Source organism: Procambarus clarkii, chromosome 16 (assembly GCF_040958095.1).
Source record: "Procambarus clarkii isolate CNS0578487 chromosome 16, FALCON_Pclarkii_2.0, whole genome shotgun sequence".
Classification (NCBI taxonomy): Eukaryota; Metazoa; Arthropoda; class Malacostraca; order Decapoda; family Cambaridae; genus Procambarus; species Procambarus clarkii.
Window position 1 is genome coordinate 11339350 of NC_091165.1, and position 72089 is coordinate 11411438.

The following is a 72089-nucleotide window of genomic DNA, read 5'->3' on the forward strand; positions in this document are numbered from 1 at the left end:
CGCTCCAGCTGTTGAGTCCCAGACCTTGAGTGAGTTGCAGAGTACTGATCCCAGTCTAGCTGAATGTTATACAGAAGCAGCTGACACTTGATACCTTGGATGAGAGCACGAGCTGCTACTTCAGTGATCGATGTTTGATGAGACGATGGAGACCACCAGGAACTCCCTTATCAGATGATTGTGAGTCTAGGACCCAGCTCGTCGTACCAAAGGAATATAGGGAGCAGGTATTGCTAGCTGCCCATGGTGACCTTATGGGAGGTCACCAAGGGATCGCTAATATGTATAATAAAATATGTAAGTTTTTCTATTGGCCAAAACTAAAAAAGGATGTGGTCAGATATTGTCACAATTGTTTTGTATGTCAAGCTGTTGGTAAACCTAACCAGACTGTTCCACGAGCACCCTTACACCCTATTGTAGTGCCAGAGGAGCCTTTAACACATGTGGTGTTGGATTGTGTCGGTCCCTTACCCCATTACCCCGAACTAAATCAAGAAATATATTTTTGTTTACTATCCTATGTATGACCACCAGGTTCCCTGAAGCATATGCCTTGCGTAGCATCAGGGCTTCTACACTCATAAAGCACTTGGAACGTTTTTTTTCATTATTTGGTATGCCCCGTATCATTCAAACTGATAATGGGAGAAAATTTTGTTCCACAACTTTTAAAACTTTTTGTAGTTCTTTTGGAACTTAACATAACTTTTCTAGTCCTTACCATCCTCAGAGTCAAGGGGGGAACGAGCGGTTTTACCAAACCCTCAAACAGATGTTAAAAACAACTGGGGAAGATTCACCCAGACAATTTACCATTTGTACTATTTGCTGCCAGGGACGGGTTGCACACTGCCCTAGGCTACTCCCCATTTGATCTTGTGTTTGGACATCATGTGTGGGGACCCTTAAAAATGTTGCAGGAGAAAATGTTGGGAGATGTAACAGCTAGGCAGAGGGAAAGATACCTGAAGGATGTGAAGAGCAAGCTGTCTCGAACGAAGGAGTTGGCGTTACAACATCTGGGCGAGGCACAACAGGTAATGTAAGAGCGGCATGATTAGCGGTTCAAGGCCAAACTCAGAGTTTTTGAATCAGGAGATTTAGTAATGGTCTTGAAACCTCGTATGGGAACTTCCATGTCACACAAGTTTGGAGGACCTTATCGAGTGGTAAAACATCTCGGTGAACTTACCTATAAAGTCTGTAACCCCAAACATATCCGTCAGTCAATGATTGTGCATGTGAATCGTTTGAAGACTTACTGTGGGCCCAGTATTGTAGCTTGTTGTGTTAATGAGGAGGTAAACCCTGATGAGATAATGGTTGTAGGGGAAGATGGTAATCCTCTTATATCTAATTCCAGTTCCGGGGAAGAATTGTTGTGTCATTTGCAGGATGAACAGAGAGCAGAGTTCCAGGACCTTTTGAAGACATTCTCCAACTTGTTGGGGGAGGTCCCCACTCAGACACCTCTCATTACTCATGATGTTCAACTGACAGAGGTAACTCCACTTCGGCTACACCCTTATCGAATGACCCCCGAGAAACGACGTATCATCCAGGAGGAAGTTGATTATCTTCTTCACCATGGTTTCATTCGACCCTGTCAGAGCTCCTTGAGTACACCGTGTTTAGTGGTACCAAAACCAGATGGAAAATGTCGGTTAATAGTGAACTATAGGTAGTTAAACAAGGTAACTATAGTTGATGTACACCCACTACCTTTGCTAGAACACTGCATTGACCAGATTGGTCATGCTAAATATGTATCAAAACTAGACTTATCTAAGGGGTATCACCAGATACCACTTATTAACTTTGCTAGGGAAGTGACAGCTTTTATCACCCCTGATGGAGTATTTGAATTTAATGTGATGCCATTTGGACTCAGAAATGCCCCAGCAACTTTTCAAAAGCTGATGAATTCTTTGCTAAAAGATGTGCCAGATTGTAGAGCATACTTAGATGATATTGTGATTTTTAGTAAGTGTTGGGAAGACCATATTTCTAGTTTGAAACAATTGTTTGCAGTGTTACGACATGCTAATCTAACTGAGAATGTAAATAAATGTAGCTGAGTGTTATGACCACACATACACCAGTATGATCATACTGAGATTGGTGTATGAGTGTGCTCAAACTATACAGTGATATTTTGGTTGATAGCCTCGTATCACGAATATTGTGTATACGATGTAATCTCATGTTACCATATATTAATCTTATTTTATATATTGTCAATGTGTGACATACATTTCCAAGTCTATATTAACTCTGTATCAAAGATGTATGACATGTAATTGTGGATATATATATTAGATGTCTAGTTATAGCAGTAGCCTAATGTCATAGATTTGAAAAACATCCTTGTATGTTTATTGTAAGTAATGCTACATCAATGCTATATGGGTAACATTATGTGGACCATGTTAGGGAGTGTATACATTTAGTTTCCATATGTATTCATCACATGTATACTGAGAAGATTCCATATTAGTGTTGCACCTTGCATTGCCCATTTGTCCTGACATTATATGAAATTATGGCACTGTGAAATGTTTTCCCCTTAGACAATCTTATGATACACATGTTATATATATTTAATATATTTATTATCTTTGTATGCATATGTATAACAGCTGGCGAATGTTGTTGAATCCTCCTAACCCCCCCTCCCATCTCCCCCAGTGACGTACCGACTTTGCCAAAGTTACCATCTCGTATCCCTGTCATTTCTTTGTGTACTTATTTGTAATTCAAGATAATTTCCTTATTGTATTCAGTTATTATTATATATCATTATGCAAGGTTGTGCCTTATACTCTTTAAGTTGTTGTATAGTGAATTAAAAGTTCATGAGTGAGTTTATATTGTAAATGAGTTAGAGAGATTTGAAAGTTGAAGGTCAGTTGACTTATTGGAATTGGATACAGTGTCGCCTCTCGGCAAGGATCGCTCCAGGCGTCACTGTTCTTTTCTCTTTAGGCGAGAGGACATGTTAGGGTTTATTCCATGATTTGTGACCTTATTTGGGTATTGTGCCTGGTTGATACCTGGTTGATGGGGTTCTGGGAGTTCTTCTACTCCCCAAGTCCGGCCCGAGGCCAGGCTCGACTTGTGAGAGTTTGGTCCACCAGGCTGTTGCTTGGAGCGGCTCGCAGGCCCACATACCAACCACAGCCCGGTTGGTCCGGCACTCCTTGGAGGAATAAATCTAGTTTCCTCTTGAAAATGTCCACGGTTGTTCCGGCAATATTTCTTATGCTTGCTGGGAGGACGTTGAACAACCGCGGACCTCTGATGTTTATACAGTGTTCTCTGATTGTGCCTATGGCACCTCTGCTCTTCATTGGTTCTATTCTACATTTTCTTCCATGTCGTTCACTCCAGTACGTTGTTATTTTACTGTGTAGATTTGGTACTTGGCCCTCCAGTATCTTCCAGGTGTATATTATTTGATATCTCTCTCGTCTTCTTTCTAGTGAGTACATTTGGAGGGCTTTGAGACGATCCCAATAATTTAGGTGCTTTATTGCATCTATGCGTGCCGTATATGTTCTCTGTATTCCCTCTATTTCAGCAATCTCTCCTGCTCTGAAGGGGGAAGTGAGTACTGAGCAGTACTCAAGACGGGACAACACAAGTGACTTGAAGAGTACAACCATTGTGAGGGGATCCCTGGATTTGAAAGTTCTCGTAATCCATCCTATCATTTTTCTGGCTGTCGCAATATTTGCTTGGTTATGCTCCTTAAACGTTAGGTCGTCAGACATTATTATTCCCAAATCCTTTACATGCTGTTTTCCTACTATGGGTACATTTGATTGTGTTTTGTACTCTGTATTATGTTTAAGGTCCTCATTTTTACCGTACCTGAGTACCTGGAATTTATCACTGTTAAACATCATGTTATTTTCTGATGCCCAGTCGAAAACTTTATTAATATCAGCTTGACGTTTTTCAATGTCCTCAGCCGAGGTAATTTTCATACTGATTTTTGTGTCATCTGCAAAGGATGATACGAAGCTGTGACTTGTATTTTTGTCTATATCTGATATGAGAATAAGGAAAAGCAGCGGTGCAAGGACTGTACCCTGAGGTACAGAGCTTTTCACTGCACTTGGACTAGATTTTATATGGTTGACAGTTACTCGCTGAGTCCTGTTTGACAGAAAACTGAGTATCCAGCGTCCTACTTTACCGGTTATTCCCATTGACTTCATTTTGTGTGCTATCACGCCATGGTCACATTTATCGAAAGCCTTTGCGAAGTCCGTGTATATCACATCAGCATTCTGTTTCTCTTCTAATGCCTCAGTGACTTTGTCGTAGTGCTCAAGTAGCTGTGAGAGGCACGATCTTCCCGCTCGAAATCCATGTTGGCCTGGGTTGTGAAGGTCATTGGTCTCCATGAAATTGGTGACCTGACTCCTAATCACTCTCTCAAATACTTTTATGATGTGCGATGTTAGTGCAACTGGTCTATAATTTTTTGCCAATGCTTTGCTCCCTCCCTTGTGTAGAGGGGCTATGTCTGCTACTTTAAGTGCATCTGGTATCTCCCCCGTGTCCAAGCTCTTCCTCCACACTATACTGAGTGCCTGTGCTACCGGCACTTTGCATTTCTTTATAAATATTGAATTCCATGAGTCTGGACCTGGGGCCGAGTGCATGGGCATGTTTTCAATTTCTTTTTCAAAATTTAGTGCGCTCGTGTTTATATCAGTTATATTTACAGGGGTTTGAATATCCCGCATAAAGAAATTGTCTGGATCTTCCACCTTCATGTTGTTTATTGGAGTGCTAAACATGTCCTCATACTGCTTTTTTAGGATTTCACTAATTTCTTTGTCATCCTCCGTGTATGAACCGTCACTTGTACGAATAGGTCCAATACTGGCAGTGGTTTTTGCTTTTGATTTCGCATATGAGAAGAAATATTTTGGATTTTTCTTTATTTCCTGAATTGCTTTCTGTTCTAACTGCCTTTCTTCAGTTTCATATGAGTGTTTCAATTTCCGCTCGATTTCTTCAATCTCCCTATTTAAATTATTCCTTCTTTGACGGGAAATTCGTGTCTGCATAAGCAGTTCCGTTATTTTTTTCCTGCGTTTATAGTGTCGTCTGCGTTCTCTTTCTACGTTAGATCTCTTTCTGGCTTTCCTCAAAGGAACATGTTTCAGACAGACTTGATACGCTTCTGAAGTCAGTTTTTCTATTCCTTCTGTAGGACTTGTATTATTTAGAACAGTTCCCCATGGAATGTTTGTAAGTTCCCTGTTTATTATCTCCCAGTCTATCCTTTTATTATTAAAATTGAATTTACTGAATAGCCCCTCTCGCTTTATCAACGTTTTAGGTCTATTCTGAGTATTGATGGTAGTTTGCACTTCAATGAGTTTGTGATCTGAGTATGTGGTATCTGATATCGTAATGTCTCTGATAATGTCTTCATTGTTCGTAAAGACCAGATCTAGAATATTTTCATTTCTCGTTGGCTCCGATATCTGCTGATTGAGTGAAAATTTGTCACAGAATCTAAGTAGTTCTCTAATCTGTGGTTGGTTAGGTCCTGATAGATTTCCTGGTATAATATTATTGTTTGCTATTTTCCACCTGAGACTAGGCAAGTTGAAGTCACCTAGGAAGATAATATCAGGTATCGGGTTCTCCAAATTATCAAGGCTATTCTCTATTTTGCTTATCTGTTCTGTGAATTCCTCAGCCGTTGCATCTGGCGGTTTGTATATTAGTATAATCACTAAATTTATTTTCTCTATTTTTAATCCCAGTACCTCTACCACCTCATTTGTAACGTTTAGGAGCTCCGAGCATACAAGGTCTTCCCTAATATACAGACCCACTCCTCCATGCGACCTAATTTTCCTATCACACCTGTATAGGTTATATCCTGGAATCCAGATCTCACTGTCCAACAATTCCCCTGCATGGGTTTCTGTGAAAGCTCCAAATACTGCATTTGACTCCGTGAGGAGGCCATTTATGAACTGTACTTTGTTGTTTGTTCTTGTTTTCAGTCCTTGTATGTTGGCAAAGATGAATGAGGTATCACTATTAGTGATAGTTTGAATGGGAGACTTTTTCGGCAAGTCCATTAATCGTGGACATAATGAGTTTGTTCTGACCAGTACTGATTGTTGTAGGGCAGTTTTCTGTCGTAGTTGTAGTTCCCTTTCGGTGGGTAATTGTATCTGTAATTCTGGAATGCAAGTGGATCTGGCATCCAGTTCCATACACTCTCCATGCTGCTCCTTTTGAATTCTCTGCCGGTCTGGTATAAAAAATTTATAGAGTTTCCTCCAAATTCATTATCCTGCTTGCCACTCTTTATGTAGCGTTCCGTGCCTTTCACGTGAAAGTGTGGGCAGCTAAGGTCATAGCATTTTCTGTCCTCCAGTGAGGTTTGGCACATGTCAGGATGGAAAAACCTACATATTGATCCAAATCGACACTCACCTTTCCTAAGCATATTTAAACATTTTTTGGGATGTTGGTAACTGCATTCTAATCCTTTCTTATTACCAGCATATCTATGTCTGCATATGCCCTTTGCATAAAATTTGCATAAGTCTGTCCTTCTGTTCTGAATTGCTCTATCGAGAACCGTCGTGGTGTCTGTACCTATCGAGCTGTCAGTGCTGTCTGGTACACTTTCTAGTTTAGTCATCTACATCCTGGCCTACTGAGTCAGAGTTTACAACTTCCTGAGTTTCAGCCTCAGTTTCATCCCTGACTATAGCCTCCGCCCCTTGTATATTAGAATTGTTGTTCCTTTCCCACTCCTTCTGGATGGCTGGTAGGCTTCCAATGAATGATGTTTTCCGTTCATGCGTCATATTATCTAGAAGGTTTTTTAGGATATTCCAAGCTGGCAGGTCATTTTTACACACCCAGAGCAAGTGGCCAGCTCTCAGTGCCGTAGTGTTACTCACTCCTGTACAAGCTGAATGGAATCTAGTCTTACAGATATAACATTCAATTCCCGTTACCTTCGTCTTTAAGAAGTTGTTACAGTGGCCACAAATTTGTTTATTTACTCCCATATTGCCTTGTTTTGTTGTATATATCTATATATTTATAATATTATATGTATATTGTATATTTGTAACAATATATATGTATATATATTTATATATTTATATGTTTAATATTATAATATTATATGTATATCGTATATTTGTAATATTATGTGTTATTTTGTTCAAACTTTATGGCAGGTACTTAGCGTAGGTAGCGAGGCTGGTCCCCCGGTCAGTACAGGTGACCTCTTGTGGCCCAGGTTGATGTCACCAGTTTCCAGTTACCCGATTTATAACCACTGATGCCGCCTCTTGCCACTATTCTATATTTCTAGTGTTCTATATTTATAATATTCACTTCCAATTTATATGTTGTTGTGATACCCGTTCCACATCACTGTTCCACGAATCACCGTTCACTATTTTTTTTGTTTTTTTTTCCTAATACACGCATGTACACAAAGCCTCGTTCACTGGCTCACACGCGGTCTCCCGTTTATTCTCTATTTAACACAAAGTTCTATTGTTAATGACTATTTTCAATTTTCCAGCGGGTCACTATGCACTTTGTTATGTCTGTAATCAGTAATCCACGGCAGTAGTCCTACGAATCCCTGTTAATGTCACGATTTTAACGGAGCGCGCACGGTACGTCTACCCCCTCCCTCGACCTCGACCTCGCCTTGTATATAAACGGGGGTTACCTTTTGCCCGTTGTGGCGACTACGGGAGACAGACTCCCGTAGTGCCATCTAGCAGACTCCCTGCTAGATGTTACTCATGTAACTGTATGTATTTATATAGATCATTCTCTGCTGTTGTCCATTATGTATACCACGTGGTAGGTGATTATTATGTGTCTTAGTGAGGTGTGTTATGATCTCTAGCAGCCGAAAAACGAGTCTCCCCTTTGAGAATTATTCTCTCAAGCCTGACCTGACTAGGAGGTTGGAGATATACAGACATGAAGATACATACATGAAATAATTGGGTAAATTTTACAGAGAGTTTAAGAATATGGGCAGTGAATAAGAAAATCGATAAATGACTGGTTATGAGATGTGGATAATTTGCTGGAGGCGTGAGGCTCGCTTCGGGAGGGCTCTGACCCAGGGATGCCAGATTGGGCTACTTTTCAGAGCCCGCGCTCCAAAATTTTTAATTTCGCTACTTGCGACTTTTTGGGCTACTTTAAAAACAAGCTGGGCTATTAATGTTAAGAAACTCAATGATGATTTTTATGCTTTTTATAATGTCATGTGTACAAATCACAGCCGCGTCCAACAGCTTGATTGAATAGACCACTTACCGCAGGAGGCCAGGTCAGAGACCGACCCCCTGGGGACGTTGATCCTAGGAACTTCCCAAAGAAAAAGTAACCCCAAGGCAAGATAATCCTCCCCAGGGGCTATAGATTTCCCAACCTTAATTGCCATTAATACTTCATCCCGGGTACTGTCTCTGTTAATTAAGTGACCTCCCACTGTTGCTTACTGTAAATATTAGGTTTCTCTTTAGGTGTTTCCAAGAATCAAATGACTGTCGTTAGAGCGGATTAGCATACAGAGAACTTGGCAGCTTCATCTGTGCTTTCATTGTTAGTGTGGTCTGACCTCCAGAAGGATAGTTCGACACAAGTTACCGCAAATAGAAATGAAGTTACCGGTGTTACTTTTAGAATTTTCTAAAGTGTTAAGATAAAGAAGTGTAAAATGAGGAAGTGGTCTAAATACTAGGAAACGTTTCAGATGTCCTGGCTTAAGGATCCCGTGTTTGAAAAGTGGTTGGCTAAAGTGAAAGAAGATAGAAATATGGCATATTGTAAAGTTTGTAGAACTGAGATAAGAGCGCATAGAAGTGGTTTAAAGAAACACAGTGAAACATTAAAACACGGACAAAATATATCGGAGGTAAGTCATCAGCAGATGAGCATCAAGTCTGTTCTATCAAAGAAGGAAGATAAACTTACTAAATTTGAATGTCGTCTGTCTGTATGTACTGTCGCTATCTAGAAATCTAACATGAAGTTTGTAACTCATCTTGTATGTATGTACTTTTACCTGAATAAACATTTGATTTGATTCGATTTGACTAGACAAAAAATTGGGCTACTCTATTTGCAAATTCGCTACTTTTTGAGCGTCAGCTCGCTACTTTTAGCGATTTGGATCTGGCAACCCTGCTCTGACCCCACTTGAGTACCAGACATCGTGAAGGGAAGCTGCGCTCCATTTGAGCTCCCATTGGAGAGGATCCCCTGTTGGATATACCTTCAAGAGAAAGGAAGTGTGCAGACGTTCCAGCTGTGGAATCGAGTTGGGAACGTTGTGGTCTCAAGTCTTTGACGGCAAGGAGAGTTGGTTAAGCCGCCCAGAGACATTCTCGTGGGCTGTGGGAGCGCCATGATCAGACTCCGTCAGAGGGAGAGCACCCTCGACTAGACAATCTGAGGTTTATCTTTGGAAGAAGTTGCTGAGTGGACTTCGAGCCAGTAGAGTGAGTTATTGGAAGAGACTCCAAGACTGTTGAAGGAGTAGTGTACTCCGAGGCGGAGTAGCCCCCTGGGTGAAGAGTAGGACCTTGAGCTGTGAGAAGCCGTGAAGAGGAGTGCCACGTGCTTCTGTAATACCAGTGGCGAAACTCCAGTTCTGTTCGAGGAAACTTCATGGTGTAGCAGCCAGGAGAGCTGTGGAGGATCCTGGTAGATAAACCCGGATGAACCTGAAGTTATCAGGGTAGTGAACTTCCAGATGTGGACAGGAAGTTCTGGTTGATTACTTGTAGGGAGTTGGTAGAGTTTTTGGTTGTCATTAGCGTGCAAGACGCAGTGGAAGGTGAGTGATTGTTTGCCATTTTTGTGCCAAGGAAAACGAATACTGAAGTATAGAGTTACAGTCGTAGGCTGAATTACCTGCAGAGACATACATATGTGTTCTAGGATTGATAGGGTGATCGATTGATCATTGTTGTATATCAAAGAACATTTACACTAATATTTATGTTATTGCAGCCATACGCTGGTTTTCCTTGTATGTGTTTATAGATAAATATTCTCTTGCTGATAGTGCAACATTGGGTTATAAGACTTGACCTACTTGAGGAGGTTGGTAGTATTAGGTGATGAATCAAGACATAGGATACCACTTGATAAGCAGATGATAGAGTTCTGATGGTGTTGGAGTGCAACCTAACTGAAATAATATAGAGTGTAGAATTCATTATTATTATTATTATTACGTGTGTGTATGTATTGTGTATGTGCTTTGTTCAGTAAATGTATTCAAATTTGCTGGTGGTTTCCTAGTGAGGCTTCCCAGGAAGTAGGAAAGAAGGAGAGAGAGAAAAAAAACCAAGAACCACAGTTGTGGACAGGGTAGAACGGAATAATCAATAAAACAAAGGAGATTGAGGAGATCATATCACACAAGGTGAGAGTGGGGAGTCACAGCGGCTCGAGAGGGTGTGTGCACGTGACAACGAGGCAAAGTATTGGAGCCGCATCCCCTAAACGTGTGACGTTGAGCCCCTCTCCAAGAGTAAGAAGCGCCCAGAGTGATCTCCTAGTAAAGTATAGCACTGTAACGAGTTTTGGGTTGGGTTGTCCATAAAGAGGGATCAACAATGACAACACACCAACCAACCATAATTGGTGATATATTTTGAGGAAGTTGTGAAATACCAAGGTGCTGTATGTGATATTATTCCTCTTACCTCATGTGTTATTGGTTGACACACCACCACTCTTGTTGGTATTAGCAGCATATAGGCACTAGTGTTCCACTGCACTAGGCAAAGTTCCTGGTGTCAGCTAGTGTTGATTAATGCAGTTTGCAGACCTGTATTTGATGTATCATGCCCAGTTGTTGAGAAGCTGGATATAGAGTATTGGTGATATGTGTGTGATATTAGTAGAGTGTTTTATTTATTACTGTTGTGGAAGGTTCTTAATGCCAGTAAACTGGAATATTTGATGCTAGCCTTTTAATCCCCTAGAACCTTGATTGATATGTGGCCAGGCTATGTGTTCCTGTGATGCTGTACGTTACTCCCTCAAGATATTAATATGGGAGTGGAGGTCTTATCTCCCTGACCATAACAAGTAAAATGGGCGCCTAGTCCGTGATCATCAGTCAGGTAACTCCTGTTGTTTCAGAATATTTACGATGTAACTCCTGTGTTTCCAGGACAACTATTGCTGTAATCCTAGTGTTGAGGATTAATAATTATATATGACACAGTAGAACTCATCCATGATTATTTTCTAGCTTGTGCCTATTTGAAGTGAATGTTGCGGTATCATTTCCTTGAAGACGCTTTGATGACTTGTGTTTCTGCATATGATTCAGCATGCAGTCCTATGGGATTTTAGTTATTACTGCACTTGCAACGCTGCTCGACAGAGGTAAGCATTACATTTTGTTGCAGGGTCATATGCTAATCGAGTATATTCTTATTGTGGTATAATATTTTTTTTCTGAAAGTGTCGAAATAATGAATTATTATGGTGCAATTAGTAAAAGAAATTTTGCTAAATCCATCAGTAGATAGGATTAAGACCTTAACAAAATCAGTGTTGATTTGTATGGGAGTCAGAAGTGGCATCCAGAATGATAAAAGCTAAGATACTGAGAACTACTTTTTCTGCATCTAGTAGAAGATGGCTTATTGGGTGATGAGGTATTTGAAGAATACTCTGTGAGTTTGAGAGTACTGCCAGACTAAGAAGGCAGGAGTTAGAACGTCAACTAAAGCAAGTTGAGTTTGAAAGGTTTAAGTGTATAAAAGAAACTAAACAAAAAGAAGAAGAAGCTAAACAAAGAGAAGAAGAAACTAAGCAGAGAGAAGCAGTGTTAGAGACAGTTAGAATTAAACAGCAGATGGCTGAGGCGCAGATTAGGCTTAAGGAGAAAAAGTTAGAAGCTGCAGCCACTGTCAGTAGTATGGGCTCTAAGCGAAGTTCTAGTATAAGCAGTCACAGTAGTGGACTTTACGTCCCTAAAGGGTTTGAATTACCCAAATTTGATGAAAGGGACCCTGAATTGTTTTTCTTACACTTTTCCAAGCTAGCTACTAGTTTAAAATGGCCAGAAGATTCTTGGGTGACCATTATGCAAGGTCAGTTGTGCGGGAAGGCACAAGATATTTTCGCTTCGCTCCCTTTCGAAGACAGCTTTCATTACCCCACAGTAAAAAAGAGGATCTTGCAAGCGTATGAACTAAATGCAGAAGCATTAAGACAAAAGTTTAGAGGTCTCAAGCGTGCACCTGATCAGACAGTTACAGATTTTGCTCGAGTAAAAGAGTCAATTTTTGACAGGTGGCTAAACCGAAATAATACTCATAATTTTTTGTCCCTTAAGCAGCTCATCCTAGTTGAAGAACTTTTGTCTTGTTTGCCTGTAAAGTTGACCATGGCACTAGCCACAGGTAAACGTTCTTACAAAGATGTTCATGAGTTAGCTATGTTGGCAGATGAGCATGAGAAGATTTTTAAGATACCGTATAACAATTTTAACATGGCACCTAAAACATTCACTTCTATGCAGGCAAATCCTGAGAGTTCAAAGAATAGTCATTATCATGTAAAGTCTGTTCTTATAGCCAGGGCAGATCAAGCATCTGTTAGCTCTAAGGGTTATCGTGAGATGATTTCGGGGCTTTAGTGTCCCCGCGGCCCGGTCCTCGACCAGGCCTCCACCCCCAGGAAGCAGCCCGTGACAGCTGACTAACACCCAGGTACCTATTTTACTGCTAGGTAACAGGGGCATAGGGTGAAAGAAACTCTGCCCATTGTTTCTCGCCGGCGCCCGGGATCGAACCCGGGACCACAGGATCACAAATCCAGCGTGCTGTCCGCTCGGCCGACAGGCTCCCCGGTTGGCCGACCTAGAACAGAAACCACAATACCTCCAATAAAATTATATTACAAATCAACCATGCACAGTGAACATATAAAAGAGGATAGAATAATGAAAGAAATAACCCGTAAAGGAGTAAAAAGCATTACTCCTAACCAAAACGTAGACCTGATCATATTCTACAAAGCCAAGAAGACTTCCAAATTCCTTATCAAAAACAGCCCGAAGCCGAAGGAGAACCCTCTACAGCAGTCAAGTGTTGTATACATGTACACTTGCCGCCACGAAGGATGTAACTTTCAATCTAAGTACATAGGTATGACGTCGACCAAGCTGACGAGGCGTTTGACATGTCATCTTCAATCCGGTGCCCCCAGGAATCACATGAGACAAGCCCATGACATCACCCTAACAAGAGAAATGCTGAACAAAAATACCTGTATAATAGACAAAGCCCAAGATGCAAGAAGATTACAAATTCTTGAAGCAATTCACATAAGAATAGAACAACCTACCATGAACATCCAAATCACGGAACTATTTACTCTACCCACCATGAGAGTAGGGACAAGACCAGAACATAACGATGCCAACACAGAAGACACTGTTCAACATAACAGGCCAATTACACCTGATTAATCTTTGTACGTAGATAGGAGCTACCTCGTATGGGCCAATAGGCCTTCCACAGTTACCTCTATTCTTATGTTCTTATGTTTCATCCCCCATTTATCCTTTATGCATCCCCCATGTTTTCACCTTTATTGTCTTATCACCTGACCCAGTGTGGGTATAAATCAACCAGTTCTGAAAATTCTTTTCACTTGAGAATGAACCATGGAGGTTCCAAACGTTGTGCAAATTGTATAAATAAGTGTAATACATTCTATAGTAATTCACTTTTTTCTTCAACTTGAAATTACGAAAATGGGTTTTGGAGAACTCCTCTTTCAGCTAAGCCCTGATAATAAGATAACAGTTAGAGCCCTAAATCAGAAGATAGTAAATACAGAATATGCGGTCATATTCAATGAGACATGTTTAAAAGAAAACCTGCTGCCAGTATACACCAATATATATATATATATTATATATATATATATATATATATATATATATATATATATATATATATATATATATATATATATATATATATATATATTATATATATATATATATATATATATATATATATATATATATATATATATATATATATATATATATATATATATATATATATATATATATATGTCGTACCTAGTAGCCAGAACGCACTTCTCCGCCTACTATGCAAGGCCCGATTTGCCTAATAAGCCAAGTATTCATGAAATAATTGTTTTTCGACTACCTAACCTAACCTAACCTAACTTTTTCGGCTACCTAACATAACCTAACCTATAAGGATAGGTTAGGTTAGGTAGGGTTGGTTAGGTTCGGTCATATATCTACGTTATTTTTAACTCCAATAAAAAAAAATTACCTCATACATAATGAAATGGGTAGCTTTATCATTTCATAAGAAAAAAATTAGAGAAAATATATTAATTCAGGAAAACTTGGCTTATTAGGCAAATCGGGCCTTGCATAGTAGGCCGAGAAGTGCATTCTGGCTACTAGGTACTATATATATATATATATATATATATATATATATATATATATATATATATATATATATATAGTACCTAGTAGCCAGAAAGCACTTCTCGGCCTACTATGCAAGGCCCGATTTGCCTAATAAGCCAAGTTTTCCTGAATTAATATATTTTCTCTATTTTTTTTCTTATGAAATGATAAAGCTACCCATTTTATATATATATATATATATATATATATATATATATATATATATATATATATATATATATATATATATATATATGTCGTACCTAGTAGCCAGAACGCACTTCTCTGCCTACTATGCAAGGCCCGATTTGCCGAATAAGCCAAGTTTTCATGAATTAATTGTTTTTCGACTACCTAACCTAACCTAACTTTTTCGGCCACCTAACCTATAAAAATAGGTTAGGTTAGGTTAGGTAGGGTTGGTTAGGTTCGGTCATATATCTACGTTAATTTAAACTTTAATTAAAAAAAATTGGCCTCATACATAATGAAATGGGTAGCTTTATCATTTCATAAGAAAAAAAATAGAGAAAATGTATTAATTCAGGAAAACTTGGCTTATTAGGCAAATCGTGCCTTGCATAGTAGGCCGAGAAGTGCGTTCTGGCTATTAGGTACGACATATATATATATATATATATATATATATATATATATATATCTATATATATATATATATATGTCGTACCTAGTAGCCAGAACGCACTTCTCGGCCTACTATTCAAGGCCCGATTTGCCTAATAAGCCAAGTTTTCCTGAAATAATATATTTTCTCTAATTTTTTTCTTATGAAATGATAAACCTACCCATTTCATTATGTATGAGGTCAATTTTTTTTTATTAGAGTTAAAATTAACGTAGATATATGACCAAACCTAACCAACCCTACCTAACCTAACCTAACCTATCTTTATAGGTTAGGTTAGGTTAGATAGCGCAAAAAGTTAGGTTAGGTTAGGTTAGGTAGGTTAGGTTGCCGAAAAACAATTAATTCATGAAAACCTGGCTTATTAGGCAAATCGGGCCTTGAATAGTAGGCTGAGAAGTGCGTTCTGGCTACTAGGTACGACATATATATATATATATATATATATGTCGTACCTAGTAGCCAGAACGCACTTCTCAGCCTACTATGCAAGGCCCGATTTGCCTAGTAAGCCAAGTTTTCATGAATTAATTATTTTTCGACTACCTAACCTACCTAACCTAACCTAACCTAGCTTTTTCGGCTACCTAACCTAACCTAACCTATAAAGATAGGTTAGGTTAGGTTAGGTAGGGTTGGTTAGGTTTGGTCATATATCTACGTTAATTTTAACTCCAATAAAAAAAAAATTGACCTCATACATAATGAAATGGGTAGCTTTATTATTTCGTAAGAAAAAAATTAGAGAAAATATATTAATTCAGGAAAACTTGGCTAATTAGGCAAATCAGGCCCTGCATAGTAGGCTGAGAAGTGCGTTCTGGCTACTAGGTACGACATATATATATATATATATATATATATATATATATATATATATATATATATATATATATATATATGTCGTACCTAGTAGCCAGAACTCACTTTTTGGCCTACTATTCAAGGCCCGATTTGCCTAATAAGCCAAGTTTTCCTGAGTTAATATATTTTTACAATTTTTTTTCTTATGAAATGATAAAGCTACCCATTTCATTATGTATGAGTTCAATTTTTTTTTATTGAAGTTAAAATTAACGTAGATATATGACCGAACCTAACCAACCCTACCTAACCTAACCTAACCTATCTTTATAGGTTAGGTTTGGTTAGGTAGCCGAAAAAGTTAGGTTAGGTTAGGTTAGGTAGGTTAGGTAGTCGAAAAACAATTAATTCATGAAAACTTGGCTTATTAGGCAAATCGGGCATTGCATAGTAGGCTGAGAAGTGCGTTCTGGCTACTAGGTACGACATACATATATATATATATATATATATATATATATATATATGTCGTACCTAGTAGCCAGAACTCACTTCTCAGCCTACTATTCAAGGCCCGATTTGCCTAATAAGCCAAGTTTTCCTGAATTAATATATTTACTATAATTTTTTTCTTATGAAATGATAAAGCAACCCTTTTCTCTATGTATGAGGTCAATATTTTTTATTGGAGTTAAAATTAACGTAGATATATGACCGAACCTAACCAACCCTACCTAACCTAACCTAACCTATATTTATAGGTAAGGTTAGGTTAGGTAGCCAAAAGAAGCTAGGTTAGGTTAGGTTAGGTAGGTTAGGTAGACGAAAAAACATTAATTCATGAAAACTTGGCTTATTAGGCAAATCGGGCCTTGAATAGTAGGCTGAGAAGTGCGTTCTGGCTATTAGGTACGACATATATATATATATATATATATATATATATATATATATATATATATATATATATATGTCGTACCTAGTAGCCAGAACGCACTTCTCTGCCTACTATGCAAGGCCCGATTTGCCGAATAAGCCAAGTTTTCATGAATTAATTGTTTTTCGACTACTTAACCTACCTAACCTAACCTAACCTAACTTTTTCGGCCACCTAACCTAACCTAACCTATAAAAATAGGTTAGGTTAGGTTAGGTAGGGTTGGTTAGGTTCGGTCATATATCTACGTTAATTTAAACTTTAATTAAAAAAAATTGGCCTCATACATAATGAAATGGGTAGCTTTATCATTTCATAAGAAAAAAAATAGAGAAAATGTATTAATTCAGGAAAACTTGGCTTATTAGGCAAATCGTGCCTTGCATAGTAGGCCGAGAAGTGCGTTCTGGCTATTAGGTACGACATATATATATATATATATATATATATATATATGTCGTACCTAGTAGCCAGAACTCACTTTTTGGCCTACTATTCAAGGCCCGATTTGCCTAATAAGCCAAGTTTTCCTGAAATAATATATTTTCTCTAATTTTTTTCTTATGAAATGATAAAGTTACCCATTTCATTATGTATGAGGTCAATTTGTTTTATTGGCGTTAAAATTAACGTAGATATATGACCGAACCTAACCAACCCTACCTAACCTAACCTAACCTATCTTCATAGGTTAGGTTGGGTTAGGTTGCCGAAAAAGGTAGGTTAGGTTAGGTTAGGTAGGTTAGGTAGTCTAAAAACCATTAATTCATGAAAACTTGGCTTATTAGGCAAATCGGGCCTTGCATAGTAGGCTGAGAAGTGCGTTCTGGCTATTAGGTACGACATATATATATATATATATATATATATATATATATATATATATATATATATATATATATATATATATATATATATATATATGTCGTACCTAGTAGCCAGAACTCACTTTTTAGCCTACAATGCAAGGCGCGATTTGCCTAATAAGCCAAGTTTTCATGAATTAATATATTTTCTCTAATTTTTTTCTTATGAAGTGATAAAGCTACCCATTTCATTATGTATGAGGTCAATTTTTTTTTATTGGAGTTAAAATTAACGTAGATATATGACCGAACCTAACCAACCCTACCTAACCTAACCTAACCTATCTTTATAGGTTAGGTTTGGTTAGGTAGCCGAAAAAGTTAGGTTAGGTTAGGTAGGTTAGGTAGTCGAAAAGCAATTAATTCATGAAAACTTGGCTTATTAGGCAAATCGGGCCTTGCATAGTAGGCTCAGAAGTGAGTTCTGGCTACTAGGTACGACATATATATATATATATATATATATATATATATATATATATATATATATATATATATATATATATATATATATATATATATATATATATATATATATATATTAGTATATTTTGGTAGCAGTCTTTCCTGTAGACATATATTATTAAATATGACCGAAAAAGTAAGATTAATAATTCTAACACGAATTTTCTCAATCTTTCGTACTGTTGTACGAAACAATCTACTGTACAATCTTTCTCAATCTTTTCACTGTTGGAGGTAAATCAAAAATCAATTCTCCAAAATTCATTTTTATTTCTAGTCTGACGCGACACGAGCGCGTTTCGTAAAACTTATTACATTTTCAAAGACTTTAGTTCACAAATACACAACTGAATAGAACTTACGCATCTCCGATTTTATATCTACATTTGAGTGAGGTGGAAGGGGTGATGTGGCATTAACACAAGACAGAACAAGATGTGGCATTAATAGGGCATTAATTTCATCAACACAAGACAGAACAAGAGTATTAATAGGGTATTAATTTCATCAACACAAGACAGAACACGAAACAATGGATATTGAATAGAAGTGTTTGTAGAAAGCCTATTGGTCCATATTTCTTGATGCTTCTATATTGGAGCGGAGTCTTGAGGTGCGTAGAATATAGTTGTGTAATAATTGGCTGTTGATTGCTGGTGTTGACTTCTTGATGTGTAGTGCCTCGCAAACGTCAAGCCGCCTGCTATCGCTGTATCTATCGATGATTTCTGTGTTGTTTACTAGGATTTCTCTGGCGATGGTTTGGTTGTGGGAAGAGATTATATGTTCCTTAATGGAGCCCTGTTGCTTATGCATCGTTAAACGCCTAGAAAGAGATGTTGTTGTCTTGCCTATATACTGGGTTTTTTGGAGCTTACAGTCCCCAAGAGGGCATTTGAAGGCATAGACGACGTTAGTCTCTTTTAAAGCGTTCTGTTTTGTGTCTGGAGAGTTTCTCATGAGTAGGCTGGCCGTTTTTCTGGTTTTATAGTAAATCGTCAGTTGTATCCTCTGATTTTTGTCTGTAGGGATAACGTTTCTATTAACAATATCTTTCAGGACCCTTTCCTCCGTTTTATGAGCTGTGGAAAAGAAGTTCCTGTAAAATAGTCTAATAGGGGGTATAGGTGTTGTGTTAGTTGTCTCTTCAGAGGTTGCATGGCTTTTCACTTTCCTTCTAATGATGTCTTCGACGAAACCATTGGAGAAGCCGTTATTGACTAGGATCTGCCTTACCCTACAGAGTTCTTCGTCGACTTGCTTCCATTCTGAGCTGTGGCTGAGAGCACGGTCGACATATGCGTTAACAACACTCCTCTTGTACCTGTCTGGGCAGTCGCTGTTGGCATTTAGGCACATTCCTATGTTTGTTTCCTTAGTGTAGACTGCAGTGTGGAAACCTCCGCCCTTTTCCATGACTGTTACATCTAGAAAGGGCAGCTTCCCATCCTTTTCCATCTCGTAAGTGAAACGCAGCACGGAACTCTGCTCAAATGCCTCCTTCAGCTCCTGCATATGTCTGACATCAGGTACCTGCGTAAAAATGTCGTCAACATACCTGCAGTATATGGCCGGTTTCAAGTTCATGTCGACTAAGACTTTTTGCTCGATGGTACCCATGTAGAAGTTTGCAAACAGGACACCTAGGGGAGAACCCATGGCGAATTGATTTTTGATTTACCTCCAACAGTGAAAAGAAATGTACGAAAGATTGAGAAAATTCGTGTTAGAATTATTAATCTTACTTTTTCGGTCATATTTAATAATAATATATATATATATATATATATATATATATATATATATATATATATATATATATATATATATATATATATATATATATATATATATATATATATATATATATATATATATATTAAATATGACCGAAAAAGTAAGATTAATAATTCTAACACGAATTTTCTCAATCTTTCGTACATTTCTTTTCACTGTTGGTGGTAATTCAAAAATCAATTCTCCAAAATTCATTTTTATTTCTAGTCTGACGCGACACTTGGGCGCGTTTCGTAAAACTTATTGCATTTTCAAAGACTTTAGTTAACATATACACAACTGAATAGAACTTACACTGTTGTTGTTGTTGTTAAAGATTTAGCTATTCAGGACGGAGTGTCCATGTAGCACGGGCTATGGTGAGCCCGTAATTGAGTTTGGTAATATACATGATAACCTTTTTCCTGTGATATTTAGGTCTAAGTTTAAAATGGAGGAGAGGACTTCTCCTTTTTCCCTGCTTATTTTGTCGCTTCTGTTTTATTGCACTGGTTTTAATCTTGTTTTATTAACATTATCTTGGTGGCGGATGTAGATGCAGAATGCTCACTAATGAGTCCTATTCCTCAACAGCTTTTCTAATCATTGTAGTCGCGGTGGAATGTGCATCTAATGCAGCTGCTGTCGTCGGATTAATGTTGAGTTTGATGCGCAGGGGTTCAGTAGCTTCACATTCTAGTAAGTAGTGCAATAGCGGCGCCTCTGCCTCAGTTTCACAGATGTGACACTCTTTAACTATTGGGTTCATTATCTCCCAGCAGCACTTGTACCCAAGTCTGAGTCTGTGTATGGCTACTGCAATGTCTCTGGATATCTTTTTGCCAGGCTTGAAAGAGGAGTAACCAGTGGCTTGTTCATACCATATCGCAGTGATCTTCCTTCCGCTACTTTGGCTCTGTGGCGACTTTTGATAGTTGAGAATATTTTCTTCTTGATTTGCTCCTTTATCTGTGAGAAACTTGGAGGGATTTGAACCTGTACAACAGGTAGAGCAGTGTCAGTTTTTGCTAGTGAGTCTGCCTTTTCATTACCCTTTATGCCAATGTGACTTGGTAACCAATTTAGGGTGATTTACAGCCCTCGATTATGGGCATCTTTTCCTATATGTTGAATTTCTGTGAGGAGTTGTATATTATCTCTGTGCTGACTGGATAACAATGCATGGAGCGAAGATTTAGAGTCTGTATGAATGATGACATCATGTAAATTATTTTCAATTGTATAGTTTATTGCCTCCTTCAGGGCATATAATTCTGTTTGCAATGTTGAGCACCCACTATTCATGCTCCAGTAAGCTTCATGGTTGGTAGTGTAAACTGCTGCCCCAGCAGAACCTTTTTCTTGATCAACTGATCCGTCTGTGAAGATGTGAGTCGTTGTGGGTCTAGAGATAGTTTCCATTTGTTGCTCTATTACTTCCTTGAGCCTCTGCGGGTCACATGCTGATTTTTTAACTGATAATCTTTCAATGATTATCTTTAGAGTCGATTCTTCCCATGGAGGAGGCTGTCGAAAGTGTTGATATGGTCTATCTTCCCCTTTGTTTTTAATGGTCCATTTCATGTCCATTTTCTCTAAAATCTTGACCACATTATCCATCCATGAGCTTGTTCTATACTGTAGGTTTTTCTGAAAGGATCTCTGTATGCTGTCTTTGATTGACAGCCTGGCAGTTGTTCCAGTAAGTTTTCCTATTATGGTGGCTATCCTTTGTTTCATCCTGTTTTCTAATGCTGGTAAATTTGTTTCCATTCTAAGGTTCTCTCTACGCGTCCATATAGGTGCTCCAAGCATTGTTCGCAGAGCATCATTTTGAGACACTTCCAGTTTCTCCTACTGGTTATCACTGAGGGATGTAAGAGCAGGAGCAGCATAGTCGATGAGTGACCTAACTGCTTGAACGTAGTACATTTTGAGTACTGGTAGAGATGCACCATCTCTAAGACTGGTCAGAGAGCGCAAAACTGAGTTTCTGGCTTTACAGCGTTGCCGAAGATATTCAATTTCTTGAGTGAATTTCAACTGGTTGTCTATTATGACTCCTAGGTATTGAAAAGAGGTAACCCACTCAATTTCTTGTCCTTGTATTGCCAGTCTGATGTCTTGAGTTCTCATTTTAACGGCCATTGCTTTTGTTTTATTGCTGTTTATTTTCACTGCTATGCGTTCCGCTTCCTTGCTGATAATATCTAGGCATTTTTGTGCATGGTTCCTTGCACCTTTGCCATTGATGATGACCACAAAGTAATCTGCATAGTTAAGAAGTTTGGCTTTTGGTAGCTTGAGCTTCATGAATTGTTCCATGAGACAGTTGAAGAGGAAGGGGCTTAGTATTCCTCCCTGCGGAGTTCCATTTTCCAGCCTCTTTGAGGTCGATGTTTTTCCTTGGAATTTGACTTTAGCTTCTCGGTTAAGCAGGCTTCCTTTGGCAAAAGCAAGAGCGTGTCCTTTGATTTCCTTATCCACAAGACAGCACAGTGTAGCTGGAGCACTGGCTAACTCGAAGGCTTTTTCAAGATCTAGAAAAATAAGGATTCCAGGTTTGTCATTGATTTTATCCAGGAGGGAGGTAAGGCATTCTGTGGTTCCAACACCTTTTCTGTAAGCAAACATATTTTGGTGTAGTGGATTGGCTTTCCATTCAATTCGATTAAGGGCCATTCTTTCTGCAGTTTTAGCCAGACAGCTTGTTAATGAGATGGGTCTTGGATTTCCTGGGTCTTTTGGTTTTGGAATGGGAACTATAATTGCACTGTTCCAAGAGAGTGGTCGGGTTCTTATCACCCATACTCTGTTGATGAGATTCAAGAAGGCTTCTTCACCCTTTTCTCCTAGCTTGGCTAGCATGTTGTAAGTGATTTTGTCCTCGCCTGGAGCTGTATTTTTAGTTTTCTTTGTAGCACTTCTGAGTTCTTTTAGATTGAAAGGTTGGTCTAGTTCGTCAGGTAAGGCTAAAGCATCATCTATTTTTTTCCATCTTGCTGCTTGAAGTCTTTGTTGGTGAGTCAGAGTTGCTGGAGGAAGTTGAGTGGAACTGGCTCTTGAAGCAAATAGATTTGCTAGCCTTTCTGCTTCTTGCTCTGGATGAACATGATGCGGCGGAGCAGGAGACGATTTTCCTTTGGCCTTGTTGATCTGCCTCCAGATGTCGCCCAAGGACGTATGCTGATTTAGCTTGGCACACCACTCGAGCCATTTTTCTTCTTGGATTTTTGCTGTTTCTTCGTGCACATGATCTCGGACAGCTCTAAGAAGTCCTAGATTAACTTCGGTTCTATCTCTTCTGAAATTCTTTCGTGCACGATTTAGTCTGTTATGTAGCTCTTTGATCCTATCACAGTAATACCAATGGTCCTTGAGTTGTTGGGTGATTGTTTTCCTCTTGGGGATGGCGTGATTTGCTGCTCTATGTATTGCATTTACTAAATCTTTTTACATTTCTGAACTTACACATCTCCGATTTGTTTATATCTACATTTGAGTGAGGTGGATGGGGTGAGGTGGTATTAAAAGGGTATTAATTTCATCAACACAAGACAGAACACGAAACAATGGGTATTGAATGGAAGTGATTGTAGAAAGCCTATTGGTCCATATTTCTTGATGCTTCTATATTGGAGCGGAGTCTTGAGGAGGGTAGAATATAGTTGTGCATTAGTTGGCTGCTGATTGCTGGTGTTGACTTTTTAATGTGTAGTGCCTCGCAAACGTCAAGCCTTCTGCTATCGCTGTATCTATCGATGATTTCTGTGTTGTTTGCAAGGATTTCTCTGGCGATGGTTTGGTTGTGGGAAGAGATTATATGTTCCCTAATGGAGCCCTGTTGCTTATGCATCGTTAAACGCCTAGAAAGAGATGTTGTTGTCTTGCCTATATACTGGGTTTTTTGGAGCTTACAATCCCCAAGAGGGCATTTGAAGGCATAGACGACGTTGGTCTCTTTTAAAGCGTTCTGCTTTGTGTCTGGAGAGTTTCTCATGAGTAGCCTGGCCGTTTTTCTGGTTTTATAGTAAATCGTCAGTTGTATCCTCTGATTTTTGTCTGTAGGGATAACGTTTCTATTAACAATATCTTTCAGGACCCTTTCCTCCGTTTTATGGGCTGTGGAAAAGAAGTTCCTGTAAAATAGTCTAATAGGGGGTATAGGTGTTGTGTTAGTTGTCTCTTCAGAGGTTGCATGGCGTTTCACTTTCCTTCTTATGATGTCTTCGATGAAACCATTGTAGAAGCCGTTGTTGACTAGGACCTGCCTTACCCTACAGAGTTCTTCGTCGACTTGCTTCCATTCTGAGCTGTGGCTGAGAGCACGGTCGACATATGCATTAACTACATTCCTCTTGTACCTGTCTGGGCAGTCTCACTGTTGGCATTTAGGCACATTCCTATGTTCGTTTCCTTAGTGTAGACTGCAGTGTGGAAACCTCCGCTCTTTTCCATGACTGTTACATCTAGCAAGGGCAGCTTCCCATCCTTTTCCATCTCGTAAGTGAAACGCAGCACGGAACTCTGCTCAAACGCCTCCTTCAGCTCCTGCAGATGTCTGACATCAGGTACCTGTGTAAAAATGTCGTCAACATACCTGCAGTATATGGCCGGTTTCAAGTTCATGTCGACTAAGACTTTTTGCTCGATGGTACCCATGTAGAAGTTTGCAAACAGGACACCTAGGGGAGAACCCATGGCGACCCCATCTACTTGCTTATACATGTGCCCATCCGGGCTCAAGAAGGGTGCCTCTTTAGTACAAGCTTGGAGTAGTTTCCTTAGAATATTCTCTGGTATGTCAAGAGGAGTACAGGCTGGATCACGATACACTCTGTCGGCTATCATCCCGATTGTCTCGTCCACAGGTACGTTGGTGAACAGTGATTCTACGTCCAACGAGGCTCTTATCCCTGTGGCCCGTGTGCCCCGCAGTAAGTCAACAAATTCTTTTGGAGACTTCAGGCTGAAGGCGCAAGGAACATAAGGAGTCAGCAGGCCGAATTGAAAGCAATGGTCAACAAACTCATTGAAACTGTGAACGCCAAGAAATCCGGACTCCACCTGCCAAAGATTATTGGGGAATATAAACCTGGATATGCGTATGGAAATGTCAAGACACACAAGCCTGGAAACCCACTTCGGCCAATCATTAGCCAGATACCCACACCCCCGTACAGACTGGCGAAGCGACTCAACGGCCTGCTGACTCCTTATGTTCCTTGCGCCTTCAGCCTGAAGTCTCCAAAAGAATTTGTTGACTTACTGCGGGGCACACGGGGCACAGGGATAAGAGCCTCGTTGGACGTAGAATCACTGTTCACCAACGTACCTGTGGACGAGACAATCGGGATGATAGCCGACAGAGTGTATCGTGATCCAGCCTGTACTCCTCTTGACATACCAGAGAATATTCTAAGGAAACTACTCCAAGCTTGTACTAAAGAGGCACCCTTCTTGAGCCCGGATGGGCACATGTATAAGCAAGTAGATGGGGTCGCCATGGGTTCTCTCCTAGGTGTCCTGTTTGCAAACTTCTACATGGGTACCATCGAGCAAAAAGTCTTAGTCGACATGAACTTGAAACCGGCCATATACTGCAGGTATGTTGACGACATTTTTACACAGGTACCTGATGTCAAACATCTGCAGGAGCTGAAGGAGGCGTTTGAGCAGAGTTCCGTGCTGCGTTTCACTTACGAGATGGAAAAGGATGGGAAGCTGCCCTTTCTACATGTAACATTCATGGAAAAGAGCGGAGGTTTCCACACTGCAGTCTACACTAAGGAAATGAACATAGGAATGTGCCTAAATGCCAACAGCGACTGCCCAGACAGGTACAAGAGTAGTGTAGTTAACGCATATGTCGACCGTGCTCTCAGCCACAGCTCAGAATGGAAGCAAGTCGACGAAGAACTCTGTAGGGTAAGGCAGGTCCTAGTCAACAACGGCTTCTCCAATGGTTTCGTCTAAGACATCATAAGAAGGAAAGTGAAACGCCATGCAACCTCTGAAGAGACAACTAACACAACACCTATACCCCCTATTAGACTATTTTACAGGAACTTCTTTTCCACAGCCCATAAAACGGAGGAAAGGGTCCTGAAAGATATTGTTAATAGGAACGTTATCCCTACAGACAAAAATCAGAGGATACAACTGACGATTTACTATAAAACCAGAAAAACGGCCAGGCTACTCATGAGAAACTCTCCAGACACAAAGCAGAACGCTTTAAAAGAGACCAACGTCGTCTATGCCTTCAAATGCCCTCTTGGGGATTGTAAGCTCCAAAAAACCCAGTATATAGGCAAGACAACAACATCTCTTTCTAGGCGTTTAACGATGCATAAGCAACAGGGCTCCATTAGGGAATATATAATCTCTTCCCACAACCAAACCATCGCCAGAGAAATCCTTGCAAACAACACAGAAATCATCGATAGATACAGCGATAGCAGAAGGCTTGACGTTTGCGAGGCACTACACATTAAAAAGTCAACACCAGCAATCAGCAGCCAACTAATGCACAACTATATTCTACCCTCCTCAAGACTCCGCTCCAATATAGAAGCATCAAGAAATATGGACCAATAGGCTTTCTACAATCACTTCCATTCAATACCCATTGTTTCGTGTTCTGTCTTGTGTTGATGAAATTAATACCCTTTTAATACCACCTCACCCCATCCACCTCACTCAAATGTAGATATAAACAAATCGGAGATGTGTAAGTTCAGAAATGTAAAAAGATTTAGTAAATGCAATACATAGAGCAGCAAATCACGCCATCCCAAGAGGAAAACAATCACCCAACAACTCAAGGACCATTGGTATTACTGTGATAGGATCAAAGAGCTACATAACAGACTAAATCGTGCACGAAAGAATTTCAGAAGAGATAGAACCGAAGTTAATCTAGGACTTCTTAGAGCTGTCCGAGATCATGTGCACGAAGAAACAGCAAAAATCCAAGAAGAAAAATGGCTCGAGTGGTGTGCCAAGCTAAATCAGCATACGTCCTTGGGCGACATCTGGAGGCAGATCAACAAGGCCAAAGGAAAATCGTCTCCTGCTCCGCCGCATCATGTTCATCCAGAGCAAGAAGCAGAAAGGCTAGCAAATCTATTTGCTTCAAGAGCCAGTTCCACTCAACTTCCTCCAGCAACTCTGACTCACCAACAAAGACTTCAAGCAGCAAGATGGAAAAAAATAGATGATGCTTTAGCCTTACCTGACGAACTAGACCAACCTTTCAATCTAAAAGAACTCAGAAGTGCTACAAAGAAAACTAAAAATACAGCTCCAGGCGAGGACAAAATCACTTACAACATGCTAGCCAAGCTAGGAGAAAAGGGTGAAGAAGCCTTCTTGAATCTCATCAACAGAGTATGGGTGATAAGAACCCGACCACTCTCTTGGAACAGTGCAATTATAGTTCCCATTCCAAAACCAAAAGACCCAGGAAATCCAAGACCCATCTCATTAACAAGCTGTCTGGCTAAAACTGCAGAAAGAATGGCCCTTAATCGAATTGAATGGAAAGCCAATCCACTACACCAAAATATGTTTGCTTACAGAAAAGGTGTTGGAACCACAGAATGCCTTACCTCCCTCCTGGATAAAATCAATGATAAACCTGGAATCCTTATTTTTCTAGATCTTGAAAAAGCCTTCGAGTTAGCCAGTGCTCCAGCTACACTGTGCTGCCTTGTGGATAAGGAAATCAAAGGACACGCTCTTGCTTTTGCCAAAGGAAGCCTGCTTAACCGAGAAGCTAAAGTCAAATTCCAAGGAAAAACATCGACCTCAAAGAGGCTGGAAAATGGAACTCCGCAGGGAGGAATACTAAGCCCCTTCCTCTTCAACTGTCTCATGGAACAATTCATGAAGCTCTAGCTACCAAAAGCCAAACTTCTTAACTATGCAGATGACTTTGTGGTCATCATCAATGGCAAAGGTGCAAGGAACCATGCACAAAAATGCCTAGATATTATCAGCAAGGAAGCGGAACGCATAGCAGTGAAAATAAACAGCAATAAAACAAAAGCAATGGCCGTTAAAATGAGAACTCAAGACATCAGACTGGCAATACAAGGACAAGAAATTGAGTGGGTTACCTCTTTTCAATACCTAGGAGTCATAATAGACAACCAGTTGAAATTCACTCAAGAAATTGAATATCTTCGGCAACGCTGTAAAGCCAGAAACTCAGTTTTGCGCTCTCTGACCAGTCTTAGAGATGGTGCATCTCTACCAGTACTCAAAATGTACTACTTTCAAGCAGTTAGGTCACTCATCGACTATGCTGCTCCTACTCTTACATCCCTCAGTGATAACCAGTAGGAGAAACTGGAAGTGTCTCAAAATGATGCTCTGCGAACAATGCTTGGAGCACCTATATGGACGCGTAGAGAGAACCTTAGAATGGAAACAAATTTACCAGCATTAGAAAACAGGATGAAACAAAGGATAGCCACCATAATAGGAAAACTTACTGGAACAACTGCCAGGCTGTCAATCAAAGACAGCATTCAGAGATCCTTTCAGAAAAACCTACAGTATAGAACAAGCTCATGGATGGATAATGTGGTCAAGATTTTAGAGAAAATGGACATGAAATGGACCATTAAAAACAAAGGGGAAGATAGACCATATCAACACTTTCGACAGCCTCCTCCATGGGAAGAATCGACTCTAAAGATAATCATTGAAAGATTATCAGTTAAAAAATCAGCATGTGACCCGCAGAGGCTCAAGGAAGTAATAGAGCAACAAATGGAAACTATCTCTAGACCCACAACGACTCACATCTTCACAGACGGATCAGTTGATCAAGAAAAAGGTTCTGCTGGGGCAGCAGTTTACACTACCAACCATGAAGCTTACTGGAGCATGAATAGTGGGTGCTCAACATTGCAAACAGAATTATATGCCCTGAAGGAGGCAATAAACTATACAATTGAGAATAATTTACGTGATGTCATCATTCATACAGACTCTAAATCTTCGCTCCATGCATTGTTATCCAGTCAGCACAGAGATAATATACTCCTCACAGAAATTCAACATATAGGAAAATATGCCCATAATCGAGGGCTGTAAATCACCCTAAATTGGTTACCAAGTCACATTGGCATAAAGGGTAATGAAAAGGCAGACTCACTAGCAAAAACTGACACTGCTCTACCTGTTGTACATGTTCAAATCCCTCCAAGTTTCTCACAGATAAAGGAGCAAATCAAGAAGAAAATATTCTCAACTATCAAAAGTCGCCACAGAGCCAAAGTAGCGGAAGGAAGATCACTGCGATATGGTATGAACAAGCCACTGGTTACTCCTCTTTCAAGCCTGGCAAAAAGATATCCAGAGACATTGCAGTAGCCATACACAGACTCAGACTTGGGTACAAGTGCTGCTGGGAGATAATGAACCCAATAGTTAAAGAGTGTCACATCTGTGAAACTGAGGCAGAGGCGCCGCTATTGCACTACTTACTAGAATGTGAAGCTACTGAACCCCTGCGCATCAAACTCAACATTAATCCGACGACAGCAGCTGCATTAGATGCACATTCCACCGCGACTACAATGATTAGAAAAGCTGTTGAGGAATGGGACTCATTAGTGAGCATTCTGCATCTACATCCGCCACCAAGATAATGTTAATAAAACAAGATTAAAACCAGTGCAATAAAACAGAAGCGACAAAATAAGCAGGGAAAAAGGAGTCCTCTCCTCCATTTTAAACTTAGACCTAAATATCACAGGAAAAAGGTTATTATGTATATCACCAAACTCAATTACGGGCTCACCATAGCCCGTGCTACATGGACACTCCGTCCTGAATAGTTCTATTCAGTTGTGTATATGTTAACTAAAGTCTTTGAAAATGTAATAAGTTTTACGAAACGCGCTCAAGTGTCGCGTCAGACTAGAAATAAAAATGAATTTTGGAGAATTGATTTTTGATTTACCACCAACAGTGAAAAGAAATGTACGAAAGTTTGAGAAAATTCGTGTTAGAATTATTAATCTTACTTTTTCGGTCATATTAAATATATGACCGAAATATTAAATATATATATATATATATATATGTATATATATATATATATATATATATATATATATATATATATATATATATATATATATATATATATATATATATATATATATATATATATATATATGCAATATATATATATGCAATATATATATATATATATATATATATATATATATATATATATATATATATATATATATATATATATATATATGCAATTGACGATCACAAAACACTGATCATTTTATGCGGAAAATCCACAGAGAAATATGAAATGAGGTGAACGTTTCGGCTTTGTTAAAGCCTTTGTCAACACCAGACTGACTAAGGAGAAGGGAGAAGGGGGAGGATATATAGGCCGACACCTGACCAACCCATCCAAGCATTACCAATTGTGGGGATTTCGTGGAACGGAATTTGATTGAGTCTGCTCTAATCAGTCAGTTTCCAAATCTTCTTAATGTTAGTACTGGAATGTAGAAACTTGATCCATTTTTAAGTTATAATATTGCACAACAGTTTAAGAAACAACTCTGATAGAGAGGCTTACAATGTCTCATTATAATTGTATATTCATATATTGTGTGTTCATGAGGCTTTTCTTTAATCTTTCATCCTTATTCTCTGACCGCTTAATCCTCTTTGACCAGTCTAAGCTAAGCTATACCTGTTTTTGGTTAATTACACCTGACCAACCATAGGGATGGGTTGGTCAGGTGTCGGCCTATATATCCTCCCCCTTCTCCCTTCTCCTTAGTCAGTCTGGTGTTGACAAAGGCTTTAACAAAGCCGAAACGTTCACCTCATTTCATATTTCTCTGTGGATTTTCCGCATATATATATATATAATATATATATATATATAATATATATATATATATAATATATATATATATATAATATATATATATATATATAATATATATATATATATAATATATATATATATATATAATATATATATATTTATATATATATATATATAATATATATATATATATATATATATATATATATATATATATATATATATATATATATATATATATATATATATATATATATAATATATATTGGTGTATACTGGCAGCAGGTTTTCTTTTAAACATGTCTCATTGAATATGACCGCATATTCTGTATTTGCTATCTTCTGATTTAGGGCTCTAACTGTTATCTTATTATCAGGGCTTAGCTGAAAGAGGAGTTCTCCAAAACCCATTTTCGTAATTTCAAGTTGAAGAAAAAAGTGAATTACTATAGAATGTATTACACTTATTTATACAATTTGCACAACGTTTGGAACCTCCATGGTTCATTCTCAAGTGAAAAGAATTTTCAGAACTGGTTGATTTATACCCACACTGGGTCAGGTGATAAGACAATAAAGGTGAAAACATGGGGGATGCATAAAGGATAAATGGGGGATGAAACATAAGAACATAAGAATAGAGGTAACTGTGGAAGGCCTATTGGCCCATACGAGGTAGCTCCTATCTACGTACAAAGATTAATCAGGTGTAATTGGCCTGTTATGTTGAACAGTGTCTTCTGTGTTGGCATCGTTATGTTCTGGTCTTGTTCCTACTCTCATGGTGGGTAGAGTAAATAGTTCTGTGATTTGGTATACAACACTTGACTGCTGTAGAGGGTTCTCCTTCGGCTTCGGGCTGTTTTTGATAAGGAATTCGGAAGTCTTCTTGGCTTTGTAGAATATGATCAGGTCTATGTTTTGGTTAGGAGTAATGCTTTTTACTCCTTTACGGGTTATTTCTTTCATTATTCTATCCTCTTTTATATGTTCACTGTGCATGGTTGATTTGTAATATAATTTTATTGGAGGTATTGTGGTTTCTGTTCTAGGTCGGCCAACCGGGGAGCCGAGCGGACAGCACGCTGGATTTGTGATCCTGTGGTCCCGGGTTCGATCCCGGGCGCCGGCGAGAAACAATGGGCAGAGTTTCTTTCACCCTATGCCCCTGTTACCTAGCAGTAAAATAGGTACCTGGGTGTTAGTCAGCTGTCACGGGCTGCTTCCTGGGGGTGGAGGCCTGGTCGAGGACCGGGCCGCGGGGACACTAAAGCCCCGAAATCATCTCACGATAACCCTTTGAGCTAACAGATGCTTGATCTGCCCAGGCTATAAGAACAGACTTTACATGATAATGACTATTCTTTGAACTCTCAGGATTTGCCTGCATAGAAGTGAATGTTTTAGGTGCCATGTTAAAATTGTTATACGGTATCTTAAAAATCTTCTCATGCTCATCTGCCAACATAGCTAACTCATGAACATCTTTGTAAGAACGTTTACCTGTGGCTAGTGCCAAGGTCAACTTTACAGGCAAACAAGACAAAAGTTCTTCAACTAGGATGAGCTGCTTAAGGGACAAAAAATCATGAGTAATATTTCGGTTTAGCCACCTGTCAAAAATTGACTCTTTTACTCGAGCAAAATCTGTAACTGTCTGATCAGGTGCACGCTTGAGACCTCTAAACTTTTGTCTTAATGCTTCTGCATTTAGTTCATACGCTTGCAAGATCCTCTTTTTTACTGTGGGGTAATGAAAGCTGTCTTCGAAAGGGAGCGAAGCGAAAATCTCTTGTGCCTTCCCGCACAACTGACCTTGCATAATGGTCACCCAAGAATCTTCTGGCCATTTTAAACTAGTAGCTAGCTTGGAAAAGTGTAAGAAAAACAATTCAGGGTCCCACTCATCAAATTTGCGTAATTCAAACCCTTTAGGGAAGTAAAGTTCACTACTGTGACTGCTTATACTAGAACTTCGCTTAGAGCTCATACTACTGACAGTGGCTGCAGCTTCTAACTTTTTCTCCTTAAGCCTAATCTGCGCCTCAGCCATCTGCTGATTAATTCTAACTGTCTCTAACACTGCTTCTCTCTGCTTAGTTTCCTCTTCTCTTTGTTTTGCTTCTTCTTCTCTTTGTTTAGTTACTTCTTCTTTTTGTTTAGTTTCTTTTATACACTTAAACCTTTCAAACTCAACTTGCTTTAGTTGAAGTTCTAACTCCTGCCTTCTTAGTCTGGCAGTACTCTCAAACTCACAGAGTATTCTTCTAATACCTCATCACCCAATAAGCCATCTTCTACTAGATGCAGAAAAAGTAGTTCTCAGTATCTTAGCTTTTATCATTCTGGATGCCACTTCTGACTCCCATACAAATCAACACTGATTTTGTTAAGGTCTTAATCCTATCTACTGATGGATTTAGCAAAATTTCTTTTACTAATTGCACCATAATAATTCATTATTTCGACACTTTCAGAAAAAAATATTATACCACGATCAGAATATTCTCGATTAGCATATGACCCTGCAACAAAATGTAATGCATACCTCTGTCGAGCAGCGTTGCAAGTGCAGTAATAACTAAAATCCCATAGGACTGCATGCTGAATCATATGCAGAAACACAAGTCATCAAAGCGTCTTCAAGGAAATGATACCGCAACATTCACTTCAAATAGGCACAAGCTAGAAAATAATCATGGATGAGTTCTACTGTGTCATATATAATTATTAATCCTCAACACTAGGATTACAGCAATAGTTGTCCAGGAAACACAGGAGTTACATCGTAAATATCCTGAAACAACAGGAGTTGCCTGACTGATGATCACGTACTAGGCCCCCATTTTACTTGTTATGGTCAGGGAGATAAGACCTCCACTCTCATATTAATATCAGTCAGGTGCTGTCACAGTAGGTCAGTCAGGTGCTGTCACAGTGAGAGGTTGTGTTAGCTGGAGCTCTGGAGTAACATTATTATTGCAATAATGGAAGGATTAGTTAATGATTTGGTGAGTTTGGTTGGAGCTCTGAGAGCAGAGATGGATTCCCTGCGGGAGGAGGTTCGACGGCTGAGACTTCGAGAGGAAACGAAGGAGGAGACCAGTGTTGACGAGACCTCATCGTGGAGAGTAGTGAAAGACAGGGGTCTTAAGAAGACCTTGACAAGGCCACCTACAGACGCCCTAAGGACGGCAAATTCATTTGCCGTGTTGGAGGACGAGTGCTGTAGTGCGCCTGCAGCGAGGAACAGCGGAGCGCAGGCCCCTCAGGCTGCTCAGAAAGTTAGGGCGGTACCGAAGCGAATTTTGGTTGTGGGAGATTCCCAGGTGAGGTATTTAGACAGAACGTTTTGTGCCAGAGATAGGGGGAACAGATTAAGGGTTTGCTATCCGGGAGCTGGAATTGGTGATATTGTTGAAAACATGAATGATATTATGACGGGAAATGGGAACAAACCCATTATTTGTATTAGTGCAGGGGGTAATGATGTTGGGCGAGTTAGGAGTGAGGAACTAATACAGAGATTTAGGACAGCCATTGAATTAGTTAGGAGCAAGGGAGGAATTTTCAGAGAGTAAAGGAAGTACCTAAGCAAACCTTAGTTGTGGGAGATTCCCAGATAAGGTATTTGGATAGAGCGTTTTGTGCTAGAGATAGGGGGAACAGGTTAAGGGTTTGCTATCCCGGAGCTGGCATTGGTGATATTATAAACAACATGAACGATATTATGGCTGGTAATGGGAACAATCCCATTATTTGCATTAGCGTGGGAGGAAATGATGTTGGTCGAGTTAGGAGTGAGGAACTGATTCAGAGGTATAAAACAGCCATAGAATTAGTTAGGAGCAAAGGAGGAATCCCGATCATATGTGGCATTCTTCCAAGAAAGGGAGTGGGAAATGAATGGATATCGAGGGCACTTGGTGTCAATTGCCGGCTGGAAAGATATTGCAAATCAAATGCAATATCTTTCATAGACAACTGGGAACACTTCTATGGAAGAAATGAAATGTATGCTCGTGATGGGGTGCATCTATCGAGAGCTGGGGTTGTTGCTGTTGCGAACTCGTTGGAAGAAGTGGTTAGAGGTGTTTGTTTGGGTTTAAACTGTTAGTAGATAGAGGTATGGGAATTGATTTGGAGGAAGGAGGTAATAAAAGTATGTGTTTGTGGGAGAAAGGAATTGGCAAAACGATCAGGGAAAGAGAAGGGCCGCAAAATAACAATTCACTTAGGGTATATTACACTAACAGTAGAAGTCTAAGAAATAAAATTAACGAATTAAATGCTCTTGTCTGCACAGAAAAAATAGATATTATTGCACTTACCGAAACGTGGATGAATGTAGAAAATAGAGAACTATTAGCTGAATATCAAATATATGGATTTAAACTATTTCACACAGATAGATATATTAGACGAGGAGGTGGAGTAGCCATATATGTTAGGGACAATTTGAAATGTAGTCTCAAAGAGGGAATCAAAACAGAGCCACACACAGAAACTATTTGGATAGAATTAAACGAAAAAGCTAATAATATTATAATAGGAGTAATATATAGGCCACCAAATTTAGACAGAATGGAAGCAAAGCACCTATGGGATGAAATATCTAGAGCATCTAGATCTAACAGTATTTATGTCATGGGTGACTTTAATTTTAGCGGAATAAACTGGTTGAACAAAACAGGGAATAGTGAAGCAGAAGATTTTCTAGAATTAATTGACGATTGCTTTCTTACGCAACAGATTAAGGAACCAACACGGGAAAATAATATTTTAGATTTAGTGTTAACTAACAGGGAAACGCAAATTAATGACATCGAAATAGGGAGTGAGCTAGGGAGCAGTGATCACAAAGAAATCAGATTTAGCATAGAATGGAATAGACCAGTAGGAGAAAATTCTGTTAAAGTGCCAGATTTTCGAAAAGCTGATTTTAATAGCCTAAGAAATTTTTTGGGTCAAATTGATTGGAAAGTCTTGGGTATGGGGTGTGGGCCGGTCTTGGAGCGAGACATGAACCCAGCGATAGGTGACTTAAATGGGGATTTCGATGTGGATTCAATATATAACTTATTTAAGAATATTCTAAACAAAGCACAGGACCGTAGTATACCATACAAATTGAATAGATCGAATACTAATGACCCAAAGTGGATAACAAAGAATTTGAAGAACCTTATAGGTAAAAAGAGAGCTTGGTACAAATGGATTAAAAATGTGGAGGTCACTTTAGAACAGGAATTCGTACAACTGGTTAGAAATGTTAAAGAGATAAGGAAAGCAAAAAGAAACTATGAAGTTCGTATAGCAGGGTGTTACGAACCCGGATTCAACGTCCGAGCCTGGAGCAGTGACAAACACGCCATCTGTGGGTCAGCTCCCGAAACCCCCGCCAAACGAACGACGACACCTAGTGAGGACAGCGTGTACTGGCCTCAAGGACCAGTTTCCAGTCTGGTTCAGCGCTCAACACCGCCGCTCCTGACCTCTGGTGAAGTGGTACTCCGACGACAGCGCCATCTAGGGAGTGGATATGTCGGGCGTTTGTATCTGAGCCTGTGAGTGTGGTGTATTAGTGTCCCGGTTATTAATGACGTGTCTGCTTACAGAGCCGACCTGGGACCACTGTGTTGAAGGTGGAGTCAGTCTACCCGAGGCAGCCAGTCTCCATACTGTGAAGTTTGCTGCAGCTGTTGTGACGTCGTCCCCCCCGGAAGAACACTGTGGTGTGTTAAGCCTGCCAGTGGAGTGGCAGTGAAAGGATTTACCCGGGACCGACGGTTGGAGACGACAATCCACTGGGGTATTGAGGACAGGAGGGTGATTGGTGATATCACACGAGACTCCTGTCTAGGGCGTACCTCTTATATCGTTCGTGGAGTGGCCGTACCAGCCTTGTTGGCTCAGTACCTGCCAGCAGACCAGCTGGACGTGTGGTTGACGGCCTCCACGACGGTGCCCCCAGTGGACCTGCGTTTTGGCTGACCTGTGGCCCGGGTAGGCTCGGCATTCTCAGAGGACACGTCGTGAGGCCACGAAGAAAGCACCAAGGACTCGGCACCAAGTGGTGTGGCACCAGCGTCTTCAGCAGAAGACCACGATGAAGGATTAATCCCCTTGTATAGTGTTAATACCCTCCCCCTGTGTACGTTTTACTTTTATATATTTAAATGGTGAAGGTTATATTATATTATATTAAGTTCTTACCTTTCTTTCCCTACTCCCTTTAAGTTACTTGCGTCACGGATCGCATCCCTTGATAGCCTCTACTGGCTTGGGGCCGGATATATATCTTCCTCTAACTACATCAGAGTAAGAACCCCGTTGCGTCCCGAGAGGGCCGTAACACAGGGCAAGCAAAGACAAATCCTAAAGGGTTTTTTCAGTTATATCGTACTAAGACTAGGGACAAGATAGGTCCATTAAAAACTGAGACAGGTCAAATAACAGATAGTGATGAAGAGATGAGTAGTGTTTTTTAAAATATTTTGTATCTGTATTTACTAAAGAGGAACTTAACAATATGCCTTCAGCCGAACAAGTCTATGTGGGTGGGGACAAGGACAGGTTGACGAGTTTAGCAGTTACCAGGGAGGATGTTCTTAAACAAATAGTAAAACTCAAACCAAACAAATCCCCAGGGCCGGATGAAGTGTTTGCCAGGGTGCTTAAAGAATGCAAAGAGGAGCTTTGTGACCCACTGTCAACCATATTTAATAAATCAATAGAGTCAGGCAGAGTGCCAGAGTTTTGGAAAGTTGCTAATGTGATACCAGTTTTTAAGAAAGGAGATAGATCACTTGCGTCTAACTATCGACCAATTAGCCTAACGTCTATTGTGGGAAAGTTACTCGAATCTATAATAGCAAATAAAATTCGTCTTCATCTTGAAAAACATAAATTAATAATTGAGTCGCAACATGGTTTTATAAATGGCCGTTCATGTTTAACAAATTTGTTATCTTTTTATTCTAGCATTGTTGAGGCAGTTGATAGTGGTAAGGATTGCGATGTTGTATACCTTGACTTTAGCAAAGCTTTTGATACAGTGCCACATGAAAGACTGATTAAAAAGATAGAGTCTCATGGTATTGGGGGTGCTATATTAAGCTGGATTAGGGAATGGCTATACCAAAGGAAACAGAGAGTTAGTATAAATGGAATCAAGTCAGAGTGGAAAAATGTTGTAAGTGGAGTGCCTCAAGGCTCTGTCCTGGGACCTCTGTTGTTTATAATATATATAAATGATTTAGATTCAGGTTTGAGTAGCAACATTTGCAAATTTGCCGATGATACGAAAATCGGTAGGGAAATTAATTCGGAGGAGGACTCACTATCATTTCAAGTTGATCTAGATAGGGTTTTGAAATGGTCAAAGGATTGGCAGATGCAGTTTAATGCTGATAAATGTAAAGTTTTGAGGTTAGGTAATGATGATAGAGTTACAAGATACGAGCTAGATGGTGTTGAGATTACGAAGTCGGATTGCGAAAGGGATCTGGAAGTTATGATTAGTAAGAATTTAAAACAAAAGGATCAATGGATCCTTTTGGAGGAACTTAACAATATGCCTTCAGCCGAACAAGTCTATGTGGGTGGGGACGAGGACAGGTTGACGAGTTTAGCAGTTACCAGGGAGGATGTTCTTAAACAAATAGTAAAACTCAAACCAAACAAATCCCCAGGGCCGGATGAAGTGTTTGCTAGGGTGCTTAAAGAATGCAAAGAGGAGCTTTGTGACCCACTGTCAACCATATTTAATAAATCAATAGAGTCAGGCAGAGTGCCAGAGTTTTGGAAAGTTGCTAATGTGATACCAGTTTTTAAGAAAGGAGATAGATCACTTGCGTCTAACTATCGACCAATTAGCCTAACGTCTATTGTGGGAAAGTTACTCGAATCTATAATAGCAAATAAAATTCGTCTTCATCTTGAAAAACATAAATTAATAATTGAGTCGCAACATGGTTTTATAAATGGCCGTTCATGTTTAACAAATTTGTTATCTTTTTATTCTAGCATTGTTGAGGCAGTTGATAGTGGTAAGGATTGCGATGTTGTATACCTTGACTTTAGCAAAGCTTTTGATACAGTGCCACATGAAAGACTGATTAAAAAAATAGAGTCTCATGGTATTGGGGGTGCTATATTAAGCTGGATTAGGGCATGGCTATACCAAAGGAAACAGAGAGTTAGTATAAATGGAATCAAGTCAGAGTGGGAAAATGTTGTAAGTGGAGTGCCTCAAGGCTCTGTCCTGGGACCTCTGTTGTTTATAATATATATAAATGATTTAGATTCAGGTTTGAGTAGCAACATTTGCAAATTTGCCGATGATACGAAAATCGGTAGGGAAATTAATTCGGAGGAGGACTCACTATCACTTCAAGTTGATCTAGATAGGGTTTTGAAATGGTCAAAGGATTGGCAGATGCAGTTTAATGCTGATAAATGTAAAGTTCTGAGGTTAGGTAATGATGATAGAGTTACAAGATACGAGCTAGATGGTGTTGTGATTGCGAAGTCGGATTGCGAAAGGGATCTGGGAGTTATGATTAGTAAGAATTTAAAACAAAAGGATCAATGCATAAATGTTCGTAATAAGGCAAATCGGACACTTGGATTTATTAATCGCAGCGTTAGTAACAAGACACCTGGTGTGGTTCTCAAGCTATATCTTGCTCTAGTTAGGCCCCATTTAGATTATGCAGTTCAGTTTTGGTCGCCATATTATAGAATGGATATAAATTCACTTGAACGTGTCCAGCGTAGGATGACTAAGTTAATTCCCCAAATTAGAAATCTTTCATATGAAGAAAGATTAACAAAGCTTAAGTTGCATTCACTGGAAAGGCGAAGAGTTAGGGGTGACATGATAGAGGTTTACAAGTGGATGAATGGACATAACCGGGGGGATATTAATAGGGTATTAAAAGTATCAACACAGGACAGAACACGAAACAATGGATATAAATTGGATAAGTTTAGATTTAGGAAAGACTTGGGTAAATACTGGTTCAGTAACAGGGTTGTTGATTTGTGGAACCAATTGCCGCGTAACATTGTGGAGGTGGGGTCCCTCGATTGTTTCAAGCACGGGTTGGACAAGTATATGAGTGGGATTGGGTGGTTATAGAATAGGAGCTGCCTCGTATGGGCCAATAGGCCTTCTGCAGTTAAGAACATAAGAACAAAGGTAACTGCAGAAGGCCTATTGGCCCATACGAGGCAGCTCCTATTCTATAACCACCCAATCCCACTCATATACTTGTCCAACCCGTGCTTGAAACAATCGAGGGACCCCACCTCCACAATGTTACGCGGCAATTGGTTCCACAAATCAACAACCCTGTTACTGAACCAGTATTTACCCAAGTCTTTCCTAAATCTAAACTTATCCAATTTATATCCATTGTTTCGTGTTCGGTCCTGTGTTGATACTTTTAATACCCTATTAATATCCCCCCGGTTATGTCCATTCATCCACTTGTAAACCTCTATCATGTCACCCCTAACTCTTCGCCTTTCCAGTGAATGCAACTTAAGCTTTGTTAATCTTTCTTAATATGAAAGATTTCTAATTTGGGGAATTAACTTAGTCATCCTACGCTGGACACGTTCAAGTGAATTTATATCCATTCTATAATATGGCGACCAAAACTGAACTGCATAATCTAAATGGGGCCTAACTAGAGCAAGATATAGCTTGAGAACCACACCAGGTGTCTTGTTACTAACGCTGCGATTAATAAATCCAAGTGTCCGATTTGCCTTATTACGAACATTTATGCATTGATCCTTTTGTTTTAAATTCTTACTAATCATAACTCCCAGATCCCTTTCGCAATCCGACTTCGCAATCACAACACCATCTAGCTCGTATCTTGTAACTCTATCATCATTACCTAACCTCAGAACTTTACATTTATCAGCATTAAACTGCATCTGCCAATCCTTTGACCATTTCAAAACCCTATCTAGATCAACTTGAAGTGATAGTGAGTCCTCCTCCGAATTAATTTCCCTACCGATTTTCGTATCATCGGCAAATTTGCAAATGTTGCTACTCAAACCTGAATCTAAATCATTTATATATATTATAAACAACAGAGGTCCCAGGACAGAGCCTTGAGGCACTCCACTTACAACATTTTCCCACTCTGACTTGATTCCATTTATACTAACTCTCTGTTTCCTTTGGTATAGCCATGCCCTAATCCAGCTTAATATAGCACCCCCAATACCATGAGACTCTATTTTTTTAATCAGTCTTTCATGTGGCACTGTATCAAAAGCTTTGCTAAAGTCAAGGTATACAACATCGCAATCCTTACCACTATCAACTGCCTCAACAATGCTAGAATAAAAAGATAACAAATTTGTTAAACATGAACGGCCATTTATAAAACCATGTTGCGACTCAATTATTAATTTATGTTTTTCAAGATGAAGACGAATTTTATTTGCTATTATAGATTCGAGTAACTTTCCCACAATAGACGTTAGGCTAATTGGTCGATAGTTAGACGCAAGTGATCTATCTCCTTTCTTAAAAACTGGTATCACATTAGCAACTTTCCAAAACTCTGGCACTCTGCCTGACTCTATTGATTTATTAAATATGGTTGACAGTGGGTCACAAAGCTCCTCTTTGCATTCTTTAAGCACCCTAGCAAACACTTCATCCGGCCCTGGGGATTTGTTTGGTTTGAGTTTTACTATTTGTTTAAGAACATCCTCCCTGGTAACTGCTAAACTCGTCAACCTGTCCTCGTCCCCACCCACATAGACTTGTTCGGCTGAAGGCATATTGTTAAGTTCCTCTTTAGTAAATACAGATACAAAATATTTATTAAAAATACTACTCATCTCTTCATCACTATCTGTTATTTGACCTGTCTCAGTTTTTAATGGACCTATCCTTTCCCTAGTCTTAGTACGATATAACTGAAAAAACCCTTTAGGATTTGTCTTTGCTTGCCCTGCTATGCGAACTTCATAGTTCCTTTTTGCTTTCCTTATCTCTTTTTTAACATTTCTAACCAGTTGTACGAATTCCTGTTCTAAAGTGACCTCCCCATTTTTAATCCTTTTGTACCAAGCTCTCTTTTTACCTATAAGGTTCTTCAAATTCTTTGTTATCCACTTTGGGTCATTAGTATACGATCTATTCAATTTGTATGGTATACTACGTTCCTGTGCTTTGTTTAGAATATTCTTAAATAAGTTATATATTGAATCCACATCGAAAAACCCATTTAAGTCACCTATCGCTGGGTTCATGTCTCGCTCCAAGACCGGCCCACACCCCATACCCAAGCCTTTCCAATCAATTTGACCCAAAAAATTTCTTAGGGTATTAAAATCAGCTTTTCGAAAATCTGGCACTTTAACAGAATTTTCTCCTACTGGTCTATTCCATTCTATGCTAAATCTGATTTCTTTGTGATCACTGCTCCCTAGCTCACTCCCTATTTCGATGTCATTAATTTGCGTTTCCCTGTTAGTTAACACTAAATCTAAAATATTATTTTCCCGTGTTGGTTCCTTAATGTGTTGCGTAAGAAAGCAATCGTCAATTAATTCTAGAAAATCTTCTGCTTCACTATTCCCTGTTTTGTTCAACCAGTTTATTCCGCTAAAATTAAAGTCACCCATGACATAAATACTGTTAGATCTAGATGCTCTAGATATTTCATCCCATAGATGCTTTGCTTCCATTCTGTCTAAATTTGGTGGCCTATATATTACTCCTATTATAATATTATTAGCTTTTTCGTTTAATTCAATCCAAATAGTTTCTGTGTGTGGCTCTGTTTTGATTCCCTCTTTGAGACTACATTTCAAATTGTCCCTAACATATATGGCTACTCCACCTCCTCGTCTAATATATCTATCTGTGTGAAATAGTTTAAATCCATATATTTGATATTCAGCTAATAGTTCTCTATTTTCTACATTCATCCACGTTTCGGTAAGTGCAATAATATCTATTTTTTCTGTGCAGACAAGAGCATTTAATTCGTTAATTTTATTTCTTAGACTTCTACTGTTAGTGTAATATACCCTAAGTGAATTGTTATTTTGCGGACCTTCTCTTTCCCTGATCGTTTTGCCAATTCCTTTCTCCCACAAACACATACTTTTATTACCTCCTTCCTCCAAATCAATTCCCATACCTCTATCTACTAACAGTTTAAACCCAAACAAACACCTCTAACCACTTCTTCTAGCGAGTTCGCAACAGCAACAACCCCAGCTCTCGATAGATGCACCCCATCACGAGCATACATTTCATTTCTTCCATAGAAGTGTTCCCAGTTGTCTATGAAAGATATTGCATTTGATTTGCAATATCTTTCCAGCCGGCAATTGACACCAAGTGCCCTCGATATCCATTCATTTCCCACTCCCTTTCTTGGAAGAATGCCACATATGATCGGGATTCCTCCCTTGCTCCTAACTAACTCTATGGCTGTTTTATACCTCTGAATCAGTTCCTCACTCCTGACTCGACCAACATCATTTCCTCCCACGCTAATGCAAATAATGGGATTGTTCCCATTACCAGCCATAATATCATTCATGTTGTTTATAATATCACCAATGCCAGCTCCGGGATAGCAAACCCTTAACCTGTTCCCCCTATCTCTAGCACAAAACGTTCTATCCAACCTTTGTTCTTATGTTCTTATGTAATGCATAAATGTTCGTAATAAGGCAAATCGGACACTTGGATTTATTAATCGCAGCGTTAGTAACAAGACACCTGGTGTGGTTCTCAAGCTATATCTTGCTCTAGTTAGGCCCCATTTAGATTATGCAGTTCAGTTTTGGTCGCCATATTATAGAATGGATATAAATTCACTTGAACGTGTCCAGCGTAGGATGACTAAGTTAATTCCCCAAATTAGAAATCTTTCATATGAAGAAAGATTAACAAAGCTTAAGTTGCATTCACTGGAAAGGCGAAGAGTTAGGGGCGACATGATAGAGGTTTACAAGTGGGTGAATGGACATAACAAAGGGGATATTAATAGGGTATTAAAAGTATCAACACAAGACAGAACACGAAACAATGGGTATAAATTGGATGAGTTTAGATTTAGGAAAGACTTGGGTAAATACTGGTTCAGTAACAGGGTTGTTGATTTGTGGAACCAATTGCCGCGTAACATTGTGGAGGTGGGGTCCCTCGATTGTTTCAAGCGCGGGTTGGACAAGTATATGAATGGGATTGGGTGGTTGTAAATAGGAGCTGCCTCGTGTGGGCCAACAGGCCTTCTGCGGTGGCCTTTGTTCTTATGTTCTTAATCCCGATCATATGTGGCATTCTTCCAAGGGAGTGGGAAATGAATGGATGTCGAGGGCACTTGGTGTCAATTGCCGGCTGGAAAGATATTGCAAATCAAATGCAATATCTTTCATAGACAACTGGGAACACTTCTATGGAAGAAATGAAATGTATGCTCGTGATGGTATGCATCTATCGAGGGCTGGGGTTGTTGCTGTTGCGAACTCGTTGGAACCAGTGGTTAGAGGTGTTTGTGTGGGTTTAAACTGTTAGTAGATAGTGGTATGGGAATTGATTTGGAGGAAGGAGGTAATAAAAGTATGTGTTCGAGGGAGAAAAGAATTGGCAAAATGATCAGGGAAAGAAAAGGGCCTCAAAATAACAATTCACTTAGGATATATTACACTAACAGTAGAAGTCTAAGAAATAAAATTAATGAATTAAATGCTCTTGTCTGCACAGAAAAAATAGATATTATTGCACTTACCGAAACGTGGATGAACGTAGAAAATAAGGCAACTGCAGAAGGCCTATTGGCCCATACGAGGCAGCTCCTATTTATAACCACCCAATCCCACTCATATACATGTCCAACCCATGCTTGAAACAATCGAGGGACCCCACCTCCACAATGGTACGCGGCAATTGGTTCAACAAATCAACAACCCTGTTACTGAACCAGTATTTACCCAAGTCTTTCCTAAATCTAAACTTATCCAATTTATACCCATTGTTTCGTGTTCTGTCTTGTGTTGATACTTATAATACCCTATTAATATCCCCTTTGTTATGTCCATTCACCCACTTGTAAACCTCTATCATGTCACCCCTAACTCTTCGCCTTTCCAGTGAAAGCAACTTAAGCTTTGTTAATCTTTCTTCATATGAAAGATTTCTAATTTGGGGAATTAACTTAGTCATCCTACGCTGGACACGTTCAAGTGAATTTATATCCATTCTATAATATGGCGACCAAAACTGAACTGCATAATATAAATGGGGCCTAACTAGAGCAAGATATAGCTTGAGAACCACACCAGGTGTCTTGTTACTAACGCTGCGATTAATAAATCCAAGTGTCCGATTTGCCTTATTACGAACATTTATGCATTGATCCTTTTGTTTTAAATTCTTACTAATCATAACTCCAAGATCCCTTTCGCAATTCGACTTCGCAATCTCAACACCATCTAGCTCGTATCTTGTAACCCTGTCATCATTACCTAACCTCAGAACTTTACATTTATCAGCACTAAACTGCATCTGCCAATCCTTCGACCATTTCAAAACCCTATCTAGATCAACTTGGAGTGATAGTGAGTCCTCCTCCGAATTAATTTCCTTACCGTTTTTCGTATCATCGGCAAATTTGCAAATGTTGCTACACAAACCTGAATCTAAATCATTTATATATATTATAAACAACAGAAGGCCCAGGACAGATCCCTGAGGCACCCCACTTACAACATTTTCCCACTCTGACTTGACTCCATTTATACTACCTCTCTGTTTCCTTTGGTATAGCCATGCCCTAATCCAGCTTAATATAGTACCCCCAATACCATGAGACTCTATCTTTTTAATCAGTCTTTCATGTGGCACTGTATCAAAAGCTTTGCTAAAGTCAAGGTACACAACATCGCAATCCTTACCACTATCAACTGTCTCAACAATGCTAGAATAAAAAGATAACAAATTTGTTAAACATGAACGGCCATTTATAAAACCATGTTGCGACTCAATTATTAATTTATGTTTTTCAAGATGAAGACGAATTTTATTTGCTATTATAGATTCGAGTAACTTTCCCACAATAGACGTTAGGCTAATTGGTCGATAGTTAGACGCAAGTGATCTATCTCCTTTCTTAAAAACTGGTATCACATTAGCAACTTTCCAAAACTCTGGCACTCTGCCTGACTCTATTGATTTATTAAATATGGTTGACAGTGGGTCACAAAGCTCCGCTTTGCATTCTTTAAGCACCCTGGCAAACACTTCATCCGGCCCTGGGGATTTGTTTGGTTTGAGTTTTACTATTTGTTTAAGAACATCCTCCCTGGTAACTGCTAAACTCGTCAACCTGTTCTCGTCCCCACCCACATAGACTTGTTCGGCTGAAGGCATATTGTTAAGTTCCTCTTTAGTAAATACAGATACAAAATATTTATTAAAAATACTACTCATCTCTTCATCACTATCTGTTATTTGACCTGTGTCAGTTTTTAATGGACCTATCCTTTCCCTAGTCTTAGTACGATATAACTGAAAAAAACCTTTAGGATTTGTCTTTGCTTGCCCTGCTATGCGAACTTCATAGTTTCTTTTTGCTTTCCTTATCTCTTTTTTAACATTTCTAACCAGTTGTACGAATTCCTGTTCTAAAGTGACCTCCCCATTTTTAATCCTTTGGTACCAAGCTCTCTTTTTACCTATAAGGTTCTTCAAATTCTTTGTTATCCACTTTGGGTCATTAGTATTCGATCTATTCAATTTGTATGGTATACTACATTCCTGTGCTTTGTTTAGAATATTCTTAAATAAGTTATATATTGAATCCACATCGAAATCCCCATTTACGTCACCTATCGCTGGGTTCATGTCTCGCTCCAAGACCAGCCCACACTAATACCCAAGACTTTCCAATCAATTTGACCCAAAAAATTTCTTAGACTATTAAAATCAGCTTTTCGAAAATCTGGCACTTTAACAGAATTTTCTCCTACAGGTCTATTCCATTCTATGCTAAATCTGATTTCTTTGTGATCACTGTTCCCTAGCTCACTCCCTATTTCGATGTCATTAATTTGTGTTTCCCTGTTAGTTAACACTAAATCTAAAATATTATTTTCCCGTGTTGGTTCCTTAATGTGTTGCGTAAGAAAGCAATTGTCAATTAATTCTAGAAAATCTTCTGCTTCACTATTCCCTGTTTTGTTCAACCAGTTTATTCCACTAAAATTAAAGTCACCAATGACGTAAATACTGTTAGATCAAGATGCCCTAGATATTTCATCCCATAGATGCTTTGCTTCCATTCTGTCTAAATTTGGTGGCCTATATATGTCCTATTATAATATTATTTGCTTTTTCGTATAATTCTATCCAAATAGTTTTTGTGTGTGGCTCAGTTTTGATTCCCTCTTTGAGACTACATTTCAAATTGTCCCTAACATATATAGCTACTCCCCCTCCTCGTCTAATATATCTATCTGTGTGAAATAGTTTAAATCCATTTATTTGATATTCAGCTAATAGTTCTCTATTTTCTACATTCATCCACGTTTCGGTAAGTGCAATAATATCTATTTTTTTCTGTGCAGACAAGTGCATTTAATTCGTTAATTTTATTTCTTAGACTTCTACTGTTAGTGTAATATACCCTAGGTGAATTGTTATTTTGAGGCCCTTCTCTTTCCCTGATCATTTTGCCAATTCCTTTCTTCCACAAACACATACTTTTATTACCTCCTTCCTCCAAATCAATTCCCATACCTCTATCTACTAACAGTTTAAACCCAAACAAACACCTCTAACCACTTTTTCCAACGAGTTCGCAACAGCAACAACCCCAGCTCTCGATAGATGCACCCCATCACGAGCATACATTTCATTTCTTAAATAAAAGTGTTCCCAGTTGTCTATGAAAGATATTGCATTTGATTTGCAATATCTTTCCAACCGGCAATTGACACCAATTGCCCTCGACATCCATTCATTTCCCACTCCCTTTCTTGGAAGAATGCCACATATGATCGGGATTCCTCCCTTGCTCCTAACTAATTCAATGGCTGTCCTGAATCTCTGTATTAGTTCCTCACTCCTAACTCGTCCAACATCATTACCCCCTGCACTAATATCACACTATTACTAATATCACACACATATCACCAATTCTCTATATCCAGCTTCTCAACAACTGGGCATGATACATCAAATACAGGTCTGCAAACTGCATCAATCAACACTAGTTGACACCAGGAACTTTGCCTAGTGCAGTGGAACACTAATGCCAATATGCTGCTATTACCAACAAGGGTGGTGGTGTGTCACCCAATAACACATGAGGTAAGAGGAATATTCACATACAGCACCTTGATATTTCACAAGTTCCTCAAAATATATCACCTCACTAAGACACATAATAATCACCTACCACCTGGTATACATAATGGACAACAGCAGAGAATGATCCATATAAATACATACAGTTACATGAGTAACATCTAGCAGGCACAATACCCAAATAAGGTCACAAATCACGGACTAAACCCTAACATGTCCGCTCGCCTAAAGAGATAAAAGAACAGTGACGCCTGGAGCGATCCTTGCCGAGAGGTGACACTGTATCCAACTCCAGTAAGTCAACTGACCTTCAACTTTCAAATCTCTCCAACTTATTTACAATATAAACTCACTCAGGAACTTCTAATTCAGTATACAACAACTTAAAGAGTATAAGGCACAACCTTACATAATGATATATAATAATAATTTAATACAAATAAGGAAATTATCTTGAATTACAAATAAGTACACAAAGAAATCACAGGGATACGAGATAGTAACACTGGCAAAGTCGGTACGTCACTAGGGGAGTGGTGGTGAGGGGGGGGGGTTAGGAGGATTCAAAGGCATTCGCCAGTGGTTATACATATGCATACAAAGATAATAAATATATTAAATATATATATAACATGTGTATCATAAGATTGTCTAAGTGGAAAACATTTCATAGTGCCATAATTTCATATAATGTCAGAATAAATGGGCAATGCAAGGTGCAACACTAATATGGAATTTTCTCAGTATACATGTGATGAATACATATGGAAACTAAATGTATACACGCTCTAACATGGTCCACATAATGTTACCCATATAACATTGATGTTGCATTACTTACAATAAACATAAAAGGATGTTTTTCAAATCTATGACATTAGGCTACTGCTATAACTAGACATCTAATATATATATCCACAATTACATGTCATACATCTTTGATACAGACTTAATATAGACTTGGAAATGTATGTCACACATTGACAATATATTTAAATAAAAATGTAAATGTTAGTTTGTTCAAAATCGCTAATCAGAAAGTTCTTCACCGATTGCTTTGAAATTTTCACACAATGTTCCATTCGCATCAGAGCGGGTTTTTATATACATATTATACAAATGCCATGTCTGTGTCGGAAAAAAACCATGTTTTTTTTTGAAAAACTGTGTTTGTCATGTGTTTTTCATGGGAGGAAAATCTTTGGAACCTCATTACTGATTGCATTGAAATTTTGACACAACTTTACATTGGAGTAGGTGCATGTTTTTATATTCCTACTATATGCATGACACACCTGTGACAGGAAAAAACATGCTTTTTGGGAAAAACACTGCCATCTGTTGGACGTAAGAGCAACATACGCAGTAATCTCCGAAAGTTCTTCACCGATTGCTTTGAGATTTTGACACAACGCTCCATTCGAATACACGCGTGTTTTTATATACCGACTACATAGATGCCACACCTGTGCCGGATAAAAACGTGTTAAAAAAAAACGCCATCTGTTGCACATAATAGCAACTCACACTATACTAAATGTTACGATTCCATTTGAAGGTTTCCGATTGCCATGATAAATTGAATTTTCATAAATTTCGATTTATTTTCATTTTGATTTAATTATTTTGTGTGACATTTACCATACCGTTTATTTCGTAAGTATAAGAATAGATGCCACACCTGTGACAGGTAAAATAATTGATTTTTGAAGAAACAGCGCCATCTGTTGCATGAAAGAGCAACACACGCTATCCTAAATATGTTAGGATTAAATTTCAATGTTTCTGATTGCATTGACAAATTGAATTTTCATACATTTCAATTGATTTTCATTTTGATTTAATTATTTTGTGTGACATTGAGTTGGACTTGAGCTGTGTTGTTTACCATACTGTTCATTTCCTGAGTATAGTTTATTTTTGTATTTTTTCATTTTGTTTTTTTTAACTGTTTTTCTTATATTTCAGTGATGGGAACATCAGATCATTTGATGTTCCCAATTTTCTGATGGGAACATCAGATCATTTGATGTTTCCAATTTCTGATGGGAACATCAGATCATTTGATGTTTCCAATTTTCTGATGGGAACATCAGATCATTTAATGTTTCCAATTTTCTGATGGGAACATCAGATCGTTTAGGAATGCATCAAACGAGGGAGTGGGGAATGCTGGGGAGGACAAGGGGACGGGAGTGAGGGATGGTGGAGAGGAAGAAGGGACAAGGGAGGGGGTAATAGTGGGGAGGACAAGGGGATGGGGGAGTTGGGATGGTGGGGACGAGGGGGAAAGGGAACTGGAGAATGGTAGGTAGGACAAAGGGACAGAGGAGTGGGGGATGGTGGAAAGGACGTGGAGATGGGGAAGGGGGAGAATGGTAGGGAAGACGAGGGGATGGGGGAGTGGGAGGTGGTGGGGAGGAAGAGGGGACGGTGGAGTGGGGGGATGTTGGGGAGGACAAAGGGACCGGGGAGGGGGGGGTAATAGTGGGGAGGACGAGGGGACGGGTGAGTGGGGAATGGTTGGCCGGGTACAGCTAGTATATAAAATAAGATTAATATATGGTAACATGAGATTACATCATATACACAATATTCGTGATACGAGGCTATTAACCAAGATATCACTGTATAGTTTGAGCACACTCATACACCAATCTCAGTATGATCATACTGGTGTATGTGTGGTCATAAAATCCCTCCATCGCAAGAAATGAGTACAATGTGAGACACAGTGTACACATTCTTACAGACATGGACAGCAAAAAACACATCATGAATAATACATAAATATTCACAATAATCTTCATAAGCTGCACAAATATACGGTGCAAGCACAATTACAGCATTAACTACTACAATATATAAAACATATAATAAGAATATTACATCATCGTTTTAAATTAATTACAAGCAACCCAGCACTTACAAGTAATTATAACAATTATCTCATCAAGTAAATCAGGAAATTTAGGGTGGTTCTTCGCATAGGTTTTCTCAGGAAAACGTCTCGATAAGGCATCAGCCAGAACATTTAACTTGCCAGGAATATAATGAATATGGAGATTGAATTCCTGTAAATACAATGACCACCTCAAATTTTTTTTATTATGGATTTTCATTCTGTCAATAAAGGTTAAAGGATTATGGTCAGTATATACATCAACCATATTTCCCTGTAAATATATCTCAAACTTTTTACATGCCAATACAAGAGCATAAGCCTCCTTCTCAACAACAGAGTAATTTCTCTCTGTACTAGAGAACTTTCTCGAAAAACAGTATACCGGATGCTCAACATTATCACATCCAACTTGTAGTAGGACAGCACCTGCACCCAAATCAGAAGCATCTATATACATGATAAAAGGCTTAGTAAAATCAGGACTTGCGAGGACTGGGGATGAAGATAAGATACTTTTTAAACCATCAAAGGGTTCTTGACACTGGGTAGTCCACTTAAATCTAACTCTCTGCTGCAACAAATCAGTCAGAGGTGAAGCTACCATAGAAAAGTTCTTACAGTACTTACGATAATAGGCACACATCCCTAAAAATCGCTGAACCTATTTTTTGTTAGTCAAGATAGGATAATTTACAATGGCATTATTTTTATCAGACAGAGGCATCACCCTACTTTGACCAACCTCGTGCCCTAGATAAACAATTGTACCCTGAGCAAAATTACATTTCTTTGGATTAACAGTAAGATTGGCCTCTTGCAACTTAGCCAACAACAAATTTAAATCCTGCAAATGTTCTTGCCAAGAATCACTAAATAAAACAATGTCATCTAAATAAGCACGGCAATTTGGAATATCCTGCAGCAACAAATTCATTAATCTCTGGAAGGTTGCTGGGGCATTTTTAAGACCAAAAGGCATAACGTTATACTGAAAACAACCATCAGGTGTTACAAAAGCTGAATATTCACTAGCTCGACTTGTCAAAGGCACTTGATGATATCCCTTGGACGTCGAGTTTAGATAGATATTGACAGTGACCAATTATGTCTAAACAATCCTCAAGCAATGGCAATGGGAAAGTGTCTACTTCAGTTACCTTATTTAACCGCCTGTAATCAGTACAAAGGCGCCAACTCCCATCCGGTTTAGGAACTAACAAACATGGTGAACACCAGGAACTCTGACTGGGTGTAACTAGACCATTTTTTAGGAGGAACTCCACTTCCCTCCTGATAATATCTCTTTTCTGGAGATACTCTATACGGATGCATACGAATAGGGGTGGTGTCTGTGAGCTGAATATCATGGCTCAAAACAGAGGTCTGGGTAGGAACTTCTCCAAACAAATTAGAATACTGGTGTAGTAACAATCTCAACTCTCCCTGTTTAACCTCATCCAAATGTCCCATCATCTCCTCAAAGCTAGAATTACAAAAGGTATGATTAGACAAGTCATCAGATATATGGTTCTCAGGGGTGACTGTGTCCTGTACCACACATGACACTGGCCTGGAGCCTTGAAATGATTTTAACCTGTTAATGTGTACTACCAAAACCTTGGAAGGGTCCTGCAGACTTTTAAGTTTATAAGTTAACTCAAAACGTCTGCAAACAACTTCAAACGGACTTTCAAAATGATGAGCTAAAGTAGTTTCCACTCTGGACTTTAAAACAAGAACAAGATCACCTGGCTGAAAACATCTCAACTTCACCCTGAACTTCTTGTCATGGTGTTGTTTCATCTTCAACTGCGACTTCTTCAGGTGCTCGCTGCCATGTCTTGGTACTTTTTCAACTTGGACTGGATCTCACTCAACAGACGACTTCCATCAGGTAGAGAGACGTTTCCCAACAACCTTTCACTCAGCAACTGGATTGGGCCTCTCACTTGGTGTCCGAAAACTAATTGGAACGGGGAACAACCCAAGGAATGCTGTAAACCATTTCGAACTGCAAACAAGATAAAAGATAAGTCTTCATCCCAATTACGTCTGGAGTCTTCACCAACAGTTCGTATCATCTGCTTCATAGTTTGGTGAAATCTCTCCAAGGCATCTTAACTTTGTGGATGATAAGCACTGGACAAGCGATGTTCTATTTAGTTCTTCTCACAAAATTGTTTGAACTCTGCAGACCGAAAATTGCTATCGTTGTCAGTCTGGATAACTCGAGGTAGTCCAAACAAACTACAAAATTTTGTCAAGTGATGGACAACTGTCTTTGTTCTTGTGTTTCTTACAGGATAAGTTTCTGGAAACTTGGATGTGGCACACATTAAGGTTATTAAAAATACATAACTTGACTTTGTCCTGTTCAAAGGCGTACACAATCGATAATGATGTGGGAAAAAGGTTCACTTGAAACTACAATTGGATGCAGGGGAGCTTTAGGTACACTCTGTTTCGGTTTACCCACAATTTGACAGTGCCTACAATATTTACCAATATATTTTTTAAGACTGGGCCAATAAAAATATTTTGATACCTGGTATATCATTCGACTAATTCCTTGGTGACCGCTTAATGGATCGTCGTGGGCATCTGAGATGACTTGTTCACGGTATGCTTTGGGGACCACAGCTGGGTAACACTCTCACAGTCCTCTGAAGAGGGAGATAACTTAGTTCTCCATCGTCTCATCAACATCCGATCTCGGAGGAAGTATCCAACATCATCTGCCAAAGCATCCTCCTCCTTAACAGCTTCAGAAAAACAGGCATTTAAACTAGGATCACTCTGTTTAAGTTGGGTTAAGGTGTGGAATTTTACATCAAAATTAGGGGAAGAGGTAGTAACAGGAGGTACAACTTCCTTACTTGGCACAACTCCCTCAACTGCACTAACTTCATCCAACCTAGACATAAAAGTGTCAACCAAGTTTATCTCCGGTTCTAACGTTGAAGGTTTTTCCAGCCATCCCTCCGGTTGTAGGATTGGAAACATCATTCTGGGACTTGGTGACTTGAGATCTAGTGACTGCGCAGGCTGGATACACTTCAGGAGCAATCTCACTCGTTTCTGAGAGAACTCTACCTGGGTCATTGAACATGATGGGAAGATGACTGTTTATCATAGTGTCGGCAATGTCATTTCCAAGAATTATATCGACACCAGGAATAGGTAAGGTATCACACACACCTATAGTACATAGTCCAGGAGTATAGGGGGATTTAATGTAAACTTGCATGAGGGGAACACGTTGCACTACCCCAACTATACCCTGTATAAGAATTACTTCGTCCAGGTCAATCTTCTTAACCTTGGACAACATACTGGAAGTAATCAAGGTTAACGATGCACCAGTGTCTCTAAATATAACTACAGGAATCCACTTGTCTACAACTCCAACCATTTTAGCATGAATCATGAAAGGGTCAAAATCAGCAAGCCACTGTGCCTTACCCTTACAAAATGTCTCAGAATTATGACCTTGCCTACTTTGACTCACCACCAAGGCATTTGGCCGTAATTCCGGATGTAACCTGGAAACAATGACGAACAACATGACCTTTCTTGTGACAATAATTACATTGTTTCACATCAGTCGAACTTGTCGAAACTGATGTAGCTTTACTAAGGTTAACAGTACCCTTAGATCTAACAGATGCTTGGTGTGCCCTGGCTATAAGAACAGACTTTGCATGATAATGACTATTCTTTGAACTCTCAGGATTTGCCTGCGTAGAAGTGAATGTTTTAGGTGCCATGTTAAAATTGTTATACGGTATCTTAAAAATCTTCTCATGCTCATCTGCCAACATAGCTAACTCATGAACATCTTTGTAAGAACGTTTACCTGTGGCTAGTGCCATGGTCAACTTTACAGGCAAACAAGACAAAAGTTCTTCAACTAGGATGAGCTGCTTAAGGGACAAAAAATCATGAGTATTATTTCGGTTTAGTCACCTGTCAAAAATTGACTCTTTTACTCGAGCAAAATCTGTAACTGTCTGATCAGGTGCATGCTTGAGACCTCTAAACTTTTGTCTTAATGCTTCTGCATTTAGTTCATACGCTTGCAAGATCCTCTTTTTTACTGTGGGGTAATGAAAGCTGTCATTGAAAGGGAGCGAAGCGAAAATCTCTTGTGCCTTCCCGCACAACTGACCTTGCATAATGGTCACCCAAGAATCTTCTGGCCATTTTAAACTAGTAGCTAGCTTGGAAAAGTGTAAGAAAAACAATTCAGGGTCCCTTTCATCAAATTTGGGTAATTCAAACCCTTTAGGGAAGTAAAGTCCACTACTGTGACTACTTATACTAGAACTTCGCTTAGAGCCCTTACTACTGGCAGTGGCTGCAGCTTCTAACTTTTTCTCCTTAAGCCTAATCTGCGCCTCAGCCATCTGCTGTTTAATTCTAACTGTCTCTAACACTGCTTCTCTCTGCTTAGTTTCCTCTTCTCTTTGTTTAGCTTCTTCTCTTTGTTTAGTTTCTTCTTCTTTTTGTTTAGTTTCTTTTATACACTTAAACCTTTCAAACTCAACTTGCTTTAGTTGACGTTCTAACTCCTGCCTTCTTAGTCTGGCAGTACTCTCAAACTCACAGAGAATTTTTCAAATACCTCATCACCCAAGAAGCCATCTTCTACTAGATGCAGAAAAATAGTTCTCAGTATCTTAGCTTTAATCATTCTGGATGCCACTTCTAACTCTAGGGATTTTCCCATACAAATCAACACTGATTTTGTTAAGGTCTTAATCCTATCCACTGATGGATTTTGCAAAATTTCTTTTACTAATTGCTCCATAATAATTCATTATTTTCGACACTTTTAGAAAAAAAATATTATACCACAATCAGAATATACTCGATTAGCATATGACCCTGCAACAAAATGTAATGCTTACCTCTGTCGAGCAGCGTTACAAGTGCAGTAATAACTAAAATCCCATAGGACTGCAAGCTGAATCATATGCAGAAACACAAGTCATCAAAGCGTCTTCAAGGAAATGATACCGCAACATTCACTTCAAATAGGCACAACAAGCTAGAAAATAATCATGGATCAGTTCTACTGTGTCATATATAATTATTAATCCTAAACACTAGGATTACAACAATAGTTGTCCTGGAAACACAGGAGTTACATCGTAAATATCCTGAAACAACAGGAGTTACCTGACTGATGATCACGGACTAGGCGCCCATTTTACTTGTTATGGTCAGGGAGATAAGACCTCCACTCCCATATTAATATCTTGAGGGAGTAACGTACAGCATCACTGGAACACATAGCCTGGCCACATATCAATCAAGGTTCTAAGGGATTAAAAGGCTAGCAACAAATATTCTAGTTTACTGGCATTAAGAACCTTCCACAACAGTAATAAATAAAACACTCTACTAACATCACACACATATCACCAATACTCTATATCCAGCTTCTCAACAACTGGGCATGATACATCAAATACAGGTCTGCAAACTGCATCAATCAACACTAGCTGACAACAGGAACTTTGCCTATTGCATTGGAACACTAGTGCCTATATGCTGCTAATACCAACAAGGGTGGTGGTGTGTCAACCAATAACACATAAGGTAAGAGGAATAATATCACATACAGCACCTTGATATTTCACAAGTTCCTCAAAATATATCACCAATTATGGTTGGTTGGTGTGTTGTCATTGTTGATCCTTCTTTATGGACAACCCAACCCAAAACTCGGTAGAGTGCTTATACTTTACCAGGAGATCACTCTGGGCGCTTCTGGCTCTTGGAGAGGGACTCAATGTCACATGCTTAGGGGATGCGGTTCCAATACTTTGCCTCATTGTCACGTGCACACACCCACTCGAGCCGCTGTGACTCCCCACTCTCTCCTTATGTGATATGATCTCCTCAATCTCCTTTGGTTTATTGATTATTCCGTTCTACCCTGTCCACAACTGTGGTTCTTGTTTTTTTTCTCTCTCTCCTTCTTTCCTACTTCCTGGGAAGCCTCACTAGGACAAGGGAAACACCAGCAAATTTGAATACATTTACTGGATAAAGCATATACACAATACATACACACACGTAATAATAATAATAATAATAATAATAATAATAATAATAATAATAATGAATCCTACACTCTATACTATTTCAGTTAGGTTGCACTCCAACACCATCAGAACTCTATCATCTGCTTATCAAGTGGTATCCTATCTCATGATTCATCACCTAATACTACCAACCTCTTCAAGTAGGTCAAGTCTTATAACCCAATGTTGCACTATCAGCAAGAGAATATTTATCTATAAACACACAAGGAAAACCAGTGTATGGCTGCAATAACATAAATATTAGTATAAATGTTCCTTGATATACAACAATGATCAATCGATCACCCTATCAATCCTAGAACACATATGTATGTCTCTGCAGGTAATCCAGCCTACGACTGTAACTCTATACTTCAGTATTCGTTCTCCTTGGCACAAAAATGGCAAACAATCACTCACCTTTCACTGCGTCTTGCACGCTAATGACAACCAAACACTCTACCAACTCCCTACAAGTAATCAACCAGAACTTCTCGTCCACATCTGAAAGTTCACTACCCTGATATCTTCAGGTTTTTCCGGGTTTATCTGCCAGGGTCCTCCACAGCTCTTTCAGGCTGCTACACCATGAAGTCTTCCTTGAGCAGCTATGGTGCTTCACCACTTCTACTCTACTAGGGTCCTCCACAGCTCTCCTGGCTGCTATACCATGAAGTTTCCTCGAACGGAACTGGAGTTTCGCAACTGGTATTACAGAAGCACGTGGCACTCCTGTTCACGGCTTCTCCTCACAGCTCGAGGTCCTACTCTTCACTCTGGGGGCTACTCTTCCTCGGAGTACGCTACTCTTTCAACAGTCTTGGAGTCTCTTCCAATAACTCACTCTACTGGCTCGAAGTCCACTCAGCAACTTCTTCCAAAGATAAACCTCAGATTGTCTAGTCGAGGGTGCTCTCCCTCTGACGGAGTCCGATCATGGCGCTCCCACGGCCCACGATAATGTCTCTGGGCGGCTTAACCAACTCTCCTTGCCGTCAAAGACTTGAGACCACAACGTTCCCAGCTCGATTCCACAGCTGAAACGTCTGCACACTTCCTTTCTCTTGAAGGTATGTCCAACAGGGGATCCTCTCCAACGGGAGCTCAAATGGAGCGCAGCTTCCCCTCACGAAGTCTGGTACTCAAGTGGGGTCAGAGCCCTTCCGAAGCGTGCCTCACGCCTCCAGCAAGTTATCCACATCTCATAACCAGTCATTTATCTATTTTCTTATTCACTGCCCATATTCTTAAACTCTTTGTAAAATTTGCCCAATTATTTCATGTATGTATATCTCCGACCTCCTAGTCAGGTCAGGCTTGATAGAATAATTCTCCAAGGGGAGACTCGTTTTTCGGCTGCCTGAGATCATAACACTCCCTTCCCCTTGTTTTTGAGAATTATTCTAGTGGCTAGGCTCGTGATAACGCATCAGCTACTACATTGTCTCGCCCCCTTATGTTCATTATTACCAGGTCATACTCTTGGAGCAATAAAAACCATCTGGTTAACCTCTGGTTCGCATGCTTCATTTTTCTCAGGAAAACTAGGGGATTATGGTCTGTATACACTGTTACTGGGTGTCCTCCCCCATTCACATACACTTCAAAATGTTTCAATGCCATCACCAGGGCCAAAGTCTCTTTCTCGACCGTACTGTACGACCTCTGGTGCTTAACGAACTTCTTCGAGAAGAAGGACACAGGTCGATAAATTCCATCACTCTGCTGTGTCAACACAACTCCAGCCCCTATATCACTGGCATCTACAAATAACGTAAACGGCTCTCCAAAATCTGGCGACACTAGTTCAGGCGCCTCGGTCAACAGCCTTTTGGTCTTTTCAAACGCTTCTTGTGCTGTTCCATTCCACTCTCACTTCCTGCTCTTTGATAGCAAACTCGTCATAGGAGCGGCTATGGTGGAGAAATTTCCGCAGAACTTCCGATAATATCAATCATACCGAGGTATCTCAACAATTCTTTCTTACTCTTTAACCCTGTCATAGCTCAGTCGATTAAGGCAGTGTCTGGGATGCTCCCGGACGCAGGTTCGAATCCTCGTCACGGCCCTTGTGGATTTGTTCATGTATAATACACTAGCTATCTGTACCTCGACACAAATAATGATTTAACTAATTATTCGGCAGCACTAGGCTGTTGAATGAGGCTACTTAAAATTTCAAATAGAGTGGTAGACGGTTGGAACAAGTTAAGTGAGAAGGTGGTGGAGGCCAAGACCGTCAGTAGTTTCAAAGCGTTATATGACAAAGAGTGCTGGGAAGACGGGACACCACGAGCGTAGCTCTCATCCTGTAACTACACTTAGGTAATTACACTTAGGTAATTACTCCTGGGCACCGGGAAGTTGTCAATGACCTCCATCTTTGTTCTTACCGGAGCAACCTCGCCTTGGCCTACTACATATCCAAGGTACTCCAGGCGGGCTCTCCCGAACTCGCTTTTTGCTAAGTTGATCGTCATGTTGGCCTTCTCCAGTTGATTGAACAAATCTAAAAGTCCATCCACGTGATCCTTCCAGGAATACGCGAACACTACAATATCATCGATGTACACTGCACATCCGGTCGCACCTTGTAATACCTGATTCATTACTCGTTAGAAACAACTACCACTATTCTTCATTCCGAACGGCACCACTTTATATTGGTACAAGCCGTCGGGTGTCACGAACGCTGAGATTCTCTTGGCCTCCTCGGACAGGGGAATCTGGTAGTATCCCTTCAACAGGTCTATTTTCGAGACATACCGTACACTCCCAATCCGATCTATGTAATCATCTATGCGTGGTATCGGGAACGAGTCAGCGACTTTGACTGCATTCACTTTCCTGTAATCAGTGCAGAACCGGTATGTGCCATCACTCTTCTTCACGAGGAGGCACGGCAAACTCCAGTCACTGTCGTTAACCTCTGCCAAGTCGTTATCTAGCAGATACTGTACTTCTGCTCTCATCGCCGCTGCTTTCTCCTGGTTAACTCTGTAAGGGTGCTGCTTGATGGGAGTCAGCACTCCCTACATTTACTTCGTGCACCATTCCGCGGTGTCTTCTGGCCACGTCCGTGAATAACGACTTATTCCTCTGTAGGATCTCCACTAGTTCTTGGCGTTGGTCATCTTCCAAATGACCCAGACGCTCACCTATCTTGGCCAGGCTTTCCGTATTCGGTATCTTCGCGCCATCGGCCCTCTCTAACTTACAGTTCTCCTCTTCTATTCCTTTGCCGTCTCCTACACAAAGCACAGTTGCCTGCAATGGGGTTTTCATCTGCTCTTCATCGCCTAGAAGATTATCTCTGTCATAATACTTCTTTATCATGTGCACGTAGCAAACCTGTGACTTCCTCGGACGATCTAGCATGTGTATTACATAATTCACATCCCCTAGCGCCTTCTGGATGGTATATGGTCCACAAAACCTCGACTCGTATATACTTCCTTTCACCGGCAGGAGGACTAACACCTGATCTCCTTCTTGAAATCTCCTGTCCTGATATCTCACCATCTCTGCCTGAGACGTTCTCAAATTTTCCTTGGCCAAATCTCTGGCCCTAGAGAGTCGCTCTCTAAAAGTTTTCACATATTGTCCCACATCCACCTTAGGCCTATCTACGGTGAGCTGCTCCTTCAGCACGCCCACTGGGCTCCTCGTGGAGTGTCCGTACACCAGATGAAATGGGATGAATCCGAGTGATTCTACTACCGCATCCCTGATGGCGAACAACACGGATGGTAATGCCTCGTCCCAACTACTCCCTTCCTCAGCGCAGTATATCCTCAACAAGCTCTTTAGCGTTCCATGGAAACGTTCCCATGCTCCATGCGACTGAGGGTGATATGGTGACGAGCGCACTTGCTCTACCCTCCATCCTTTCACAGTTTCCCTAAACAACTTCGACTGGAAGACACTCCCCTGGTCCGTCTGGATACCCTTGGGCATTCCTACCCACGCAATGTAGTTATGTAATCTATCCAGAACGGCTCTCGACGTCACTCTTCTCAGGGGGATCGCTTCGGGGAAACGGGTGGCTGTGCACATAATGGTCAGTAAATACTCGTGGCCTTTTCTGGTCCTTGTCACCGGACCTACACAGTCTATCAAGACTCTCTCAAAAGGCTCGCCAAATGCCGGTATGGGCTTTAAAGGTGTCTTCAGTATAGCCGGAGCCGGCTTACCTGCATGTTGGCACGCCAAACATGTCCTACAATACTTCTTTACATCCTTCCACACGTTCAGCCAGTAGAAGTGCTTCTGCACCTTATTTAAGGTCTTCTTCACCCCTAAGTGCCCTGCCATATCTACGGAGTGGGCACACGCTGCGTCTGGAGCTCTAACTGGAACCTTTCCAGACTCCTGTTCCTGCTACTGCGGCTACTCTTACTGCTCCTACTCGATCCCTGGGATCTCACTTCATCCTCCTTTCCACTTTCAGCTCCTTTTTGGTCTCCTTGTTCTGCCGCTTCACTTTTGGCTCTTAACTGCCTCAGGATCTCATCTTTCATCCTAGCTACTTTAGATGCTTTCAACCTAATGCCACATTTTTCTGTTATTTGTTTTAATTGATCCCTCGTGCAACCTTCCAGGTCCTCAGGCTTGCCTGACTCCACAAATGCTTGCACCTTATCCATCTTGTCCTGTGAGTCTTCCCAAGAGACAGAATATACACCTGCGGTCAAACAGTGTATCTATTTCAACAAGGGGTGTACGAATCCACTCTTGGACAGGGTATGGGTGTGTCAATTCACTCTCCCAGACACAGGCTCCCAATTTATTATGGTTGGTTGGTGTGTTGTCGTTGTTGATCCTTCTTTATGGACAACCCAGCCCAAAACTCGGTAGAGTGCTTATACTCTACCAGATCACTCTGGGCGCTTCTGGCTCTTGGAGAGGGGCTCAACGTCACACGTTTAGGGGATGCAGCTCCAATACTTTGCCTCGTTGTCACGTGCACACACCCACTCGAGCCGCTGTGACTCCCCCACTCTCTCCTTATGATATGATCTCAATCCCCTTTGTTTTATTGATTATTCCGTTCTATGCTGTCCACAGCTGTGGTTCTTGGTTCTTTCTCTCTCTCTCCTTCTTTCCTACTTCCTGGGAAGCCTCACTAGAACAAGGGCAAACACCAGCAAATTTGAATGCATTTACTGGACAAAGCACATACACAATACATATACACACGTAATAATAATAATAATAATAATAATAATAATGAATCCTACACTCTGTACTATTTCAGTCAGGTTGCACTCCAACACCATCAGAACTCTATCATCTGCTTATCAAGTGGTATCCTATGTCTTGATTCATCACCTAATACTACCAACCTCGTCAAGTAGGTCAAGTCTTATAACCCAATGTTGCACTATCAGCAAGAGAATATATATCTATAAACACATACAAGGAAAACCAGCGTATGGCTGCAATAACATAAATATTAGTGTAAATGTTCTTTGATATACAACAATGATCAATCGATCACCCTATCAATCCTAGAACACAAATGTATGTCTCTGCAGGTAATTCAGCCTACGACTGTAACTCTATACTTCAGAATACGTTCTCCTTGGCACAAAAATGGCAAACAATCACTCACCTTCCACTGCGTCTTGCACGCTAATGACAACCAAAAACTCTACCAACTCCCTACAAGTAATCAACCAGAACTTCCCGTCCACATCTAGAAGTTCACTACCCTGATAACTTCAGGTTCATCTGGGTTTATCTACCAGGATCCTCCACAGCTCTCCTGGCTGCTACACCATGAAGTTTCCTCGAACAGAACTGGAGTTTCGCCACTGGTATTACATAAGCACGTGACACTCCTCTTCACGGCTTCTCCTCTCAGCTCAAGGTCCTACTCTTCACTCTGGGGGCTACTCCTCCTCGGAGTACACTACTCCTTCAACAGTCTTGGAGTCTCTTCCACTAACTCACTCTACTGGCTCGAAGTCCACTCAGCAACTTCTTCCAAAGACAAACCACAGATTGTCTAGTCGAGGGTGCTCTCCCTCTGACAGAGTCCGATCAGGGCGCTCCCACGGCCCACGATAATGTCTCTGGGCAACTTAACCAACTCTCCTTTCCGTCCAGGACTTGAGACCACAACGTTCCCAGCTCGATTCCACAGCTGGAATGTCTGCACACTTCCTTTCTCTTGAAGGTATATCCAACAGGGGATCCTCTCCAATTGGAGCTCAAATGGAGCACAGCTTCCCTTCACGATGTCTGGTACTCAAGTGGGGTCAGAGCCCTCCTGAAGCGAGCCTCACGCCTCCAGCAAATTATCCACATCTCATAACCAGTCATTTATCGATTTTCTTATTCACTGCCCATATTCTTAAACTCTCTGTAAAATTTACCCAATTATTTCATGTATGTATCTTCATGTATGTATATCTCCAACCTCCTAGTCAGGTCGGGCTTGATAGAATAATTCTCAAAGGGGAGACTCGTTTTTCGGCTGCCTGAGATCATAACACACCTCACTAAGACACATAATAATCACCTACCACCTGGTATACATAATGGACAACAGCAGAGAATGATCCATATAAATACATACAGTTACATGAGTAACATCTAGCAGGCACAATACCCAAATAAGGTCACAAATCACGGACTAAACCCTAACATGTCCGCTCGCCTAAAGAGATAAAAGAACAGTGACGCCTGGAGCGATCCTTGCCGAGAGGTGACACTGTATCCAACTCCAATACGTCAACTGACCTTTAACTTTCAAATCTCTCCAACTCATTTACAATATAAACTCACTCATGACTTCTAATTCACTATACAACAACTTAAAGAGTCTAAGGCACAACCTTACATAATGATATATAATAATAATTGAATACAATAAGGAAATTATCTTGAATTACAAATAAGTACACAAAGAAATCATAAGGATTCGAGATGGTAACACTGGCAAAGTCGGTACGTCACTAGGGAAGTGGGGGTGGTTGGGGGGGGGGGTTAGGAGGATTCAACGACATTCGCCAGTGGTTATACATATGCATACAAAGATAATAAATATATTAAATATATATAACATGTGTATCGTAAGATTGTCTAAGTGGAAAATATTTCACAGTGCCATAATTTCATATAATGTCAGGATAAATGGGCAATGCAAGGTGAAACACTAATATGGAATCTTCTCAGTATACATGTGGTGAATACATATGGAAACTAAATGTATACACTCCCTAACATGGTCCACATAATGTTACCCATATAGCATTGATGTAGCATTACTTACAATAAACATACAAGGATGTTTTTCAAATCTATAACATTAGGCTACTGCTATAACTAGACATCTAATATACATATCCACAATTACATGTCATACATCTTTGATACAGAGTTAATATAGACTTGGAAATGTATGTCGCACATTGACAATATATAAAATAAGAGTAATATATGGTAACATGAGATTACATCGTATACACAATATTCGTGATACGAGGCTATCAACCAAGATATCACTGTATATTTTGAGCACACTCATACACCAATCTCAGTATGATCATACTGGTGTATGTGTGGTCATAACACTCAGCTACATTTATTTACATTCACAGTTAGATTAGCATGTCGTAACACTACAAACAATTGTTTCAAACTAGAAATATGGTCTTCCCAACACTTACTAAAAATCACAATATCATCTAAATGTGCTCTACAATCTGGCACGTCTTTTAGCAAAGAATTCATCAACTTTTGAAAAGTTGCTGGGGCATTTCTGAGTCCAAATGGCATCACATTAAATTCAAATACTCCATCAGGGGTGATAAAAGCTGTCACTTCCCTAGCAAAGTTAGTAAGTGGTATCAGGTGATACCCCTTAGATAAGTCTAGTTTTGATACATATTGAGCATGACCAATCTGGTCAATGCAGTGTTCTAGCAAAGGTAGTGGGTATACATCAACTACAGTTACCTTGTTTAACTACCTATAGTTCACTATTAACCGCCATTTTCCATCTGGTTTTGGTACCACTAAACACGGTGAACTCCAAGTGCTCTGACAGGGTCGAATGAAACCATGGTGAAGAAGGTAATCAACTTCCTCCTGGATGATACGTCGTTTCTCGGGGGTCACTCGATAAGGGTGTAGCCGAATTGGAGTTACCTCTGTCAGTTGAACATCATGAGTAATGAGAGGTGTCTGAGTGGGGACCTCCCCCAACAAGTTGGTGAATGTCTTCAAAAGGTCCTGGAACTCTGCTCTCTGTTCATCCTGCAAATGACACAACAATTCTTCCCCGGAACTGGAATTAGATATAAGAGGATTACCATCTTCCCCTACAACCATTGTCTCCTCAGGGTTTACCTCCTCATTAACACAACAAGACACAATACTGGGCCCACAATAAGTCTTCAAACGATTCACATGCACAATCATTGACTGACGGATATGTTTGGGGTTACAGACTTTATAGGTAAGTTCACTGAGATGTTTTACCACTCGATAAGGTCCTCCAAACTTGTGTGACATGGAAGTTCCCATACGAGGTTTCAAGACCATTACTAAATCTCCTGATTCAAAAACTCTGAGTTTGGCCTTGAACCGCTTATCATGCCGCTCTTACATTATCTGCTGTGCCTCGGCCGGATGTTGTAACGCCAACTCCTTCGTTCGAGACAGCTTGCTCTTCACATCCTTCAGGTATCTTTCCCTCTGCCTAGCTGTTACATCTCCCAACATTTTCTCCTGCAACATTTTTAAGGGTCCCCACACATGATGTCCAAACACAAGATCAAATGGGGAGCAGCCTAGGGCAGTGTGCAACCCGTCCCTGGCAGCAAATAGTACAAATGGTAAATTGTCTGGGTGAATCTTTCTAAGTTGTTTTTAACATCTGTTTGAGGGTTTGGTAAAACCGCTCGTTCCCCCCTTGACTCTGAGGATGGTAAGGACTAGAAAAGTTATGTTGAATTCCAAAAGAACTACAAAAAGTTTTAAAAGTTGTGGAACAAAAATTTCTCTCATTATCAGTTTGAATGATACGGGGCATACCAAATAATGAAAAAAACCGTTCCAAGTGCTTTATGAGTGTAGAAGCCCTAATGCTACGCAAGGCATATGCTTCAGGGAACCTGGTGGTCATACATAGGATAGTAAACATAAACATATTTCTTGATTTAGTTCGGGGTAATGGGGTAAGGGACCGACACAGTCCAACACCACATGTGTAAAAGGCTCCTCTGGCACTACAATAGGGTGTAAGGGTGCTCGTGGAACAGTCTGGTTAGGTTTACCAACAGCTTGACATACAAAACAATTGTGACAATATCTGACCACATCCTTTTTTAGTTTTGGCCAATAGAAAAACTTACATATTTTATTATACATATTGGCGATCCCTTGGTGACCTCCCATAAGGTCACCATGGGCAGCTAGCAATACCTGCTCCCTATACTCCTTTGGTACGACGAGCTGGGTCCTAGACTCACAATCATCTGATAAGGGAGTTCCTGGTGGTCTCCATCGTCTCATCAAACATCGATCACTGAAGTAGCAGCCCGTGCTCTCATCCAAGGTATCAATAGTGTCAGCTGCTTCTGTATAACATTCAGCTAGACTGGGATCAGTACTCTGCAACTCACTCAAGGTCTGGGACTCAACAGCTGGAGCGAGCGGGCAAGGAACTGGTACCTGGGCCACCTCTTCCAAACCATCCTCTGGTCAGAATAAATTAGGGCTTTGGCATCAGCCTCATTCTCGACATCCACGTGAGCTAAGAATGTATTCTCAAGGTCCACCTCCTTCACCCTGTCTGAAGGGGTCCTAGCATCAAAAACATCCACCTTGGAAGTCACAGGGTTTACCTCACCCTGCTTACCCATAGATCTGGTCACAACACAGGCTGGATAGATGGTACCATCATCCGCATCCGGTTGAGCCAGTACACAACTAGGGTTAGTAAACATGATAGGACACTTTGTCCCACTAACTTGACACTTGTCAAAATCATTACCCACAATAACATCAACCCCAGGGATGGGCAACTACTCACTAACTGCTACAGTGCACCAATCTGGTATAATAGTTGACTTCAAGTGAATTTTAACTAATGGTACACGCTGGACATGACCTCCAAATCCCTGCAATAATACTACTTCACCAGTGTCTTCTGTGCTAACATCAGCAAGAGCACGGTGAGAAATTAAATATTGGAAAACACCAGTGTTCAGGCTTGTTTGCATTTGTGTTCCTCACGTGTGCCCCAAAGTATGAGGTGATTTGATATAATACCATGCCCAAGATTACCAACCGAGTGCCGGCGGGGGGATGGAAATAGCCTCGGCTACCATCCTCTTTTGTCCAGTCTTCTTGGTTGAGCGGTTAAGGGATTCTGTACACAAGCAGAATGCTCCTGGCAGTAAAGGTTCGAGTCACTTCTGGGGTGTGAGTTTTCAGTTGCATATACTCCTGGGGACCATTCAGGCTTGTTCGCATTTGTGTTATTCACGCGTGCCCCAAAGATTATATGATTTGATAAAATACCATGCCCAAGATTACCAACCGAGTGCCGGTGGGGGGATGGAAATAGCCTTGTCTACCATCCTCTTTTGTCCGGTCGTGTTGGTCTAGCGGTTAAGAGATCCTGTACGCCAGCAGAGTGTACCCTACCAGTATGGATTCGAGTCACTTCTGGGGTGTGAGTTTTCAGTTGCATATATTCCTGGGAACCATTCAGGCTTGTTCGCATTTGTGTTCCTCACGTGTTCCCCAAAGAATGATGTGATTTGATAAAATACCATGCCCAAGATTACCAACCGAGTGCCGGCGGGGGATGGAAATAGCCTCGGCTACCATCCTCTTTTGTCCGGTCGAGTTGGTCGAGCGGTTAAGGGATCCTGTATGCCAGCAGAGTGCTCCTGGCAGTATGGGTTCGAGTCACTTCTGGGGTGTGAGTTTTCAGTTGCATATAGTCCTGGGGACAATTCAGGCTTCTTCGCATTTGTGTTCCTCACATGTGCCCCAGAGAATAAGGTGATTTGATAAAATACGGACTACGTTGCTGAGTTGGAACCTCAACAGCAGTTCTCGTCACCAGTTGACACTCGCACCCCTACACGTCGGTCAGAGATGATGATATTTACTTAGGTAGGGAATTGGCTTTCTTTTTTCAGAGCACAAAGATCGCTAATTTTGTAAGTATCATATTTCATTTAGTAGGAAAACCCTTGCTTCTGTCCTATAGAGACTCGGCAAGGTATCCCTACATTCTTGGACTACCTTATTCACTTTTGAAACAATTAAATGTTTCATTTGTTTTAGAAACTATCGGTTTCATTTATTTAGTAGGATTTTCTTGCCCTTATTCTCTTACATTGAGTACCGGGTACAAGATTTCCTGCGATTTTGATTGACTAATCATTTACCATACTAAAATTAATGTTAATTGTTAACGATTAAATTACCTTAGGATAGTTACCAGTTGCCACGTCATCCTGTTACTGACACTTACCATATCACAAGTATATTCGTTGTACATTTATTTGCTATTTTTCAACATGTTTCGTCTCCCAGCTTTTCGTAATGATCCAGCAGGTGAAATAGGGAACTTAAGTCGTGCCAAGAAGACCGAATTACAAACTCTTGCACACGAGTATCAACTAGATGTTCCCCTTGGAGCCAACAGAAATGACTTGCGTAATTTAATCTTGGATTATCTCTTAGATGAAGGAAAGATAGACTTTGAAACTCACGAAAACTATTCTATTGCAGATAAACATGCTCTGGCAGCTATAAAATTGAAGCTCGAACTAGCAAACATTGAGCGACAACAACAAAAAGAAGCTCTCCAAATAAAAGAATGCGAGATGGCCCTAAAGAAGGAAGAGGCTGCCCTCAGGAAAGAAGAAAGGGAACAAGAGGCTGCCTTACTCCGTGAGAGGGAGAGGGAGCAGCTTGAAGCAAGAAAACGTGACCTGGAGATGCAACGGGAGTACAGTAAACAGCAAGCTGATCGTGCTCTCGAATATCGTCGACAAGAACTCGCGTTGGAAACTACACACCACACTCAGCGCCAACAAGCTACAGCTAGTCTTCCCGTAAGTTTCAATGTCTCCCATGCAAGTAAGTTAATGCCACCATTCGTTGAGACAGAGATCGATGTATTTTTCACCACTTTTGAGACCTTAGCTAAAAAACTTAGCTGGCCTGCAGATCAATGGTCTACCCTTCTCAGAGTGCATCTCACAGGTAGAGCTGCGGTTACTCTCAGTACCTTAGCGTCTGAGAATGACTACCAGACCCTAAAGAAAGCAGTTTTGGACGCCTACCTTCTCTCCACCGAAAGCTACAGACGAAAATTCCGTGATCATCTAAAGGCAAGTACCACCACCTTTTTAGAATTTGCCAATACAAAGAAAAGATATTTCATGAAATGGCTGGAAGCAGCACATGTCTCTACATTTTCAGAACTCATCAACCTCATTCTAGTTGAAGAATTCTTTAGACGAGTTCCCCCTTCCATCCGTTTATATTTAGCAGACAAAGAAGAAACCGACTACCTCAGATGTGCGAAGTCGGCTGACACCTACAGCCTCATCCATCGGCTAACACCAGATCCACCTTCCAGTAAGAAGTCTTGGTATAGTTATGATAAAGTGAGTGCCGATCAAGCGAGCTCTCAATTGTATTGTAAGTATTGCAAACTCTATGGACATACCATGGATAAATGTGGAAAAGCTCAATACAAAGGCAATGAAACTCCTAAACCCAAACCGACTCCTCCTAAGTCCAGTAAGCCTGTGATGAATGTTGGTGTTCCTGTTAATGATCTTTCTCTCTTCAGCAAACACCTATATCCTGGAACTGTCTCTGCCAGCAGTATACAGATTCGGAGGGACGTTTCAAATTGAAGATCTTGAGGGACACAGCGGCTCTTCAATCAATAATATTGAAATCAGCTGTGCCTAACGTCACCTACACCGGGGAAACCGTCCTTATCACTGACCTCACTGCTACCACTCCTTATCCACTCGCCAGAGTCCACCTGGATTGTCCTTTCGTGACCGGTGAAGTCCAAGTCGCCATCAGGGAAAAGCCTTTTCCCATGTCTGGAGTGCAACTTCTCCTGGGCAATGACTTGGCAGAAGATATGCAACCGTCCAACCTGATCATCATGGACAAACCCCAGGTGTGTAACTCTGTAGTGGACAATCCCATCTTTAAGTATGTTCCAGCAGAGGTCCAAGAAAGTGATGAAGTTTCTCCTCCGGTTTTGGTGACCACCCGTGCACAAGCTGCACGCCCGCAACCAGCTGACTACTGCAACCGCTGTCCCTCAAGACCATCAGAATCTACCACCGAATCTTACTAGTTTGGAGTTCCGTAAGTTACAGAGGGAGGATCCTTCATTAACACCATTATTCTTCCAGGCTGAGACTCAACCTGACAGTATCCCTGGGTTCTTCCTTTAGAATCAGTTGCTCTACCGCAGGTACAGACCCAGTAAGCTGAAGGAAGAAGATGATTGGGCAAATGTCGAACCACTAGTGGTTCCCACCAGCCTACGGCCCGATATTCTACACCTGGCCCATGGAACACTTTCTCACTATGGTTTTAACAAAACTTACCACGGAATTAGACAAGACGACTACTGGTCAGGTATGGTTAAAGACGTCAAAAGTTACGTGCAACAGTGTCATACATGTCAGATGGCAGGTAAACCTAACATCTCTATTCCCAAGGCTACATTGACTCCTATCCAGGTGCCTGCGGAACCTTTCCACAGACTCATCATAGACTGTGTTGGTTCTTTACCCCTGACCAGTTCTGGCAACGCCTATATACTAACTATCCTGTGTCCTACCACCAGATTCCTCATAGCAGTTCCAGTAAAGAACATTACGGCTGCTACTGTGGTGAAACAACTATTGAAGATCTTCACCCAGTATGGATTTCCAAGAGAGGTTCAAAGTGACTGTGGCATCAACTTCACCAGTGATCTCTTCAAGAAGACACTGGAAGAGTTCAACATCACACAGGTATTGTCCAGCTCCTATCATTCTGCTTCACAGGGTTCTCGTGAACACAGTCATCAGACTATTAAAGCACTCCTAAAGAAATTTTGCAATGAAACCTTGAAGGACTGGGATAAACAACTTGATCTCATCATGTGCATTTTCAGAAGTCTCCCTAATGAGTCTCTAGGAGTATCTCCTTATGAGATGCTCTACGGACGTAAGTGCCGTACTCCTCTCAAAGCTTTTAAAGACTCTCTATGTAATGCCACCTTCAGTGACCCCTCAGAATGTGCCCCAGTTTCTTCAAAACTTAAAGCACCTTCTAGAGAGAGTACGTAAATTTGCTAATAATAATCTATTGAGAGCTCAGGAGAGGATGAAGACTCATTTTGACCAACGCAGCTAAATAAGGAAATTTCAACCAGGAGACTTCGTGTTGGCATATTTTCCTATCCTAGGTTCTACATTACAAAACAAGTTTTCAGGACCCTACCGCATCAAGGAGTGCAGAAACAACCACAACTACGTTCTTGAGACTCCAGATAGGCGGCGGAAGACCCAATTGTGCCACGTCAACCTCCTGAAGCAGTATCAAGGTACTCCCCCAACTGTATTGGTATCATTATCCACATTTAAAGGTCCATACCTCCAGTGAGACCTTCCCTGCTTCTCCTCCCGAAAGCACTAACACTGAGTCAGTGCCTTCCAACTCAGAAATTCTAACTGATCATCATACCTATTTGCAGGACAGTAATAGTGCTCCTATCATCAAAATCTTCAAGGAATATCAGAAGTTGTTCAGCGAT